General features: G+C 36.2%; 9 protein-coding genes across 15 annotated transcripts in view; 6 read left to right on the top strand and 3 right to left on the bottom strand.

The window, feature by feature from the left end:
* The window catches only part of skilb (SKI-like proto-oncogene b), a 10,689-nt gene extending 4,872 nt beyond the window's left edge, over nt 1-5,817 (top strand). For both annotated transcript variants that reach the window (XM_067378212.1, XM_067378213.1), the window contains 5 exons: nt 1,883-1,971; nt 2,772-2,941; nt 3,020-3,216; nt 3,342-3,554; nt 4,213-5,817. In XM_067378212.1, coding sequence (XP_067234313.1) covers nt 1,883-1,971; nt 2,772-2,941; nt 3,020-3,216; nt 3,342-3,554; nt 4,213-4,422 — 879 coding nt within the window. In that variant the 3' untranslated portion in view covers nt 4,423-5,817. The remainder of the gene's footprint in view (nt 1-1,882; nt 1,972-2,771; nt 2,942-3,019; nt 3,217-3,341; nt 3,555-4,212) is intronic.
* A 471-nt stretch (nt 5,818-6,288) lies between these two features.
* On the top strand, nt 6,289-14,066 carry lrrc31 (leucine rich repeat containing 31). 2 transcript variants are annotated; one of them, XM_067377938.1, is made up of 11 exons: nt 6,289-6,409; nt 6,560-6,620; nt 8,150-8,368; nt 8,439-8,585; nt 8,689-8,856; nt 9,478-9,618; nt 10,168-10,335; nt 10,529-10,696; nt 11,881-12,045; nt 12,136-12,303; nt 13,034-14,066. In XM_067377938.1, the coding sequence occupies exons 2-11, from the start codon at nt 6,608-6,610 to the stop codon at nt 13,381-13,383; spliced, it is 1,707 nt and encodes a 568-aa protein (XP_067234039.1). In that variant the 5' UTR covers nt 6,289-6,409; nt 6,560-6,607; the 3' UTR covers nt 13,384-14,066. The 2 variants fall into 2 exon arrangements, with proteins under 2 accessions (XP_067234039.1, XP_067234038.1); XM_067377937.1 differs by having other exon boundaries at nt 9,448-9,618; nt 13,034-14,062.
* A 170-nt stretch (nt 14,067-14,236) lies between these two features.
* Nucleotides 14,237-17,657, bottom strand: lrrc34 (leucine rich repeat containing 34). Its single transcript, XM_067377939.1, has 10 exons — nt 17,563-17,657; nt 17,358-17,470; nt 17,173-17,237; nt 16,993-17,076; nt 16,003-16,131; nt 15,828-15,923; nt 15,562-15,716; nt 14,957-15,112; nt 14,724-14,850; nt 14,237-14,642 (listed from the first exon to the last, which is right to left on the bottom strand). The coding sequence occupies exons 1-10, from the start codon at nt 17,652-17,654 to the stop codon at nt 14,424-14,426; spliced, it is 1,236 nt and encodes a 411-aa protein (XP_067234040.1). The 5' UTR covers nt 17,655-17,657; the 3' UTR covers nt 14,237-14,423.
* Nucleotides 17,658-18,141: 484 nt separating this feature from the next.
* On the bottom strand, nt 18,142-27,812 carry mynn (myoneurin). Of its 3 annotated transcripts, XM_067377721.1 has the most exons (9): nt 27,745-27,812; nt 27,223-27,262; nt 26,682-26,971; nt 23,344-24,767; nt 22,489-22,648; nt 19,580-19,758; nt 19,380-19,463; nt 19,198-19,284; nt 18,142-19,107 (listed from the first exon to the last, which is right to left on the bottom strand). In XM_067377721.1, exons 3-9 carry the CDS (start codon nt 26,951-26,953, stop codon nt 18,704-18,706), a joined length of 2,610 nt encoding a protein of 869 aa, XP_067233822.1. In that variant the 5' UTR covers nt 26,954-26,971; nt 27,223-27,262; nt 27,745-27,812; the 3' UTR covers nt 18,142-18,703. The 3 variants fall into 3 exon arrangements, with proteins under 3 accessions (XP_067233822.1, XP_067233824.1, XP_067233823.1); XM_067377723.1 differs by lacking the exon at nt 26,682-26,971 and having other exon boundaries at nt 27,745-27,804; XM_067377722.1 differs by lacking the exons at nt 27,223-27,262; nt 27,745-27,812 and having other exon boundaries at nt 26,863-26,932.
* Nucleotides 27,813-39,961: 12,149 nt separating this feature from the next.
* Nucleotides 39,962-45,192, top strand: apodb (apolipoprotein Db). Of its 2 annotated transcripts, none has more exons than XM_067377738.1 (5): nt 39,962-40,085; nt 43,496-43,635; nt 44,338-44,459; nt 44,552-44,637; nt 44,731-45,192. In XM_067377738.1, the coding sequence occupies exons 2-5, from the start codon at nt 43,519-43,521 to the stop codon at nt 44,964-44,966; spliced, it is 561 nt and encodes a 186-aa protein (XP_067233839.1). In that variant the 5' UTR covers nt 39,962-40,085; nt 43,496-43,518; the 3' UTR covers nt 44,967-45,192. The 2 variants fall into 2 exon arrangements, with proteins under 2 accessions (XP_067233839.1, XP_067233840.1); XM_067377739.1 differs by having other exon boundaries at nt 39,987-40,017.
* Nucleotides 45,193-45,648: 456 nt separating this feature from the next.
* otos (otospiralin) lies at nt 45,649-46,599 on the top strand. Its single transcript, XM_067377745.1, has 3 exons — nt 45,649-45,706; nt 46,087-46,110; nt 46,412-46,599. The coding sequence occupies exons 1-3, from the start codon at nt 45,649-45,651 to the stop codon at nt 46,597-46,599; spliced, it is 270 nt and encodes an 89-aa protein (XP_067233846.1).
* A 770-nt stretch (nt 46,600-47,369) lies between these two features.
* On the top strand, nt 47,370-50,220 carry cops9 (COP9 signalosome subunit 9). Its single transcript, XM_067377743.1, has 3 exons — nt 47,370-47,562; nt 47,939-48,011; nt 49,839-50,220. Exons 1-3 carry the CDS (start codon nt 47,419-47,421, stop codon nt 49,874-49,876), a joined length of 255 nt encoding a protein of 84 aa, XP_067233844.1. The 5' UTR covers nt 47,370-47,418; the 3' UTR covers nt 49,877-50,220.
* Nucleotides 50,221-50,473: 253 nt separating this feature from the next.
* On the top strand, nt 50,474-56,983 carry and1 (actinodin1). 2 transcript variants are annotated; one of them, XM_067377732.1, is made up of 5 exons: nt 50,474-52,348; nt 52,986-53,067; nt 53,903-53,947; nt 54,073-54,212; nt 55,057-56,983. In XM_067377732.1, the coding sequence occupies exons 2-5, from the start codon at nt 53,004-53,006 to the stop codon at nt 56,524-56,526; spliced, it is 1,719 nt and encodes a 572-aa protein (XP_067233833.1). In that variant the 5' UTR covers nt 50,474-52,348; nt 52,986-53,003; the 3' UTR covers nt 56,527-56,983. The 2 variants fall into 2 exon arrangements, with proteins under 2 accessions (XP_067233833.1, XP_067233832.1); XM_067377731.1 differs by lacking the exon at nt 50,474-52,348 and having other exon boundaries at nt 52,920-53,067.
* Nucleotides 56,984-57,919: 936 nt separating this feature from the next.
* adipoqa (adiponectin, C1Q and collagen domain containing, a) lies at nt 57,920-60,832 on the bottom strand. The gene is made up of 3 exons (XM_067377736.1): nt 60,712-60,832; nt 60,384-60,618; nt 57,920-58,994 (listed from the first exon to the last, which is right to left on the bottom strand). The coding sequence occupies exons 2-3, from the start codon at nt 60,607-60,609 to the stop codon at nt 58,444-58,446; spliced, it is 777 nt and encodes a 258-aa protein (XP_067233837.1). The 5' UTR covers nt 60,610-60,618; nt 60,712-60,832; the 3' UTR covers nt 57,920-58,443.
* Nucleotides 60,833-69,306: the final 8,474 nt, after the last annotated feature.

Genomic DNA, 69,306 nt, shown 5'->3' with positions numbered 1-69,306 from the left:
TGAAAGACCATATTTGTCTGTCTTGAGCTTTTAAAAAGGTTTTGAGTGGAAAGTAAACAGCAAATCGAATGTTGGGTCAGCTGAATCCAGCTCTCATACCACACCAGATGTTTCCCTCCAAAGGAAGTGGCTGAATGTGGTTCAAACAGGGTCACTAGACTCTCAAACTCCTTCTGACAGAGTCTGCACAAACAGCCGGAGCCACAGCAACAGGGGAAAGAAACAGAGAGTGGGTGGGAGGGAGGAGAGAGAAAAAAAACGAGGAAAGAATGAGAAAAAAGATAGAGAAAGGGAGAGTGAAAGACAGAGTGGCTGGGACATTCTGTTACATGTGCCTGCAGAGTATTGCTCCCCCCTTTACTGGCCCAGCACTCACCCTGCAGGACCTCCATCATCAACCAATCAGAGAGCAGACCCCTGGCCCCAGCCTCCCTCTCAGCCAATCAAATCTCAGAGCATTCAGTGAATTCCCATCTCATTATATAATGCTTAGCCAGAGACTCAACAACATCCCCAGCAACCGCTGTTCTCAGACAGCCCATTTTCCGGATGCAGACTGGACTTTCTGTTTACATTTAATAAAAATGTATTAATACTTATTAGATATTATATACTTAGAGAGAAAATTAACAAAGTCACATAAAAGAATTAACAATAAAATAAAATGCTGCCTTATTTTTAAGTCTATCTATCTATCTATCTATCTATCTATCTATCTATCTATCTATCTATCTATCTATCTATCTATCTATCTATCTATCTATCTATCTATCTATCTATCTATCTATCTATCTGCACATAAACACCCTGTAATGAGCTCGTCAATGGCAAGGTTAAGGTCAAGGCAGGAAGTTTCATTTCATCATTGACGTTATAATCAAATCTGGTGGATTTATGCTATTTCACAAGGTCTCCAATGAATCATGTCATTGTAGTGCATTAAGAGTGACCGTCCTGCTCATGTCACGTCATAAATAGCAGTGTAGATTAGAGTCCTCGTGCCATGAGCGCCACGTGACGGCCCCCAGACAGCTCACCCCTCCCCCAACCAGAGTCGTCTGGAGCTCTCGCACATGACTTCACATGTAAATGTAGGAAAGCGCGTGTGTCTGTTTTTTTTTAAAATAAACCTGTATTGCTTGTTTTGTTTCTAAGAGACAAACACAGTTCTTACCACTGGAATACTGTTACAATCATATGCTTAGAAAGGCTCTATTTCCATAAAAGAACCACACAAGTATCAAGTGAAGAACAGTTTCAGATCCGTGCTTCGTAACCACAGCGAAGGGACTTTTGAGTATGTGTGAATTGTTACGCTATGACCATAAAGGAAATTTTTGGTCTCTACATCATGTGGGTGTATTTTTTTTTAGGTCCACACATGCTCTGAGTGTGCGTGCAAGCTGGTCGCTAAAGCTTTATGATAGATCAGATGGCCTATTTACATTAAAGCAGCTTACGTTACGGACTGTTGATGGCAAAAGCATCCATATTTCCTTCAGTATTTAGATGCACGTTTCTATGTGCAACATCATCAGGGCCTGCAAAACATGTCAGAATGAGAGTGCTGATCCAGGATAAGATTTCACAATGCAATCATAGGGATATAAAGTCTTATTTACATATTTCTAGATCTGGCTTCTCTTTTGGAATAGAATGAATCACGAGAGCTAACTGTGTGTGTGTGCATCAAGCCATGCAGAAATGACACACAGGAAGCTGCATGGCATGCGAAGAGATCAAATCAATGTCCTCTAAGTGAGAAATCGTAATGGGAATGGTATATATGTCAAGAGCAATCTGCATTTACACACAATGGGTTAATCAACTCCTCTTTGTTAGTGAAACCAGGTTAACGAGTTCTTTTATCTCTCTCTTTTAGGGAGTATCTTCACCTGCCTTTGTGTTTGACTCACATTTGCTTGCCAGTCTTAAGGAGGACCCCGGGCATGATGACCTGATGTGGCAAAGGTGCAGTTTATTCACAAATATACATTATGTAATGATATATATATATATATATCAGAAAAACAGATATCCAGCATAAAACACTTGCCAAATCGACCCCTGACAAAAAGGGACAAAAATGTACTGATAACTTAAGGTAAGAATGTTCGTGCCCCCATTGACTACTATAGTATTTTTTTCCTACTATGGTAATTAATGGGGGGCGAAATCTGCTCGGTTACAACCATTCTATCCCTTTAAAGGGTTAGTTCACCCAAAAAATGAATTAATGTCAGTAATTATTCACCCTAATGTCGTTCCACACCCGTAAGACCTTCGTTCATCTTCAGAACACAAGATATTTTTGATAAAATCCGATGGCTCAGTGAGGCCTGCATCGAATGCCCAGAAAGCTACTAACGACATATTTAAAACAGTTCATGTGACTTCAGTGGTTCAACCTTAATGTTATGAAGCGATGAGAATAGTTTTCATGTGCCAAAAAAACTAAATAACGACTTTATTTAACAATATCTAGTGATGGGCGATTTCAAAACACTGCTTCATGAAGCTTTACGAATCTTTTGTTTCGAATCAGTGGTTCGGAGCGTGTATCAAACTGCCAAAGTCATGTGATTTCAGTAAACGAGGCTTTGTTATGTCATAAGTGTTTCGAAACATTTTGAAATTTCAGTGGTTCGTGTGACTTTGGCAGTTTGATACACGCTCCGAACCACCGATTCGAAATAAAAGATTCATAAAGCAACTAGAAGTAGTTTCAGTACACAACAGCAAGTAACTTCCTTTTTTGTTTTCCTCTCCAGCTGGTATCAGTACACGCCTGACAAGCTGGCAGGTAGTGGCTTGGCACAACACTCTGAGTGTGTGCCTGGAAAGGAAATGGGGTTTACAGGAACAGAAGCGCTGGGCGATACTCAGGATGAAAAGAGCCAGGATGCACACAACACTGACACAAAGACTCCTATCTTTGCAGGTCAGTTTACATTCACCACAAGTGACATTGCATAAATAAATGTATAATGTTTCTAAATGTGAGTTCTAATTGATACAGGGCAAGAAAAAAGCAGCCAATATGATGATGCCAGTCCAGATGAATGGCAGAAAGTAGATTCATCAGCTAGTAAGCGGTCTGTTGGTGTGACTGTGGAGCACAGTAAGGACTTCATGGTGATGGAACTCCTTCAGATGTACAGTGCTCAGCACGACAAACTTCAGTCAACACTACACAAACAAAAGCAACTTGAACAGGTTTTTACCCCGACTACACTACAATGCAGTACACATAATGTCTGTTTTTAGCACCTCCTTTTCGTTCGCCAGAAGGTGCTTGTGAGTATCTGATGACTCTTTCTCACTCTGATACTTGTGAACAGGAGCTGCAGGCTCTGCGTCAAGGTGAAGCCATAGACCGCTGTGACCTACATGGGGAGCTGGAGGCGGTTCAGACTGAGCATGCTCAGAGGCTCGGAGAAGTCCAGCAAGAACAGAGAAAGTTGAAGTCCCGACTCGACAAGCTGAGGCAGCAAGGCTGCAGATGCAAAGAACTGAATACTGAGCCGCAACAGGAAACCATCTATGCCAAACAGGTATCGACCAATCACACACACAAGTCCTTATCTGGTCTGTCATTTGTCATGCTTTATTTGTTTTATATATAATAAAACAGATATATTTTTAATCTTAGCATGTTAAATATATACTAATGTTCAAACGTTTGGGTTCATCAGATTTTTCAATGATTTTCAAGTCTCTTATACTCACCAAGACTGCATTTATTTGATCAAAAATACAGTAAAGTTTTCAACAGTTTTCTATCTTAATATATTTTAAAATGTAACTTATTCCTGTGATTTTCAGCATTGCTCCAGTCTTCAGTGTTACATGGTTCTTCAGGAATCATTCCAATATGCTGATTTCTTATTATATTCTCAGTTGCGATGCTTATATTATTGTCAAAACCATTATATATTTTTTCAGGATTTCGAAAGAACAGCTTTATTTATATTATAAATGTATTTTCTGTCACTTTTGATCAATTTAATTCGTCCTTGCTGAATAAAATTAACTTTAAAAAAAAAACAAAAAAAATTGCTGACCCCAAACATTTGAATGATAGTTTGTACACTAACATAAAAAAAAAAATCAATTATAAAAATGATAGCTTTTGGATATCAATCACTGTCAGTTGTTGTGGTCTGAGTTCAAGTGCATCACTTTAGCTGACCAGTGGCTTCCTGTGCTTAGTTATCAGAATTACGTCAGAGGCTGGACCGCGCTGAGGAAGACCGCGAGGAGCTGCAGGAAGAGCTACGCCGGGAGAGAGAAGCCAGAGAGAGGCTGGAACGCACCATCTCGGAGCTCAAACAACAGATGAGGGAGTCCGCCCACCCGGCTTCAATGGACAGTCCCATGTCTTCAGCCTCCAGTGACACACATATGTCCCCGACGCCTTAGCGTGATCTACGCTCACCAACCCGCAGCCTAATTTCTGTGATCAAGATTCATTTTGGCACGGTGTCTCCATTTTGGAACTGGATGCCAAAGTTGTTTTTATTGCAGTTCTACGGAACAATTATGGGTTTTATGCTGTGAATTTGTTGAAAAGATGAGTAACTATTGAGCTGAACTGATTTTTTTCAGACACGTGGATAAGGATTTTTGGTGTTTTGATAAAAAAATTCAGTAGTTGGAGACATTATGCAAACCACTAACCCTGCAAGCGTACAATCAAAAGCATCCATTTTGGTTTATCACTGCTAGGACTACTGATATCAAATGGAAAATGATTTCTTTTTGAATATTGGAATTGTTTAAAAGTACATCACAACTGATGTTGTTTCTTAAAATATTTATTGTTTATTGATAAATGTTATGTGAATAATCTTGTCTAATTATACATATTTAACATTCTTTTTGCATTTATTTTTTGTTCATATTTTATGTAGGTTATGCTCATTATGAATGTACAAAATATATGCATGTGTACTTTCATAAAATATGGATAAATATACTATGTTTACACTGTGGTATGAAGTTCAGATATAACAGAAAATAATTTCTATGCCATTTCCAATGAATGTTTTGCCTCCTTTAATGAACACCAGAAATTTATTATTTCTCATTTCGAGGACACCAAACATAAATAAACAAAATTATAGATTTTAAAAATGATGGTAGAAGTTGAAAAACTCACATCAATTACAGTTTTAGTATATGAAATGCTCCTTGTACTTAACATTCTATAAACCATCTAGACAAACAGGTCTATATGTGTACTTTGCTCAGAGAGAGAGATGTTATTCTTATGTGTGGGGTGGGGAGGGGGGAAATTATGTATTGATATTGTTTGCTGTAACTGACAATCAGCTGTTTATCTTTAATTGCTTTTATATTCAAACTTTAAAGAACTAATTAAATAGTTGCTACCTCAAACAAACACATATAGATATATATGTAGAAAAACATAAAATAGAGATTGTGTATAGAAGTGGATGGATGGAGTAGTCAGGTGTATGACTGATAAATACCTCTGTACTGCTGCTATGATGTTTCTTTCCAGATGACTTAAATATGCATGTGAGATTGAAGAAATATATATAATATATATACAATACAGATATACAGAGTATTGTTTCCTAAAATTTAAGCCAAACATAATTTCACAAAAATGTTGTCTTGTACAAAATGTTAATTATCTTTGCCAGTGCCATCTTTTGTGTGTATATCGTATGACACTTTTGTCCTACCTCCACTTGTGATCAAGACACTTTGTATCACCCACCAACTTTTGTATGTCATCTTTCTACAACAACTCATGGGAAATGATATATTAATGTGCTGTTGGGGAAAATAATAAAAATGATTATATATGATTATATACACTGGCTTGTATCTTTTCAAAGGCTTGCATCAAATCACATTTACTTTGTTTAGTAATAAGAAAGCATCTTTGTAACCACAGTTTGCACAAAAATATCATAGCTATATATAATAGATACATACTGCAAATAAGACTCACTGGCATTAAAAATAATTAAAATGCCAATTCTTCTTTGGCATTTTAATCTTCCGTATTTCACTTAAACATCAACTGTATGGTATTTTAGCAGAAACTCATGGTTACCATAGTAAATTTTTATTGAGGAGGTCTGTTTGCACATAGGTTAACCGCCTCCGGTGTCCACTCAGCAGATTCGAGTGTTTGTGAAATTTTCATAAATGAATAACTACGATTTTCAATGAATGTGGCTTTAAAGTGACCGGATTCATGTGACAGCTCTTTGTTTACAGTGTTTTTATACAGCCAAAGTTCAGCCCAACTTCCGGGATCCGGTATGAATGAGATGAATGTGACAGGTGTAAATGCGTACTGAATCTGCTTATTAAATCATCGCGCACTGGTGAATGCATTATATATAAAAGATTCAAGAAACATTTCAAGGTAGGAACAACTTGAGTCATCCAACAATTTTGACGGAATGATTGTTAAACTAGTCCTGTTTCACCAATGAGCAGGATAAGACAAAGTAAACAAGTAAATAATTCGATTGTCAGTCATATATTTTTAAAAATTAGTGTATTTATATTTCAGTTTGGAAAAGGACAGAATAACCGTACATGTTTTACCTGCAGAGAAGCAATGGATTCAACAGGTATGTTGTCTGGCAGCGTGAATTCGGAGGTCTGTCAAAGCATGTCCGGGGTCACAATGAACCCTAAAATTAGAAATTATATATATAGAAAATAGAAGTGTAAAAAAAAAACATAATGTAGATATGATTAATTTTGTTTTAAAGTTTTATTAAGTGTTAACAATGAGGTTTTTTTTTTTACTTGATCCAAAATAGTCCTTTTATATTGGTTACTCCGAATGACATCAATGAAATTCATTTTTGTCTGTACATTTGTTTCTCATAACAAAACAAAACTTCTACACATAATTTGAATACCATTTTGCACTATGTTGATATATGATGTTATAAAATCAGAATAAAAAAATATATACATTTATTTCATTTTAAGATATTTTAATCAAAACTGAAGTGGCTGAATTGGCCATTTGACACTTCAATATATTTAAAATACCTTTTATATGTAGAAAAATATAATTAAAACTTTTTGGATTCGATAAAAGAGATCTAGTTGTACTACCTTACATACTTTGAATGTCATATCTTAGTTTTTTTTTATTATTATGGCCTTTGGACAAAAAATTACTTCATTATACACATCTCATCACCCATATACACACACATGGAGACCTTTTTTAAAAACCATTTTGATATTACTTGAAAATTAAGCAGAATGAACCCAATCCCATTATTGTTAAATGCAGAATATATTGAATTTTATAGAAAAGATGGAGGACCCCAGAAGGCCAACTTACCCCTCTTGTTATATTTTCAGTTTTGTGCTTTAACAAATAAATTAGCAAATGTTTCTATTTTTTCCTATAATAACACATTGGCTGCACATGCTATATATATATATATATATATATATATATATATATATATATATATATATACACTTTAAAAAATGCTGGGTTAAAAACAACCCAAGTTGGGTTGAAAATGGACAAACCGGTTGGTTTGGCAGGGTTAAATGTTTGCCCAACCTGCTAGGTAGTTTTACTTAACTCAAATATTGCTTAAAAATGACAGTATTGCTTACTTAAAATGAACCCAAAATATCTTGAAAATTAACATTTATTAATATGTTTAATAAATGAACATTTTAAATTCATTTTAGATTCATTTTATGTCAGCCATATAGTCATTTTCAAACAATAGTTGGGTTAAATAAAACTACCCAGCAGGTTGGGCAAACATTTAACCCAACAGTTGGGTTAAAACAACCCAATCGCTGGGTTTGTCCATTTTCAACCCAACTTGGGTTGTTTTTAACCCAGCATTTTTTAGAGTGTGTGTGTATATATATATATATGTATATATATATATATATATATATATATATATATATATATATATATATATATATAATATATATAATATATATCATTTAATGGTGTAAAAAATCTTTATGACAAAATATAGTACCTTATCAATTATTTTGTTTAACAAATTATTTTCTCAAAAATCACCATTTATGCAATTATGCAACACAAATAAATAATACATTTGGATTGAACTCCATATCAATTTTTGTCATCACACTGCAGAGGCTACCAAAGGGAATTCAGAGAGTGTTCAGAAAATATCTCCTCTGAATCTCATTATGAACCAGCTCAGAAGAAAAGCCTCTTTCACAGAGCGAAAGAAACCAACAATGGGCCGCCTCTTCCGGCCATCAGAGAGCAATGACAAAAGAAACAGCGGCATACCTGAAATGAAGGAATCGGAGGCCAGTGAAGGAAAAGATAATAATGACCCTGGGAAAGGTGGGCATTAGATGCATTTAGAAAATGTAACAATCTAAATATAGATGAACAATTCCTTGTTTTCCTTCAGAGATCAATAACACGGATGATGAGACCAGCTCTGTTGTGGGCTGGGGTCGGGTGAAGCAATTCGTTCAGAAGCTTGGGAAAACCCCACACAGTCAGAATCTGAGCCTGAGCCACTGCGACCTGACAGCCACAGATGTGGTGGAACTAGGTGGGTGTTGTTGTGACATAATGATTTTCACACGTACTACAACATACACAAGAAGACCATACACGTGCCTAGTTCTCTAATTATCATTTTAACGTTACCTCAGCCACGTTACTGCCATTTCTGGCTCAGCTGGAGGTGATGGACCTGTCCTGGAATGATCTGATTGGAGGATCCCTGAAGGCATTTACTGCCCATCTGCAGCATGTAGGGAAGCTGAGAGTGCTAAAGCTGTGTAACTGCAGATTAACAGCTCAAGACCTTACTGCTCTTGGTACATTAAGTATTCATTTATTATAATATACAATTTAATTAAACAATTTCCCCATCCATCCATCCATCCATCCATCTGGATAGTTCACCCAAATATGAAAAATCTGTCATAATTTACTCATGTAATTCCAAACATGTATGACTTTATTCTGTGGAAGATATTTTGTTGGTAAATGTTGGTAACCAAAGAGTTTCGGTTCCCATTGACCTCCATTATATTTTTTGACCATGCAATGGAAGTCAATAAGAACCGAAAATCTTTGGCTACCAATATTTTTCAAAATACCTTCTTTTATGTTCCACAGAAGAAAGAAAGTCATAGAGGTTTGAAATGACATTAGGGTAAGTAAATTTGGGGTGAGAAAAATTAAGAATTTCAATTTTTTGGGTGGACTATCCCTTTAAAAGACAAAAATGCTAAATTAATGTTTATTCTACAAACATAAGCTAAAAAACGAAATATACACACCAAATATAGAGACTTTTCTTTACAAAATCATATACACTCCATGCTGAAATCTTGAAATTGGTCACATTTAAGGCTGAAACAATTTTGAACCATTGGCAAACCTCTCCTAAAATGATATTCCAGGTGAGGCTCTTGACTGCATTCCTCTAATAGAGGTGCTAGATTTGTCCTGGAATATTGGCGTCGGTGCAGGAAATTTCAGACACTTCACAGAACACCTCCAACCTGAAAGCACACTGAAAGAACTCCGCCTGGTGGACTGTCAGCTCTCCGAAACAGACATTATAGCTCTGAGTAAGGCATGCTTTTTATAACCCTCATATAATGCTGGTAATTGAAGTAAAACCTTTAAATATTCCAAGCTAGGATTTCATGTGACATCGAAGACTATTTTTTTGTGGCAGTGGAGGAGTAGATACTGAAATCCTGCGCTTGAGCTAAATTATTCATACTTTGATAACTTCTATAAATTCCCTTTATATTTCTACTTGAGTAAAGTTCTGAGAATTAGGGGAAATGTGCTTAATTGTCATGAAATTAATATCACAATGGCAAAAATCTGAATTTAGGAAATATAATATAGAATTTATTTTATGCAAAATATAATTTATTCATTTCAGAGTGAAATAACCTAAACATGTTGGCAGTCTTCTTTATTTTTTTCACTTGGAAATAATGGAATTTTGTTTGTGAAAAGAAGAATATTAAAACATCAGATATTAGTTTTTTTGGGTTCTTATAAACTGGGAATTCAAAATAAGCCTATAATGAGATGAGCCATGATTGTTTTACAACGTGGTATTTAATCAATTTCCTTTTAAAAGCACTGATATTTTTCTTTAGGTGAAGCTCTTCCCATGTTGTCTAGTTTGGAGGAGTTAGATCTGTCCAATAACAAGCTGTCAATCAAGGGAATGGAGAACCTCACCTCCTCTTTAGGTTCAACTCCACGGCTGAAGACCCTAAAACTGAGCATGTGTGGACTCAATAAAGACAGTCTCAGTGTCCTGGGTAAGAGTGATGATGAAGAAAGCCTTCAAAGACAGACAAACATAACTATTTGCAACACCATGAGCACACATTTAAATTACCTGCCAGGAAGCTCTAAATGCAGACTGAGATTTCATTGATAACCGAGTAACCTTTTTAATAATTATAATTTTGGAGAATAATTCAATGAATTTGTTTTGTGAAATGTTAAAAGGCCAGGCACTCAGGTTCATCCCTGCACTAGAGCACTTCGATCTGTCATGTAATAAGGAAGCAGGTGGAGGTCTTGCCACGCTGACCACTAACCTAGCTCTCCTCACACACTTGAGAAGTTTGGATATGCATCTGTGCTGTCTAACAGAGGAGGATGTGTTGGCATTAGGTAAGACAAGTTGTCACTAATTATGTTTTTTTCATCCAGCTATTTTTATGTGAATTTTGGGATATCACAAACAAAAACAAAAACCGCTTGTATTTTGATCATTTGAAAAAAATAAAATAAAAATAAACTATTTTTTCGCACAATTCTGACTTTTCCGACAGAATTGAGAGAAAAAAAGTCAGAATTGTGGGATATAATCTCGCAATTGCAATTCTGACTTTTTTTCCTCAGAATTGTGAGATAAATTCGCAATCGCAAGTTATAGAGTCGCAATTCGGAGAAAAAATTAGAATTGCAAGTTTATATTTTTGCAATTCTGACTTTCTCAGAATTGCAAGTTTATATCTCACAATTCTGACTTCGTAACACTTAATTGTGAGTTTATATCACACAATTCTTTGAGATGTAAACTCAATTACGAGAAAAAAAAGTCAGAATTTTGAGATAAAAAAAATCGCAATTACTTTTTATTTTTTATTCAGTGGCAGAACATTCTAAATATGCACATAAACAAAAAATCTAAAAATGCACATAAAAAACACATTTACAGCATAAAGGTGCATTCACACTATGTCAAAATTACCATAATTACGAGATTAGAACTTGCAAAAAGCATTCACATCCTTAATTACAACTTGTAAACTGGGAATTTTTGGAGAGCTCCGACTTTGTACCATGTGACCGCTGTACCACCTGGCCGCTGCAAATTCATATTGCCATTGATAGTGTTGCCATAGAAACGTATAATTATAAAAAAGCAGAATGTCACGTTATAATCTCGTAGTTACAATTTTGCGTGAACACAGCATAAAAAAACGTATGTGACTTTGCCTCAACAGAGGATGTTATATTGGGTATAATTACCACCAAAACTGTCTCACACGATTACATTCCCAAACATCATGCATCTTCCTCTGAATGCAAGATAAAATGACAGCGTTTATTGCATTTGGTCATTTATGATGTAAGAAAAACGAGCCACAGTGGCTTCCCAGACTTCAGCCACATCAATTTTTACTACACATATTTTGCGCAAAAACAAAAAACAAAAACCCTGTGCTTTGTTCGCAAATATTTAATGCGACTATTCCAATTTTGCATGCAAGTTGGATGGAAATAGACCTACAGTTGATTTAAAGTTATGTGAACTATGTTTGTATTCTCTTTTGAACTTGCTTTCCCAGTCCAGGTAGCTCCATCTCTCAAAGAGCTCAGAGAGCTGGATTTGTCATCCAATAAAAATGTTGGAGATACACTCCAGAATCTTCTGCAAACCCTCCCTCTTTCTCAGATAACCAAACTTCCACTAAACAACTGTGCTTTGAGCACACCAGCATGCCATGCTCTTGGTATGAAACCAATATAAATTCAGAAAACATTGAACTTTTTATGTTTTAAATGATAAAAATATACATGTATGTTTCTGGGATTCCTCACAGCTACCGCAATGCAGAAGCTACAACAGCTTGAAAGTCTGAACTTGTCATGGAACAAGTGTGTGGGGGAAAATCTGAGGCAGTTTCTGGAGCTTTTGCAGTCTGATTGCAAACTACAGGAACTCAGACTGAGTAGCTGTAATTTAACCACTGAAGATTTGCTACATCTAGGTCAGTTTTGGTCAAAGAGCGTTCAATTATAACATTTTTGATATCCTCCAATCATTTTTGATATTTAAGCCGATTTTAGAACACTTACCCCTGGTTTCACAGACAAAGTTTAAAGGGATAGTTCACCCAAAAATGAAAATTTGATGTTTATCTGCTTACCCCCAGGGCATCCAAGCAGCAGTCTGTCAGTCGTATAATGCATGGCAATGGGAACGATCTATAAGAGTAAAAAAAAACATGCACAGACAAATCCAAATTAAACCCTGCGGTTTGTGATGACACATTAACATCGGTTTAATTTGGATTTGTCTGTGCATGTTTTTTTTTTACTCTTATAGATGGAGTTCCCATTGCCATGCATTATACGACTGACAGACCGTAACAGTTGGAGTTAAAAATCATCATTTGTGTTCTACTGAAGAAACAAAGTCACCTACATCTTGGATGCCCTGGGGGTAAGCAGATAAACATCAAATTTTCATTTCTGGGTGAACTATCCCTTTAAGCTTAGTCCCAGACTAAAATGTGTGTTTGAGCTGTTTTAACTGAAAGCAACTTGCACTTACATATCTTAAAATATCAGAGCCATTGTTTTGTCTCAAGATGCACACCAGTAATGTTTTTTTTCTTAGGATTATTTATAAAAGCTACTTAACTGAACTAATCAATTAGGAAATGTGTCGTGTAGTGTAATCTATGAAGATTTTTGCAAACTGTTGTGATCTTGCAGAATCTGCTTGCCAGCGTGGAGTACTATCCCAGCTGAAACGGCTGGATTTGTCCTACAATGGCAGTGTCGGAGATGGTGGTTGGACGTCTCTTTTTGGGAAGGCTGCTGGTCTAAAGGGACTGGAGGAGCTGGATGTCAGTCTGCGTCCTTCCGCATTTCTCTCCGTATCCCCCTGGATGCCCGCCTTGTTGGAGGCCCTTCCACATCTCTCCTCTCTCACCCGTCTGTCTCTGCAGCATTGGGCACTGACTTCAGCTGAGAGGGAGAAGCTGGAAAAAGTTCTTAGCAAGAAAAACATCATCCTGGAATGTGACAGACTGGCCACGCCCACACCCAAGGCAGCAGGCTAACGAGAAGTGTTTCAGTCGCTTAGACAATTAGGGTTTTCCAAATAACTGAAGTTGCAAATCAAGATGTTACTGAAAATGAGGTGTTGATTGAAAGGCATTCAACTATTTTTTTTTTTTTTTACCCATTTTTTATTTGATGTATTTCTAGATTATTTATATCACAAATGATCATATTAAAAAAGCATTGAAAATTAAATTTTAACTCATTACCATAGAGTTAAAGGAATAGTTAAGTGTTGATTGTTTGCATTATGTATTTTAAATGACAGTTTTTAATTAAGTAATCACTGATATATTTATTTGTGTCCTTTCTCATTAACATAAAATAAAACAAAAAGATTGTTTTAGACTGAACTTGCTAAGTCAACAAAATCTCTCTGGCTTTTATCTGTCCTGACAAAACTGTGGAAAATTTGCATGTAACACCCAATACAGCGAAGACTAAGTGTCAGAGCAAATAATTTACATAAATGACGTGTTTTTCACAAACATCATGGCAGCCTGTGACATTTCCAAACACTGGACACATGGACACAAAGATGTAGGCTGTTATCTCAAACACTAGCCATGTGATTAATTGTAATACATCCAAATGTAACCAAAAGTACTGTGGATTATTTCGCCTGTCAACTACTGACAAAAACAACAAAACAAAGTCACAATTAAAGGGATAGTTCACCTAAAAATGAACATTTTGTCATCACTTACCCTCAAGTTGTTCAAAACCCGTAAGAGTTTCTTTCTACTGTTGAACACAAAAGGAACCAATGTTGGTAACCAAACAGTTGAGGATAGCTATTGTCTTCCATAGTAGGAAAAAAAATACTAGTTACCAACATTCTTTAAAATATCTTTTTTTTGCGTTCAACAGAAGAAAGAAACTCATACAGGTTTTGAACAACTTAAAGATGAGTAAATGATGACAGAATTTTAATTTTTGGGTGAACTATCCCTTTAAGTTTAATCTAAATGTGTTTTACTCTGAAGCAGCAACATATACTTTTAGACAAAACCGAAAATCGTGATTCGTATCATGAATTTTAGTCTGGGTAGATCTGCAGAGCCAATGAATCTGATGCCATCAGGGCCAGAGCTGAATTACTCGAGTCTCCATACGCCCCATATCTGGAAGTCCAATAGTAATGTCTGTGTAAACCATGAGATGCTTCTGCCAAGAAAACATGACCGTCCACCTCATAGGGAGAAACATCTGTGTGCTCCTCCAACAGCCGTCCGCTGCTTATCAGCCGAGAGAAAGCCTGATTAAACATGCAGAGAGAACAGCAAGACATTTAAATGCCGAACACTATTTCGTAATGGGAAATTCTGTGGAATCTCACCACGCAGACTGGCTCCTCAAGTTTGTTCCCCCAGATGTAAACGTGCGTGAGACAGGAATTCGCTCTCATTGCCTCGTTGAGGGACATAAGACCTTCTTTTCCAATGTTGTTGCTGGTAACAGACAATCTAGGAGCCAAAAGTTGGACAGCATGAAGAACAGAAATAGTGTCATGTGTAAACTTGAGATTTTTGATAGATGATAGCATTGTTTTATGAATAGGAGGACACTAACGCTTTGAGTTTGCTGTGTGGCAGCTTGACAGCTTCACTTAGAAACGCCGCACCATCATCTTCAATGCGATTGAAAGAAAGATCTAGAATCTCCAAAGAGCGATTTTGCTTCAAAACCTCTGATAAGCATCTGGCTCCATCCCGTGTAATTCTGTTACTGTAAAAAAAAAAAAAAACAGTGTATTAACTAATGTTAACAAGATTTTAAAAATGTATTAGTAAATGTTGAAATTAACAAAGATTAATAGATGCTGTATAAGTGCAGTTCATTATTAGTTCATGTTAACTAATGTAGTTAACTAATGTTAACTAATGAACCTTTTTGTAAAGTGTTACTGAAAACATAATAAAGAAAACGGTAAGAAAGACAGTAAGAAAACATAATAAAAGCATCATACAATTCCACACATTTTTTGTCATTATTCACTTAAAGTCTTGCTCGATGGCATGAAAAAACAGCTCCTACAAAAACTACCTTTGCTTTCTACAGAGGAAAGGAAGTCATACAGATTTCAAAAGACATGAGAGTGAATTTTTTTGTTTGGCTTGTTGTTTTTTTGGGAGCACTATCCCTTTAAGATCATGAATTAGAGAATGAGTGTTTACCAGCGAAGATCTAAGTAGCGTAGAGAGGCGTTTAACTTCAGAGCTTCACACAGTCTCTCCACACTAGTATCAGTCATGTCATGCTTTCCCATGTGCAGCTCCCTCAGTGTCTCATTCACCACCAGCATCTGTGCCATATGGACTGTTGTTTCCTCCTGCCATTTAAGTTCAGATTACTCTTGTTTTAACCAATACAATAAACTTTTACCAAATATATTAAACATAAAATGAGTATATATCGAAGTACAGTTTTCCTGAAAACATACCTGAAGACTGAAAAGAAGAGGTCGACTAACATTAATGGCACGGATTCCCTTGTTGTTCTTCAGGACGATGGCAAATGCTATTACACTTTGTGTAGCCTGTATAAACACATTACTTTAATGTAAATACAAATGACATTTATTTTGAGATTATATATTTGTGCTTGGAAAAATTTACCAGATCACAGTCTGAGACATCAACTTCTTCTAAAGTAGAGTTAGTCTGCAACATGGCAGCCAGCTGCATGCCACCTTTATTTCCAATCTTATTTCCCGTCATTCTGAGTGACTTCAAACTTTTATTTTTCTGTGAAATTAACAGAAAATACATTCACTGTAAAAAGATTCTATTTAAGTTCAGTTGCTGCTTTAAATTATATATATATAAGAATAATCCCTCTTGGTTTCCAAGTTATTTAAATTCAAATTATATTAACCTGACTTAAAAATCGAGTTGAATCTCATAGCTGAAATTGCTTAAAGGGTTAGTTTACGCAAAAATTAAAATTATGTCATTAATTACTCACCCTCGTGTCATTTTACACTCGTAAGATCTTCAGAACACAAATTAAGATATTTTTGATGAAATCCGATGGGGCCTCTATAGCCAGCAATGTCACTGAACCTCTCAAGATCCAGAAAAGGTACTAAAATCATATTTAAATCAGTTCATGTGACTACAATGGTTCAAACTTAATATTACAAAGCGATGAGAATACTTTTTGTGTGCCAAAAAAATGAAATAACGACTTTTCAACAATATCTAGTGATGGCTGATTTCAAAACACTGCTTCGAAGCTTTACGAACCTTTTGTTTTGAATCAGTGCTTTATAATATTAAGTTTGAACCACTGTACTCATATGAACTGTTTTAAATATGTCTTTAGTACCTTTTCTGGATCTTGAGAGGTTCAGTGACTTTGCTGGCAATAGAGGCCTCACTGAGCCATCGGATTTCATCAAAAATATCTTAATTTGTGTTCTGAAGATGAACAAAGGTCTTACGGGTGTAAAACGACATGAGGGTGAGTGATAAATGACATTATATTCATTTTTGGGTGAACTAACCCTTTAAATTACACAGTATAATTTTATAGTGTGCTGAAATTATGTATAAATTATTGCTAAATTTTAACATTAATTATAAATCCAAATTAGCCATACTTACATGCAAACTTTTTGCTATCAATTCTGCACCATCTGCCTCAATGTTATTACACATCAGATCAAGAGATTGAAGGGACTCACTCTCCTGTTAAAATGACAATATTCCTTTAAGGTTTCAAGTTAGCTGGAAATATAAACCTAATCACCTGGTCTTTAGGAAAACTCTGAAAATATAACATACCTGAATGAGGTGTGCAACATAAACAGCTCCTTTATCTGTGATACAGTTGTATCTAAGATCTAAACCTGCAATTTATGGGGGACACCACATAATCAGGTATAGGTTACAATAAACTTGTAATTTTTACAGTGGTTTATGATTTGCATGTCTAATCCGAAAGTGTTCTGGTACAAGTTAATATTTACCCTTTACAGCCGAATTTCCCACGAGTATTTTTGACAAGACCAGCACATCGTCATCTGTCAATCTGTCTCCATGCTTCAGTTGATCATTACCTGTTAGTTTGAGTGAGCCATCGCTGAATAAAACAAAACCCAACATTGGAGGAATGGAAAACAGGCAAAATGACAAACTAAAATAAAAAATACCGTCTTTTTTTTTCAAACCAACCTGCTGTCTTCCAAAACTGCCAAAACACAGGTATTTGGGGGCTGCTGAACTTCAGCACATACAGATAAATATCGATTCATTAAGTCCACCATGTTTAACGCTTACAGTTGCTATAGAAACAGAGGCTTTCTTTGAAGTCGCTGTCAACATGGAACGCATCTGCGCAATGGCGACATCTTCAGGTCATCTGCCATTTTGCAATAACAAAAACAAATGTGTGGAAAAATGTGTAGAAACGTGGTTAAAGAAACAACAAATATTGTAAATCACCGAGAATAAGTGAAATATGCCTATTGAATCTATGTTCACTGATTATTTTCTTTATGAATGCACTGCACATGTAGTCAAAATATATGACTTTTCATTTTTGACTGCTTAAAATCTAGAAAAAACAAGACAATGCTTACCTTTTGGAGAAAGGCTCCTAAAAGTAATATTCAACCTATATTAATAATAATAAATAGCCATATTTTACACTATATTAGTGTATATAAATAAAAAGAAGTGCTTCACCCTTATATAGAAACTACTGTATAATAATATTGAAGGAAACATGTCTGTTGTCTTGACCAGATGAATTTTATGAAGGCATTACTCAAAAATATATATCAACAACAACACATTCAGACGTGAGATGATTTATTATAAAAGTTGCCCAGTTTGTTAGAGGATCCAAATTATTTCACATCATAAATGAAATTGTTCAGAGACCGGGTCATATATTATAGGTATTTACATGTCATACTTCTAAAAGACAAACGCAATAGTTCAAAACATCAGAATGACCAAGCCGAACTGTCCTTTTCAATTAAATAGAAAAGTCTTTTTAAACATATGAACCAAAATGCTTTTTCTAAGCACAGCATTTTATATTACAGCTAAAGCTAAGTTTGGCATTCCCTTCATTTCAGAAAATACTTTATGCCTTTAAAGATCCAGATTCTGCAGATTTAAAAAAAAAAAAAAAAAAAAAAAAAAGTCCCACACACACACACAATAGCTTTGTATAACTGATATCTGCTAAGAGTTTGTCATTCAGATGATTAGAAAACAAGTTGTTCCACACCGGCATGACTGATCCTACCTTCAGTCTTCACTTTATGGACAAAATACACTTAAAATGGAAGTAAAACCTGGTAGTTTAATCAATGGTCTGAACGATGACAATCTGCGTGTGCTCCATCTCAGCAGTCGCTGGGATTTCGTACTGTTCCACAACATAGCTGACTTGCTCGCCAGATTCTCCGTGTTGAATGAGAACCGGCGCTTCGGATGACTCCGCGTGCTGGAAGATCATGGAGGGCTCTGTGCCGTCTGCGTGCTGTATGATCATCTGCGGCTCTGCCGACTGTTGGATAATGAGCTGGGCTTCGGGCGGCAAAATTGGCAACGAGGACTCCATCTGAATTTCATGGTCTTGGGAATCGACAAGGGCAGAGCGTACGCGTGCAATCAGACCCTGGTGGTCAATGGGGATGTTGAGAGGACACTGCGTCGGGTCGGTTTTCAAAGTCTGCGTCTGCGCCTGTTCTTGCTCCGGAAGAACTGAAATAGATTAAATTAGATGAATGGACGGATAGATCAATTTAGCAATAATATAAGATTAAACAAGAAAGGCATTAAAATAATACGCACAGTTATGCTTCAAAATACTGTGTTTCTTCAAGCTATATACATCCGCAAACATGTTCCCACACATGTTACACCTCACTTTTCTCGATCCTAAAGGCAAAAAGGACAGACAAATTCATATTTGGACATAAAAGGTTTCCATTTTGAAAACGCTCAACTTGCTTTCATTCATCAGCTAAATTTACCGTTGTGGATGTCCATATGTTTTCGAAGTTCACCAGCAGTTATGCAAGGTTTTCCACAATCCAAGCATATATATGGAGTCACACCTATATAAAAAAAAAAAAAAAAAAACATTTATTAAACAAGCTCCCAGTAGCATCGACATGTTAGCAAATCACTCCAGAAACTTTTGACAGGTTTTGTGAATGCATTACAAACCCACCGGTGTGTTTCCTGGTGTGAGCGATGAGAGAGCTGGACACAGCGAAGGCCATGCCGCAGGTGTCGCAGATGTACGGTTTCTCTCCCGTGTGTCGTCGCTTGTGGTACATTAGAGTGCTGGCCTGTGTGAAGCGCTTCCCACATTCTCCACATTCATACGGCTTCTCACCACTGTGTTTTCTGAGAGCAAACAGGAAATAAAGAAGTTGATGGAAACGTATCGACCAATATGCTACTAATTTGTGTCCAGAATGGATAAGAAACAGCTAAAATGGTCAGGCCAGTAGTGGGCGATGTCACTTTGTAAAGAAACACTACGCGCTAGGGCTGACCGATATATCGCATGCGATTGTCACGCGCATTTAGTCAGTAAAGCCGGTTCCCTGATTACGCTAAATCGGCATCACCTGCTTTCAAATGGAGCGGCATTTAATAGACCGAGCTGTAGTTCACTGACAAGCTACGCAATATCGCGTTCATATCGCAGATGAATCGCCTTCGATAATGAACGCGATATTGCGTGGCTAGTCAGTGAACAACAGCTCTGTCTATTAAATGACGCTCCATTTGAAAGCAGGTGATTCCCAAAAGCAGGAACCAGCTTTACTTACGAAATGCACGTGACAATCGCATGTGATATATCGGTCAGCCCTACTATGCGCCTAAAGACTGAACACTGAATACACATGCCCATGACGTCAATATTTTCACAAATTCACGTTTTTGCAGTTTTTAGTTGAAAACTTGTCATGTAAATGACCCCATGTCCACTTTTTTTTATGCCCTTCCCTTGCTAACTTTACTCAATCTCATTCACTTGGACATACGTCATTGCTAACGTTGCATGAGTCCCACTACTGGCAGAACGCCCTAAGCCCTTGATCACTCAGAATCCGCTATGGAGCTGATTTATTATTTAAATTAATTTTCTTACGAATTTTTTTTTACATACAATTCTATAGGCCTATATGTATGCTTGGGCTGTTGGAGAAAAATAAATAAATAAATAAATAAATAATATATACATACATATATATATACAGTCCAAAAGTTTGGAACCACTAAGATTTTTAATGTTTTTAAAAGAAGTTTCGTCTGCTCACCAAGGCTACATTTATTTAATTAAAAATACAGTAAAAACAGTAATATTGTGAAATATTATTACAATTTAAAATAACTGTGTACTATTTAAATATATTTGACAAAGTAATTTATTCCTGTGATGCAAAGCTGAATTTTCATCATCGTTACTCCAGTCTTCAGTGTCACATGATCCTTCAGAAATCATTCTAATATGCTGATTTGCTGCTCAAGAAACATTTCTGATTATTTTCAATGTTGAAAACAGTTGTGTACTTTTTTTTTTTTCAGGATTCCTTGATGAATAGAAAGTTCAAATGAACAGCATTTATCTGAAATACAAAGCTTCTGTAGCATTATACACTACCGTTCAAAAGTTTGGGGTCAGTAAGAATTTTTATTTTATTTTTTTTGAAAAGAAATTAAAGAAATGAATACTTTTATTCAGCAAGGATGCATTAAATCAATCAAAAGTGGCAGTAAAGACATTTATAATGTTACAAAAGATTAGATTTCAGATAAACACTGTTCTTTTAAACTTTCTATTCATCAAATAATCCTGAAAAAAAATATTGTACACAAATATTTTGTACAATTGTACACATTAAATGTTTATTGAGCAGCAGATCAGTATATTAGAATGATTTCTGAAGGATCATGTGACACTGAAGACTGGAGTAATGATGCTGAAAATTCAGCTTTGCCATCACAGGAATAAATTACTTTGTGAAATATATTCAAATAGAAAACAGTTATTTTAAATTGTAATAATATTTCACAATATTCCTGGTTTTACTGTATTTTTAATTTAATAAATGTAGCCTTGGTGAGCAGACGAAACTTCTTTTAAAAACATTAAAAATCTTAGTGGTTCCAAACTTTTGGACTGTACTTGGGACTGTACTAATTATATATATATATATATATAAAAAGTCACGAAAATGATAAACTTATACTTGTGTAAAAACAGTCAGATCCAATATCATACACTAGAGTTGTGTGAGGTGGGGGTAAATTAAGAGCGATCTGCTGAGGTCACAGTCGTGTTGCACGGTGGTCTATGAATTAGCCTGAAGTGTACAAAATCCCTCAGTCAAAATTGAGTCATCGAGGGTCTGTCCAAAAAATCTTCCGTCACCCACTTGAAGTTGAATGCACGGTGGGGATTCCTCTGAGGGCAAGTGTTTAGGGAAGTTTGCAAATGAATGTCTAAAAGTGGAATTAAACGCAGCTTTTGTCTTGTGTATGTAAGCGGTCAGTCTGGTTCTGTCCTTTGTCCAGTATTGTCTATGCATGTGTGTGTAGCTGTTACGTTTTTGTACGTTTTGTTGGATTCCTTGTTGGATTGACTTTGTTGTTTTGGTTAATAATAAAAGTTTAGTGCTGCATCAAGATCCACCTCTCCTGTCCTTGCCTTGACCCTGCCATAACTATTATTATTATCATCATCATCATCTTTATTATTGGTATAATAAAAATCCAGTTTTAAAGAAGTTACTTGATCTATATTCATTTTTATCATCTCTAATAATCATCTCAATTAGTGTTGTATCTCTAATTATAATAATATTATTTATAGGTTAATAATATTAATATTTAATCCAATATTAAAAGAACTGTTATCCAATTAAGTGTGACTATCTCTAAATTAGCATTCTATCTCCAATGTTAATTTTTGTTTATGGAATAGCAGTTTTTGGAGAGAGGAAGAGCCTGGTTCAGGAAGCAGAGCGAATTTCAATCAGTGTCCTTTTGGGAGCAATACAACTCACAATCATTTTCATGTGTAATTTTATCAATGAAAATGAACTGGAATTGTTCTACACATACCTTATGTGAATTTTCAAATTGCTAGATGTGGCAAAAGCCGCTCCACAGAAATCACATTTATGCGGCTTTTCTTCTCCGTGATGCATGCGGCAGTGATACACCAGCTGACACTTCTGAGCAAAACGTGCTTCGCAAGATGTACAACTGAAGGGCTTCTCTCCTGAAAACAGCACAGAACATGCATCACTCCACATAAACCTATAAACAAAGTTATGGCACTGCAGTTCAAAAATTTGGGGTCAGTAAGATTTTTTTTTTTTAAGAATTCTATTAAGCATGGATGCATAAAAAGGATCAAAAGTGACATTAAATACAATTATAATATTACAAAAATATTTACATTTCAAATAAACTTTTTTTTTTTTTTACATTCTATTTATCAAAACGTATCATGAAAAAATGCATCATGGTTTCCACAAAAATATTAAGCAGCACAACTGCTTTCAACATTGATAATAAGAAATGTTTCTTGCGCAGCAAATCAGTACATTAGAATGATTTCTGAAGGATCATGTGACACTGAAGACTAGAGTAATGATGCTGAAAATTCAGTTTTGCATCACAGGAAAAAATACATTTTAAAATATATGATTACTATTATTAAATAAATATTACTGTTTTTACTGTATTTTTGATTAAATAAATGCAGCCTTGGTGAGCACAAGAGACAAAAACAGTAAAATAAAAAAAAAAGTCAAAACAAATCTTACAGAACCCAAACTTTTAAATATAGTGTTTTAATTAACAAAAATTATAATATCATACTAATATAGCACATTTGTCATCAAGACTATGAATTATTCCGAGTGAATAAGTATATTAATGCAGCGTAACTTCTTCATGTGAGAAACATACCTGTGTGTATGCGCATGTGTGTCTTCAGCTGGTTGCCCTGTCTGAAGGAGCGGGTACAGAGCTGGCACTGATAGGGTTTGAGGCCCTTGTGTATGCGCATGTGTCTGCGCAGACTGCTCATCTCAGAGAAGAGGTTCCCGCAGATATTACAAATAGGCCTGTGTTTGTCCTGCAAAGGTTTCACTTCCTCTTCCCCGGCCCAGTCCTCGTTGTCATTGCCAAATTCATCATCCTCTTCGTCTTCCTCTTCCTCATTACTAGCTTGGCTTTCTTTCAGCTTTCTACTCAAGCTTCTCTTTCTGGTGCTGGTGCGGACCCTCTTCGCAGCACTGGACTCTGAATCTTCTGTGCCTTGAGATGAGCCTTCTTCGGTGTGTCTCTCAGAGTCTTGGATTGTTTCCTCACCAGCTTCTTCTCCACTGTTCTCAGGCTTATCTATTGGATTTGAAGATTCGGGTGCCTCAGAAGAAAGGGGCTTAGAACGAGGTCTTCCTCTTTTACGGCCGGTCCCTTCATTCTCTTTTGTTTTTCCAGTTTCTGAGCCATCTTCTGTGTTTGGAGTTGCAGTCTCAGCATTTGTAGTTTGGTTCTCAGTGGATAACGGCTTAGTCCGTGGTCTTCCTCTCCCTCGTTTGGAAGTAGTAGTTTCACCTGGGTTCTCTGTATCAGTCTTTGCATTACCGTCATCTTCCTCACCAGCGTTCACAGCATCATCTTCAACAACCTCGGTTTCTTGGGCGTCTCCTTGTTGTTCTTCTCCTTTATCTCCTTCTGCTTCAGATGATAGGGGTCTAATTCGTGGACGTCCTCTTTTGCGGGCAGAGTTCTCCCCTTCTTGTTCCTTGGTTGCTACAGAATCATCTTCAACATTACCAGAATCATCTCTATCAGTGGACAAAGGCCTAATCCGTGGGCGACCTCTCGGTCTTCCGGATCCTCTCCCTACAGAGCTGCTATTTGGATTCATGGTTTGCTGTGCTGGTGATTGATCAGTTGAATCGAAAGTCAATGGCCTCACCCGTGGGCGACCTCTCGGTCTCCCCCGGCCTCTTCCTCTGCCTCTTTGAGCAGCGATGGACTCCCTCTCAACATCATCCTCATACAACCTGGTTTTGGGTTTCCTCCCTCTCTTGCCCATTCTCTGCGGAGTTTGTTCACTGGATGATTGGGCTTCATCCATAGAGGCGGGATCATCCTGAGACCCATCTTCTTTCTCTCCCCTTAACAACATCCGTTCCTCCACCTCTGAGATGGGTTCTAAAGGTTCATAGTCATCTGGGCTCAGGGGGGAATTTGGATCTTCATACATTTGTCTTGAAGGTGAGCCACCAGCTTTCAGATCATCTTGGGATAGGGTACAGCGAGCCACAACCTCGGGCATACCAAGATAAGATGCAGCTTTCTGAACACTTTCAATTTCTTCCCTGTGGACAACAAAGCACAGGAACTTTCGTCAATCTCTTTCTCTTTAATATATATAAAATGCCTGCATAATTATTATGCAAGTTGCATATATAATTGTTCATGAAGGCTGGAAGTGAAACACGCCTTATATTCAGGATAATTATTTAGTAGGTTTTCGTTTACAGATAAAATGAGTCTCTGCAAGATGGACATTTCATGATAAATCTGGAAAATCAATTCTTCAGTGGTACAAGAGGATGTGATGCTGGTCCTTCAAGAGTCACTCTCAATCTGTCTTTAAAGCCTTCAAATCATCAATCTTCATGTATTTTAAATCACACTTCAGCATGTGATTCTGTTTAAGTGTGGGTAATTTTTTTAGGATTCTTTACCTAACCTAAATATCTGAGAGACTCCAGGTAGGTTGCAGTTCTGGAAAATGATGGCACTGGAGACTAAAGGGTTCCTGGTGGTTTCACACTTAATTCTTCATCTTAATTCTTTTGCAGTTAACATGTGTCTTTTCTTCTCCACCTGTTTTTGTTTGACCCTGTTGACCCACTGAGCATTTTGCTGCCCAATGTTCATGCCTTAACTTATGGGCATTTAGTAATTTTTGACTTTTCAGTCCGAGTTAAATCTCTTTTGTGGCTCATTTTTTCTGTAAAAGTTCATTCTGCCTAATAATTATGTACACCTGAATATAAGGCGTTTTCACTTCCAGCCTTCAAGAACAATTATACATGACTTATACATGATTAATTACAAAATTAAGAGTAGTTATTAAGATTGACATGGTTTGGAATTGGTAAAATGTGCTTGGGTAAAAAAAAAAAAAGAAAAAAATCAGAATATCAACTTGCATAATAATTATACATATGTGTTTGTGTGTATAAGTCATGGAAAGTCATTTTAAAAAGTCCTAGAATTTTTTTAATTAGACATAAGACATACATAGTTTTAATGTACAAGATTTAGCTGATGTATTTTTTATAGCGCAGTAAAAAAAAAGTTATATATATTTAAAAAAGTACCTTTAATATTTAACATTCATAATTACTACTGAAAAAAAATGAATGCTAAAATTATGCTAAAATATATTATATTATATTATATTTATTTAAAAAAAGGCAGGTAGAAAGGTATGTCAGTAGGAAAACTATACATACACTGTGTTCTAAATTATTATGCAAATTACATATCAGTAGGATTTCAGTACAATAAACATTCAGATTTTAGTTTTTCTAAGAAAGTGTTTGTTTGTTTATTTATCCATGTATTTTTAGATAACTGGTATCAATCTCAGACAAAATAATTTTCCAGGTCTACTTAGGTAAATGGAAACCCTACTTAGAGGTTGTTTCACATTATTAAGCAAGTCACAGTTCTCATGCAATATGGGGAGGAAGAAAGATCTTTCTGAAAATGAAAAGCACGAAATGGTGCAATGTTGTGCAAAAGACATTAAAACAACTAATATTGTGTGAAACTGAATGGAGATTATTGAACTATCATAAGATTTGTGAGTGATTTAGAGAACAGCAGAACTCGGTCAGATAAAGGCTTATTAAGGAAAGTTTCTGTCAAAAAAATTAACTGTATTAAAAGTGCAGCTATAAAAAAGCCAGTGTTGAGCAGCAAACAGGTATTTGAAGCTGCTGGTGTCTCTGGAGTCTCAAGAAGCTCTCCAAGCAGGCTGGCTGTTGTGTAAAACTGCATTTTAGGCATCACTAACCAAACCTCACAAAGAGAAACATTTACAGTCCATTTACCTAAGTAGACCTGGCAAATTATTTTGTAAACTAAACTTAAAGTTTTAAAATGAAACTGAAATCCTACTGTACTGAAATCCTACTGATATGTCACTTGCATAATAATTTGGAACACAGTGCATACGAAGGTGAACTTATAGAATTATATTCCCATGAACTCACCCGTCCATATTCAATTCCCCGGTGTAAATATATGTCAGTAGTTTTTCAAACACAGCACCGCTCACCAACTCTGGGTCCAAAGTTATGGTGGCATCCTCTCTTCCGGCATCAATACACTGTGTGGAGAAATACTCACTAAAGGCTGCCAGAACATTGTGGTGTGCTTGAAATTGAGCCTGACCTATTGCTACTGTGCAGTCACACAGAAAGCTTCTCTCACGTTGCCTCTTCAGCTGCTCCAGAAGAAATTCACTGTGAGTGATATGTGGCATGACGTGTAGAGTGCCAATCTGCAATGTCAAGAGCATCTTATAATATTCTTCTTAAAGAAATTCTGTCATTATTCACTTGCATTGCATCTCTCTTCCATATAATAAAAGTGGTGAATTCTGCCAAGTAACGTAATATAGGTTTGGAACAACATAATGGTGAATAAATGATTAAATAATTCTGGGTGAACTTGAACTATAGACCAATGATGCAATATTTTATATGCAACAGTTTTGTAAACAATAAACAAAACTAAAAATAATTCACTTACCTCACGGAAATTTATAATGGTTTAAACCACACCCAAAAACCTGTTTAAATGAAACAGACATGCATGTAAAAAATAAAGAACATGTGCATATATAAAATAACCTATAACGCTATATAAAATTAGCGATTGTTCAGATTTGACATCATCATTTAAGGAAAATAAAAGTTCCCGCCCATTACTCAAAAGTTGGCTAAAATAACGAGCTTGATGACAAACTATCATTGTTAAAAGGCTACTCAAAATATTAGAATGCACCCAATAATTCTAGTTGTAAATATGCATTAAAAATAGCTAAATGCATTAGTTGCGGGATAAATGCAGAGACGAATGTTTGTAATTTTGACATGCAAAACAAAGGGCTCTTATTTCGAAAATGCTCGATCCGGTAGAGCGCGAGCCTCAATTCACAGGTTCGGTCTATGTATTACAAACAGAACACTGAGACGTGCAATAATTACTTAAATTATGTGATTAATAAATATAAAGTTGAATTCGTATTTTTAATAAAAATTCAGGTCTCACGTTATTTCGACAGTAGATTAAAATCTCTTTGCTTTGACGGCCATTTTCGAGGTCTTCAAGGGGATTTGGTCAGTGACGTAATATCCTCCTATCCGAATTCTTTCCGGTGTTTGAAAAAAAAAAAAAAAACAGCTGTAACCATTAGGTGGAGCCAAAGAGACACACCAGGCAGATATATGGACCACTGTTAATGGTACTTCATCACTATACTTAAATGTTATTTGTTATTTTGGGGGATTTTTACTCGAGTTCTTTTAAAATTGTTTAACCCAACCCTTCTCCGAAGAACCCTACAGTGAACCGTTCTTAAAAGAACCAATTAGATTTTTTCAGTGTAAAGAACATTTTAATAATCTAAAGAACCTTTGTCCACTATAAAGAACCTTTTGTAGAATGGAAAGATTTCAGGAATTATTATTATTTTTTTTTTTTTAATAAATTAAGAAACTTTATTTTTAAGAGTGTATTAAAGATTGTAAACATCATCTATTGGGCTTTACCAGACATCCCACCCTGGATAATGTAGGCCTATAATATGTGGTCATCAGGGAGCCACTATCAATAGAGTACCTCAGAGATGACCTGTTATTGTAGGCAAAACCCGGAAGCAAGTTAGCATTTTAGGACTTCCGGTTCCATCATTCTAAAGTCTATAGTTGCATCCGCATCCCAAAAGACACACTATGCACTTATCCATGTAGTGCGTGAATTGTATAAGGTTATTTTGTTATTTTATTATCCATTACGTAATTAAAGCTGCGACAGTTGAGTGCATGAAGTGTCCAACATTCCACACTTCGTTTTTTCCATTAATTTAGTGCATCATCCGGGTATTTAAAGTGTACTTTTTCTTTTTGGAATTTTCAGTGTGAACGCACTACTTGCACTATTTAAGCTTAATAACGTCAAAGAATAGTGCGCAAGTACGCGAATTGGGATTTTTGAATGGGTTTTTACTAAATCACCTGAAATAAGCCTCTAAATATTTTCATGTTTTGATCTATGACATAAAACACACCAGTTATAACCCACATGTGATTTTTTTAAACCTTTATTGTGTCTTAAAAACGGCGGTTGCTAACAAGTTGCTAAAAGGGACTAATTCTTTTGGCGGGGACTTTAGACGTCATCATGACAAACAGGACATTTGGACAGCATTTCTCATAAAAAAGTGGACAAGTATTCATACACAGCGCAGATCATAATCAGTGAGCATGTTTTTTAATAAAGTCGTTTTCTAAATAAAGTTTGAGAAAGCTTGGTGGTGATGACGTTGATCCGTGACCATGCTGTGCTGTAGTGTTGTTTTTGGTGGCCTGTTTTAATTTTAGTCTAGTCTTTGTGTCAAGTGGCAATTTTAGTTTTTATTAGTCATGTTCATACACTTTTTAGTCTAGTCAAGTTTCAGTCGACTAAAAGTCTGAGCATTTTAGTCTTATTTTAGTCAGAATTATCCATGACTATTTTAGTGTAGTTTTAGTCGACGAAAACTGATCACATTTTAGTCTAGTTTTAGTCGAAAAAAAACTGATGACATTTAGTCTAGTTTTAGTCGAAAAAAAAAACTGATGACATTTAGTCTAGTTTTAGTCAATGAAAATTGTAATTTAGTCTCTTTATTTAACCCAGTCAATGTAGAATAAGTACCTAGTAGTATAGATGAAACCAAAATGTTCTTTTAAGCAAACCCATTTCAAACAAGGTTATCTTATTATATTATTGTTATCTTATAGATAGTATCGTATAATGCCTTGATGTCTCTTAACCCTTTAAGACCTGAAGGCTTTTTTAGAGTTTTTTTTTTTCTTCTGAGCGACACACAAAGTAAAGACTCATAACTCCAAAACTGTAGCAAGGAGAGTCAAAAGGTAGGTATCATTTGATAGAACACTTTTTAAGTTTTTAGAAAATATAAATTACATTACATTTGGACATTTTCATGCTGAAAAACTGCTGATAAAAGACAAAAAAAAAAAATTATATATATTTTTATAATTTTTTTGTTGTTGTTATTTGACATGGAATAACTCAGGAAGGCAATAAGTTTATAATATTTTTTGGTGATGCTCTCCTACATGTGAGCTGCATCTGGTTCAAATTTTGTGGCATAAAGTATAGTTAGTTTTTTACAGACGCTAGGACACATTTCTCAATACTTAGGTCACTTTTGCAAAACTCTTCACACAGTTCTCCTAACCAACTTTCATCTTGGCAAAGCAGTTAATTTCACATTCAAAATGCACTACAACTACCAAAACACTTAATTCAGGTCTCAAATCAACTCATTCTTCCAGAACACTAGCAAAGATTGACAGCCCACAAAACAATGACCTAAAAAACACTAACAACATGTAGCATTATACAATGTTTTCTTGTTTAAAACAAGGACACATCTCTGTTTATAATTCACTGCAATATATGTTACTGGAATGAATCAGACATGATGCAGAATTTGTCAATATTTTATGTCGTTTATTTATTTTTATATTTTTTTTATAATTCCAAAATACAAGAATTTGTATACACACCATCCACTGATACAGATACAATTCAATTGTTTTTATAGCATTTGATTTTCAGATTTAAAATATATTTCATTAAAATATTACTGTAGGAATGTAGCAAATTGCTGTCTTATTGAGTTTTGTATTATGTTATTGTTTTGAACACAAGTTTAACAGTTTTGAAAACAGTATTTAAGCATGTGCAAATCGGTCTGTACATACAAAGAGTTTTGGCAGTTGTTGTGTCTGAGTGAGAAAGGAATTCATAAAATTTGAGAGATGTAGTGAATGCATTTTGTGCCAAAGCAATGATAACTGATCCTCAGTTTAGCCCACATAGACTTCTGTTGTGCTCACTGTGTGAAGAGTTTTGCAAAAGTGACCTAAGTATTGAGAAATGTGTCCTGGCGTCTGTAAAAAACTGTAAATAAAGTGTTATTCGTTTTTTCACAGCTAGATGGCGCCCATGGGCGGTAAATATGGAATTACATTTGATCCAAAAATAATGAACGTAACTTTTCAAAAAAACTAATAAAAATATAAATTGAAACTGAATAAAATGTCTTTGAAACTTAAAAAAATAAATCGCAGGCAAAATGTTTGACTTTGTTTTTAATACACTGCATGTTTTGCTAACAGTTTATTTTCTTTCTTTCACTGATCTTTACTTACAAAAGCATTTCCAGAGTTTTCATTTATGCTTCTGAAGTTTCCGTTTACGATCACAGAGTTTTCGTTCGTCTTTCTGGCACAAATCTCTCGCGGGGGCTGGGCCAGCAGTGGTGTGTTCTCATTGGCTACTGAGTTTTTGATTGACAGCTTCTACTTGACCTGGAAGTGAAGACGTCAGCGTTGTTTACAATTGACCTTTCGCCGGGAGTTTGATTGACAAGCGATCTAACCAATCAGAACGCCGCATCCGCCATTTTGTCCGTCAAAGCAGCCAGTAGTTAAAAGATTAACCTCGGTGGAGTAAAACTTGAAAAATGGTGTATATTGACGTCTTTCCGTGTTTGAAACAACATTCATTCTCATGTTCATGGACTAATAGGAAGAGATGATCGTTTTTTACGAGCGGTTGAGCTGAGGATCTACAGCAATCTGTCACGACCATGGTCACGACACATTAAAGAGCAACAAAACGGTTTTTATTGTTTGAATTTATTTAATAACTACACGGTTTGAAAGCTGGGACTTTGTTTAATGTCATAAGTAACCTACTCTGTCTTGTCTGTCGATGTGTGTTCAGTATCCTCTTTGTTCCGCGATGTATTTTTCACTGCGTGTGGAGTGACAGCGCCACGGCTTGTCGGACAAAGCAACAAGGGGGGCGGGGCTCGGCGAAAGGCTAATTGCATGTGTGGAGGTGAGCGTCTGTAAGCGGCTTCTTATTTCATTTTAGTGATGTAAAGATAGTGATGATAAGATTTTATTATTTTATCTGTAGCTGCTGCTACTAGTGATGGGCAGATCGAGGCTTCATGAAACACTGAAGCAGCTGAATCAAATGTGCCGTAATGATTCGAGGCTTCGAAACAATCTGACACCCGTCTCCACGGTGACCCCTAGTGGTCAGAGCAGTGCAAATGCAATAAAACTCAGGCCAAACCTATGGGCCAAACATGCATTAAAAATACACTTTAACAAATGTATTGCAAAAGTTTTATTTAAAGTAAAATCAATTAAATGGAATTAACTAATCATCTAATAAGATTAAATATAGAGTGTCTGTATAATTTGTGTTCTTTTATCAATTTTAAAGGCTTGTTTCTCTGTTCCATGGCTCAAGCTAAACAGGCCAATAAGAGATTAATAACTACCATTATTCATTTTAATTATTCTAATGTATAATTAAAACATGTACAACTGTATAAAACTGATCGGAGATCAGGTAAAACCATAGGGTAAAGCCCTAGACACTTGTTCAATAGTTCTCAGTGAATCTGCATGATTCATGGGCTCACTTTATCATCGCCCTCTGTTGGTGAACCACTGAAATTTCGAACTGTTTCGAAACCGTGATGACGTGATGAAGCCTCGTTTACTAAAATCACGTGACTTTGGTAGTTTGATACACGCTCCGAATCACTGATTCGAAACAAAAAGATTCATGAAGCTTCGGAGCTTCATGAAGCAGTGTTTCGAAATCGGCCATCACTAGCTGCTACTATGGTGAGATGATTTCTTAGGCCTAGCACAGACGAATGATATAATCATCATTATCATCAATCATCGTCGTTATCTGGATACTCGCGGTAAGTCAGTATTTTTTACGTTTACAAAATCAATATAAGTAACATTACTTGCTTTTTCAGATGGAGAGGTATTTTAGAGCTCATTTAGAGCCCACTTTATACAGCAGTGTTGTCTTGATTTAACCCAGTCATTACAGGATCTGGTTATGTACTGTATATACAGCCTTTGATTAGATAATATTTAAAGGGGAAAAGGTAGTCTTTAATAATAATACATATGAAGTACTGTGCAAAAGTCTTAGGACACCATTAGATGTTGTTTTAGCAATGGTATAGTGACCATATAAATTTTTTTCAGACTTCTTATTAGAATATGACCAAGATAAATTTTAAATTTGTAAGCATTATTAAAAAACAGAAGAAAAAAAAAAGACTTCTACAGGCTAAAGTGGCAAGTGTTTCGTGACCTCTCCTTACACTTGAGTAATAGTGAGAACCTGGCTCTCTCAAACCTAAATGGAGTGGAAAATGACTGGAAGGCCAAAATATGATCAGAAGTTTCTCCTTTTAAAAAACTGGATGTCTAGGAGGTCACGTTAAATACTGATTTTTGCTTATAGAATCCATTTTGTTCTGATTTTTTTGTGTGCATATTTCCTGTATTTTCTGTTTGCATTGTAATAAAGACCAAAAAATAGACATGGGTCATTAAAACATTGCTAAAACAACAAAGCTAAGACTTTTGAACAGTACTGTATGGCCAAATGCAAAACCTAATACATGAAAGTAATTATGGCTGAAATTATATATAATTTGTTTGAAATAAATATTTTAAGGCTGCATAATTAATGTTATGTGGGAATTCAAAGCAGTTTGAATTGTTAGATTATAATACATCTGATTTCTTATTTTCCAGGGAGTGATGCAACGTTTCCATTAACAAAATTCTGATGCTGACCCAGAGGAGGGAATGGTAGCCCGAGAGATCCACTGTCCCCATCAGACAAGAATCTTATTTTGTTCAGACACATCACCTTTGACTGACTGGGATCTTGATCTTCAGACACCTGATATTATGCAAATATTTAAATTTTTTTGGAGCTCTCGATTAAAACAAGACAGTTCACAAACACACAAGAGGTTGTACTTTATTCTTATTAGTCCATACTGATCTTGGATTAGCATACCAACAACATATGAATGTTACAAGTGATAGTTCACCCCAAAAAAATTCTCATATATTTTACTCACCCTCATGCCGTCCATGATGCATATTACTTTCTTTCTACAGATAAACATAAATTAGGATTTTTAGGAAAATAATACATGTCTTCGAGTCCTAAAGACTGTAATCCATGCGACCCCAGTGGATGAATCAATGTCTTCTGAAGTGAAACAATAGATGAGAAAAATACTAATAATTTGAACTGTTTTAATTATTAACAATCGTTTCCCACCAATCATCATACGTGTGTGGGTTACAGTCCAGTTATGGGCTCACAGAGATGGACTATTTTCTTAAAGATATTTGTGCTTATGTGGAGAATGAAAGTCATACAGTCAAACCAAAATGTATTCAGACAACATGAACATTTCATTCCATTCATTAAGTTTATTCACTATAGTTTAAAAAAAATGGTAATAAAATGAATTTTATGAATTTTACACATGTATTCTATCATAGGTGCTTGTGCATTTTTATAGTAATGTACTGTATATCATGAGAATACTGTTCGTTACATGAATATGCAGTTAGTGTTTTGTGGATTCTGGTCGTTCCTTTCACAACATAATTGCATCCAACACTTTCACTTTGATACCTGTGTGTATGCTGTAGTGACAATAAAGAATTTAAATGTATTTGAATTGATTCATATTTTCATTTACATTTATTCAACTGTTTTTTTTTATGTCACAATTGAAACAGTTGATGATTGTTAAAAAAAATCTACTTTTATATGTTAGATGATAATGTTAACTAAATAAAATGATTAGAATGATAAAAAATGGCAACAAGATCATTCTTTGTGTGGAGTACTGAAATGCCCTTTGAGGTCTATACCGTCTTACAGCAAGCCACGACTGTTATTTTCATATTGTTTGAATCCTTCAGAATTGAGTGATCATTAATTGTTATGGTGTATGTGCATGTGTTAACAGTGGGTAGAGTGATGGCCATGGTTGCCAACCTTGATTACCTGGTTGGAGTGAGACTTTCTTGACGGCTGAATATATACATGTATATGATACTAGTATTCTCTTTAAATTGTAACAGCACAACCTAATCAGACCCAACAATAGAAGAAGAGAAGAATCATCAGAAATAATCAAATATTCTCCAAAAACATTGGACATTATGCAATATCTTCAGTATTATAACCTTTAATGTACAATTAAACCTCAAGACATTCATTTTCTCTCGCGTTTGATCTCTCACGCTCCTAAAAGTTTATGTCGACAAAGTAGAAGCCGCAGATAAATACAGATAAAATTCAAAAACAAAACTCATATCTTTAAATGAAATAAGAAGCCGCTTACAGACGCTCACCTCCACACATGTAATAGAGTGCCCCAGGGATGACGCGTTTTTGTAGGCAAAACCCGGAAGCGAGTTAGCATTTTAGGACTTCCGGTTCCAACGCCGTAAAGTCTATGGGTTTTTTGAATGGTTTTTGCTAAATCGCCTGAAATAAGGTCTGTGGTTAACAAAGCCTCTAAATACTTTCACGTTTTGATCTATGACATAAAACACACCAGTTATAACCCACTTGTGATTTTTTTAACTTTTACTGTGTCTTTAAATCAGCGGTTGCTAACAAATTGCTAAAAGGGACTACTTCCTTTGGCGGGGACTTTAGACGTCATCATGACAAACAGGACATTTGGACAGTATTGCTCATGAAAAAGTGGACAAGTATTCATACACAGCGCAGATCATAATCAGTGAGCATGTTTTTAAATAGAGTTGTTTTCTAAATAAAGTTTGAGTATGCTTGGCGGTGACGACGTTGATCCGCGACCATGGTGTGCTGTAGTTCGTTTATAGCCTACTGTTAGCTTTTTATATCTGACGACTTTATTTAGGCTTCAAAATCTATAAATGTTGTGTTAACTTGTAAAGATTATCTTGATAGACAAAACGTGTAAGTGTCATAACCCTTTGTTAAACACAGAGCTTATTTTCTGCGATTTTCCAAAAGTCTATGGGAAAAATGAATAGGCTTTCAGTCGAGGGAACCCGTGCGCCGCTAACTTCCGGGTTGGCCTACAAAAACGCGTCATCCCTGGGGCACTTTATGGACTATATGCACGGAGCGTTCTTTAGAACTTCCGCATTAATATAAGCCAGCTCGAAAACTTCCGGTGAGATGTCATTTGCTGGTGTGTTGAGCATCAGTAATGTAATACTTAGTTTATAATCAGAATATAGTCACTTAAATAGTCAGGCATAGCATTAATTTAGTTATTCAAACGTAAGACAGCTTCGAAAATAAATAAATAAAGACATACCTCAATGTTCCTCCTCGGCTAAATTCAATTCGACCATTAGTTTTCACACTTTTATGTGAAAAAAAGCTTCAAAAATTAAATATTTATTGTGCACTTTAGTTAGATTAATTGAATAAAATGTGTGTTTTCACAAGTGTGCTGAAATCATTGATCTTGCGCTGCTCTGACTGACATCTGCTGTGATTACAAAGGGAGAGCGCGGTGCTCGCTTTCTGTGTAATTAATTCACAATAAAAGTTATTGTTTTTCATAAGATTTTGTGAGTATTTCATACTTCACATTGACAAAATGTTTTTTCAAACCTAGTTATTTTATAATGTTTAATATTTAGTCAAAAACGAAGTGAAAAACGTTTAGAGGAAATGGCTGATATGTGCGCAAATAAATACTACTTTGCCGCCACCTGCTGGTTAAAGTGCTAATTACTGTCTTTTTATTTTTAAATAAGTGTTTATCAAATGTTAAATTTCCTACATTTTTAAATGTTCGGTTTTACAATCTCAGAAGGATGAACAAATTATGTTTGTGGTCATCGCATTAAAAATAACAAGTCCTGGGGAAAAAATGTGTGTGTGTGTGTGTGTGTCTCTAATTACAGACACGGCATTTTTAAACAGTCCCAATAGCTTCGTCTTTATTGCAATCAATAAAACTGTTTTTTTGGCAAATTAGGTAAATGTAATAACTGCATTAAAATATAAATACAACATTAAAAGTCAACCATAGATGGTTTTGTGTCGATGTACAACGACTACAGAATGAACAGCTAACAGTTCACCGGAAGTGCCCGAGCTGGCTTAACGACAACCAGGAAGTAACCCGTGCATATCATAAGCTGTGTCTGAAACCACTCCCTATCCACTATATAGTCCACTATATCGGGTGTCGGCCATTTTGTAGTGGTGTCCGAATTCTGAGTGAACGACTTCATTCCCTACATTCGTTCACTACTTTATACCCCACAATTCTCTCTGATTTCGAGTGTACATTCGATGTACACTTGCTGAAGCACTATTTCCCAAAATCCAATTGTTTTTAACCTTTTTTTTTATTTTTTATTAATCACTACTTGAATAAAACCTACTAAAATGTAGGGGGACATTATTATATAGATGAATTAAAAAAAAAAAGAAAATATATTAATAAAAATATTATTTTTGTTATTAAAATATTATGTAGGCATTAAATCAATTTAATGTGTTTTTACTAACAGCAATGTGTTTTAATAATTTGTGGCACTGTTAACTCATTAAACTTTAAAAGATGATAATTTAGTGGATGATTTTAAAAAAATCGTTAATCATAGGTAGCGTATTCAAATCATAACGGTCGCCTGAGGGCGCTCAAAGACCACATCATCTGTGAGCGTGAGCGTTTCTAACAACTTTATTAAAAAGGATAAATACATGAAATTATATACACTTGTTAATGTGTTTATTTTTGTTTGCAGTATTTTATAGTATTAAATGATTATGAACACATTAAGCATGACAAAAAAATATACATCGATTAAACTACAAAGCTGGCACAGAGGCATGTATGATTACAAAATAAAGTCATTATGATTGTTATTGTTATTAACATTGTTTTATAATGTAAATAACATGTAGGATAAAATAGTTTTATCGTGTGTCGAGCCGTTTCTGATATCTCCGACACACAGTATACGTCAGCGTCCGAATTCACTCACTTCATTTCGTTCACTCCATACAGATATAGTGCACTCAAATGCCATACGCTATATAGGGATTAGTGAATGAGTGAACGAGTGAGTGGTTTCAGACACAGCTATAGACATCATATAGGTGATATGTATGATGTCTATGGTGCATATAGTCCTCAGGTCAAGTAGAAGCTGTCAATCAAAAACTCAGTAGCCAATGAGAACACACCACTGCTGGCCCCGCCCCCGCCCCCGCAAGAGATTTGTGCCAGGAAAACGAACGAAAACTCTGGGATCGTAATCGTAAACGAAAACTTCAGAAGCATAAATGAAAACTCTGGAAATACTTTTGTAAGTAAAGATCAGTGAAAGAAAGAAAATAAACTGTTAGCAAAACATGCAGTGTATTAAAAACAAATTTTGCCAGCGATTTATTTTTTTAAGTTTCAAAGACATTTTATTCAGTTTCAATTTATATTTGTATTAGTTTTTTTGAAAAGTTACGTTCATTATTTTTGGATCAAATGTAATTCCATATGTAAACTCTGGTTTAAAAGGCACTTCTCAGCACTCGTTAGGAGTTTTTCAAAATGGTTAGATGCATTAAAAAGCTGATCTTCTAAGCTTTAAGATGATACCTATTTTGTGTTATTCCACGTTGGAAAACGAACATGGATGGGTACATGCATTGGATACACACTGCATCCCAGAAAGACACGTTTTTAGACAAGTATGTTAAATCATTTCCTGTGTAATATCTTGTGAACAACGCAATATTGTTGATTTTGGATTCATTTCGGAATCGTAAGAATCTGCTTTAAATAATGATGTGCATTTTCTATGGTCTGTGCGTTTTTCATGAAGTTATAAGCACGTGAAATATACATATTTCCCTTTCTCTGTGTCAGACTAAACTTTGTTTGTTGTCATTTATGCTAAACTCACCTCAGCTGCATCTTCTAAATGCCGCGAGTGGGCAGAAAGTGACGTCGCCTGCGTCTGCGCAGTGCGACCTGATGCGAGTCTGAAGTGAGACACAGGAAACAGAAATACTGCAAAATAATAATAATAACGCAACTAAACGAGACGAAATAACAGTATAACATTTCGTCTCGTCTCGTTTTGGTGAACGAAAATTAAGAGACATTTTAGCATAGTTTTTATTTTGTAAACCACATTTAGTCTCGTTTTTATTCGTCAACAATATTGCATTATACGTTTAATTAGAGTAATCGTCACATGACCAGCATTTACTTCGCGTCTCGTCTTCGTCACGTGATAAAGGTTCGTTGGCGACAGAGCCGTTCTGGTTGACGATATTTTGTTGACGAAAGCAACACTACTGTGCTGTAGTCCGTTTACTGTTAGCCTTTATATCTGACGACTTTATTTAGGCTTCAAAATGTATAAATGTTGTGTTCACTTGTAAAGATTATCTTGATAGACAAAATGTGTAAGTGTCATAACCTTTTGTTAAACACAGCTTATTTTTTGTGATTTTCCAAAAGTCTATGCGAAAAATGCATTTTGTTTTATTAACGATTTTAACAGAATATTTTGTGAAAAGACCTTTTGTAAATTTGCTGTTGATTTTGATCAAGCATTTAAAGGGTTAGTTAACCCAAAAATTAAAATTCTGCCATTAACTACTCTCCCATGTTTTTTCAAACCAAGACCTTCGTTCATCCTCGGAACATTAATGAAGATGTGTTAATGAAATTTGAGAGTTTTCTGTCCCTCCATTGACAGCTCACACAACACTTTCCAACACGCGTTCAGGCAACAATAGCTGCTTTTCCACCGTCGGGCCGAACGGTTCTCCTTGTGTTTCCACTGGAGCCTGGTACAGCACGGCAGGATTACAATCAGTTCTCGGCACAGTTGTCAAAGATGAACAAATGTTTTGCGGGTTTGGGATAACATGAGGGTGAATAATTAATGACAGAATTTTCATTTTAACCCTTTAACCAGCAGTATCATTAACATCAGCAAGGTGACACTGAACCAAAAAGAGTGTGGTGAAACTATACTGAGATATAAATATTAACCTAACTTGCATAATATTTGTTTCATAATACATAATTGCCTAACATTTAGTATCTGCTACAGCCCTCGGGAAAATCTGATTGTTAGTTTTAACAATGAATAAGGGACTGAAACCGCTGCAAATAATCTTAATAGCTAATTAATTGACTGTGATCACCTGACCAACATTAGTAGCATAAACCATTTTGTCATTGTTATAATATGTCTAGGCAAAAAGAGACAAATGAAGAGACAAACACCACACATTGTCTGTGCAGTACTGCTCCCATGATATCTATTTACATAATCAGCTGCTTCTTGTTACAACACAATCTCTGTCTGTTATGAGCGTCTCCTCCTCTATTGTCAGCAGACGGTTAGTGTTCCAGCACACACTCAACACCTTTTGGCTCTGTGCTTAACAACAGGTTCATCTTAAGACAGGTATTGATTTCCTTTGCATATTATTGTTATTATGCCTCATTTTATTTATATCTTTTCTATGATATTATTTCTGATATGTGATATTTTATCATAAGTCCTTCAATTTTATATAATTTCTGTCTGTACTTGTGTATTCCGTGTATCGTGTAGGCTATCGGTAGTGTTTGGTCTAAAATTTTGGTCTAAAAATGTAGGGCTACCATCTTTATAAACAGGAAAAAAACAGATTGCTCCTGCTAAACAGTGATTTTTATCCAACAAACTGGGTTTTATATGATTTTAATCTAGCCTATTATTTAACAAAAGCATTACAGTAATATGTTCATAATTGTTTCCTTATATTGTCATATGTAGATCATGCTATATCATGTTTTATATCATTAGCATAGGCCTAGGCTATTTAAAATTTCATCAGTAGCTAAGCGATAGCTATTCAAAACATTTCGTAACCACACAGTTTTATAACATAACATACTGCACGTGTACGCCACTGATTTGTTCTGCATATTTGCAAACGGGTCCAGCAAGTCTGACAGCTTTAGAGGGGGAAAAAAAAAATCATGCCACTCAAAACAAAAGGCGTTTAAAAACAAGCTACATGATACACTCCTCAGAGCCGTTCACACAGAGAAACCGAGACGTAGCGCATCGAAATGGAAAATCACTTTTTAAAATAAGTCTCCATTCGCGAATTTAAAAGAATGTTAAATTTAAAAACGCCGAGAATGCGCGAGACACCATGGGAAACAATGAGATGCGAGACGTAGCACAGTGAAATGTTATATAGGCTATATATATATATTTTTTTTTTTTTAAATGCAAGTTAAGCTTTTACTCTCCATCGCAGTGGAACGATATGCCTTGGGAAACAGGTGCTGTGCCGAATTTCGGCTCCCTGCCAGATTATTACCCTTACGCGGCGATGGGAGTGACAGTAAAAATAACATCTTTCTCTCTTCTGACTGCCGCTCTCTATTTTTATCCTTTTTTTTTTTTTTTTTTTTTTTAAAGTTGTGTTTTTCTTCTGCTATTTGTGCAAATGGAAACACAAAAATATATTCAGTCTCATTCACCGCTATCCACAAGTTTCCTACGCCCCATGAGGCCTTGCGTCAAACGTGGGAGCGTCTTCCGGTTGGAAGTAAACAAGCTGGACGTGACACTCATTCATTCAACAGTTGACAGTCATTCAAGATTTAACGATCCAAACTTGCGAACGTTTGTTTTTGTACTTAAAGATTTAAGATTCCGGCATCAATATTTCAACAATGTTTTACAATAAAAAAGTTACAGTAATAGTGATGTATTAATTTATGTCAGGAGTGCACATCAATCATGCTAAATCTAACTGATATTTATATTGACATAAAAAGAAAACACAGACCTATTCAGTTGCGCATGCTTCCATTTATTTGCGATCACAAGAATGCACAAAAACAACTCCACTAAGGCTTTTAAATCCAAAGGCTTACACATTTAAAAATATATTGATAACATGCCCTATGTTTACGTCACTTTTCTGATCATTTCTATTTATTTTCCTCTAAATTATGCGATGATTGCTATCCGAGGATGTTTGCGGGATCTCTCTATCCTGATCCTGATCCTTTCAGCCAGAGCAACAGAGGGAGCTCATGAGAAGACAACAGGAGTTATGAGTTGTACGAGTTGACCAGAGTGTGAATCTGTGAAAAATGCATTTGTCAGGAATCAACAGGCAGGGAAGAGACAGATAAAACATTAAACCAAATAAATACACGATTATAATAACATAAGAATTGTCTTCATTCCTCAAGCAGTCTGATATTTTCCATAAACGTGTGTATTTATTATCGCAGTGGTTAACATAAGAAGCCTTTAGCGTCGCATATATGACGCACGACACATTAGGAGTAAAATATCACATCGCTTTGGTGCATCAGTGACGGGTGAAGTACAGACAGCGGGTTGTTCATGTATGGCAGGGTCAGGATGCTCTAGTCATGAAGCAGCACTTTTGTGGAAGGTCAGTAAAGTAAAGCGCAATTAAGGACACAACTTTTTATTGTGATATTATTAACTAAGAATGTAGTAAACTGAGATGTTGTCCCTGAACACCGTAACGACATCTCTCGTAAAGATTTGCAACTTTACAAAGTAAACAATGATCCAAAAAACACTTAGCCTCTTCGCTAATTAGCACACAAAATACCATTGGTATGCTACTTCCGCCGCCTTACCGGAAGTTGTACCCACGTTCTCTTTTACAGTAGCGCCCCGCGGAAACAGGTGGATAAAAGTTTACCCAATAATGACGACTTCCGCTTCTGAGAAACCCGGAAATTTGAAAAGGGTCTACTGGTAGGTTTAGGAGTAGGTGTGGGGGAGGGGTTAGGATTTGGGGTGAATCAGGTAGCAACTTCAACAAGGGGGGGAATAATTTGGCAGGGTGTCAAAATTCGGCACAACACCTGTTTTTTAGTCCTACCGAAATGTGAGACCCACTGATCCATTTAAAGGATTAGTTCACTTTCAAATAAACTTTTCCTGATAATTTACTCACCCCCATGTCATCCAAGATGTTCATGTCTTTTCTTTCTTCAGTTGAAAAAGAAATTAAGTTTTTTTTTTTTCATGAAAACATTCCAGTATTATTCTCCTTATAATGGACTTCAATGGACTCCAAACGGTTGAAGGTCAAAACTACAGTTTCAGTGCAGCTTCAAAAGGCTTTAAATGATTCCAGACAAGGAATAAGGGTCTTATCTAGCGAAACGATCGGTCATTTAAAAAAAAAAATGTAAATGTGTATGCTTTATATAAACAAATGATCACCTTCCAAGTGCTTCCGCCAAAACCGCACTTTCGTATTCTTCAAAAAGCTTACGCTCTATGTCCTACGCCTTCCCTATTCTACTTACAGAAAAAATGGAACTGGCGCTGCGTTCATTCCCGTTAGATCGTTTCGCTAGATAAGACCCTTATTCTTCATCTGGTATCGTTTAAAGCCCTTTAAAAATGCACTGAATCTGTAACTTTGACCTTCAACCGTTTGGAGTCCATTGAAGCCCATTATAAGGAGAATAATCCTGGAATGTTTTCATAAAAAAAAACGTAATTTATTTTCGACTGTCGAAAGGAAGACATGAACATCTTGGATGACATGGGGGTGAGTAAATGATCAGGAAAATCTTATTTGAAATTGGACTAATCCTTTAATGTAGGCTACTGCTGGGTTAGGGTTAAGATTAGGATTAGAGCAATACAGCGCCTATGGTCACAGGCCTTTATTGTAATTAGACAATACAACGTTATGTATTTAAGCCATAGTGCAGAACTCATACAAATATTCATTTAACACGTGACATTGTCACAACAGCAAAATGACTAATGCATCTTGTGCTCATGACTCCACAACTTTCTTGCCACAGCTGAGACAGCAACTCTTGACAGAATGAAGGCCGTGATTGTGTTGCTCGTACCGCTTCTGCTTCCGTTGGTCTCTGCTCAGACGTTTCGTTGGGGCCCCTGCCCAACACCAATGGTCCAGCCAAACTTTGAATTAAACAAGGTAGGGCTACAATCTTATAGTTCACCCCTCAAAATTATCGTCATTTACTCCCATTTTTATTTACAAATCCAAATTTTTTTGTTTGATTTAGAATGAGGGTGAAAAAGTTTATTTTCGGGTGTACTAGCGTACTGTATGCACTCTAAAAAATGCTGGGTTAAAAACAACCCAACTTGGGTTGAAAATGGACATCCCCAGCAATTGGGTTGTTTTAACCCAGCGGTTGGGTTAAATGTTTGCCCAACCTGCTGGGTAGTTTTATTTAACTCAACTATTGTTTAAAAATTACTGTATTGCTTAATTAAAATTAACCCAAAGTATGTTGGAAATGAACATTTATTAATGTTCAATGAATAATTATTAAACGATAAACATTTATTAAATTGCTTATTAATAAATTTACATTAAACTATTAAATTTATATTAATAAAATATTAAAGCTTATTAATAAACATTCACCTTTTGTCTATTATTGTTGCCTCTAATTGCATCTGGTTTTTAATTTCCCAACTATTTTGGGTTCATTTTAAGATAGCCATATAGCAATTTTTAAATAATATTTGGTTTAAATAAAACTACCCAGCAGGTTGGGCAAACATTTAACCCAATCGCTGGGTTTGTCCATTTTCAACCCAACTTGGGTTGTTTTTAACCCAGCATTTTTTAGAGTGTGCTTATATGAGCTCTTCCTTTCACACAAAGTACCTTGGAAAGTGGTATGAAATTGAAAAGCTCCCAGCATCCTTTGAGAGAGGCAAGTGTATTGAGGCAAACTACGCGCTAAGACCTGACAGCACCATCCAAGTTCTCAATGTTCAGACATAGTGAGTAGTTTATCGACCAAATCATTTGACTTCTTAATGAAATTTGTCATTATCGTTTATCCATGATTAAACTGTGTATTTATATAAAACAGCAAAGGAAAAATTAGAACAGCTGAGGGCACAGCAGTCGTTCAGGACATGAAGGAGCCGGCAAAACTTGGAGTCAGTTTCTCCTACTGTAAGTCCATCAGTGTTTTCTGTTTGATGGAACATTCTAGAATATCTCTTCTATAGTTTCAAGTTCTTTTTTCTGTTTCTTTTTCATATACAGTCACACCCTACGCCCCATACTGGGTCCTGTCCACTGACTACAACAGCATTGCTCTTGTTTATTCGTGCACTGATGTTCTCAGGCTGTTTCATGTGGACTACGCCTGGATCCTCGCACGCTCACGCATTCTGCCCGCAGAGGCCATCTACCATGCCAAAGAGATCTTCTCACGTGACCACATCGACGTTAGCAAAATGATGCCCACAGATCAGCAAGGATGCGATGGTCCTATATAAACGGATTGAAATATATGTTTTTGGTTCAGAAAGGTTTAAGTGCCTTCACTATATGAGTACTTGAATTATCATTCTAAAGCTACTGTTGCATAAACTGTCTAAACGCAGCCGGCACATAATATAATGCTCCCTATATATTTTTGAAAAATAAATAAAACATTACCCTTTGCTAATTATAGGTTTTCGCTTATGTGTCATGTCACTCCTGAATAATGATTTTAATAAACGGGTGTTTATTTTGTGACTATACTCGAGTCCTGTTTGATTTGATGTGTGCATTGGTCCTGAAAATTGTATTTTTGTGTTTAGATTTCTACTGGAATATCAGTTAATCAAAAATTTACTTATATTCTTTATTTATATGGAATGTATAAACCAACTTGATTTGAATGCATATCATAGACAGTCTTGCGGTGGTTTCCATGATGTAGGTCTAGTTTGGGAGGGGACAAAACTTTCCTGAACTTGGGGTCCAGTCTGTCCAGAACCTGTGAAGCACAAAATCTTTTAGTTCTCAGAAACTGACGGACCTCGTAATCAGTGCAGCAAAGGAGGTAATGTTGTTTATTTCCAAAACAATTATGAGGAATGCATGAATGCAGTATAGCAATGGTTTACCTTTATTTCAAGCTTATACTTTAACCATAAATTTTAATTTAACATTTTTCCCCCCCAGGGAAGGATGAAGTGGAGTGTGCTTTTGGGGTTTTTCTTGCTGTGTTTTCTTGCTAATCTCAGCAGTAAGTACTGTATATTCCTCATCTCTACTATATCATCTTTGGAAATTTTACATATTTTCTTTGAAAGCTACTTCATGATTCAGAATATATGAGAATTGGAAAGGAAAGAGGCTGATTTTACTTGCTATTTGTCAAATAAACAAACTGGAATACTTAAAGGAAAACAATGAAATACCACACAGTAATATTAAAAACACTAAAGACTTTAGCTGTGTTCATCAGGACAAGTGTGCACATAGTTAGGAATAATATTTGAGGAGGAAACGCACACATTTCTTGAATCCCTCTGGAGATCCTCAGCTCTCTATGCCTGAATCAGCTCTTTGTAAGGGAGGATTTTAAATAAATTTCATTCACTCTTCCTCTTTCTCCTTCCACAGGTGCCAGATTCATTCCTGAAGGGGGTAAACAGACTATTTACTATTTTGTTTACACTCCTTTAGCCAGTATATACAGTATTAACAGTAGCGTTTAAACTCCTTAATGCACAATGAAGCTTTTGTTTGAACAAATAATTGGATTATGTGAAATGCTGGTGCTGTTTTATAAATATATTAAGTGAATTGTTGCATTTGCCAGTCTGAGGACACAAGGAGGCACATTTAGACATTACTTCTGCAGTTACTCATTAGGAATTCTGGAATGCACGAATTCTGCAGAAATACACAAGCTCTATTATTCTCTCTCTCTCTCCATCTCACATAGTACCCTATGAAAGGCCCCCGGCTGTGCCCTACTGGTCATATTCCACCTCAGATTTCTGGAACTATGTGGAATACTTCCGCAGCATTGGGGCTTATGACCAGATCAATGAAATGGCCAGAACATTCTTCGCCCATCAGCATCTGGGAGACACGCTGGGTTATGAAGTGGCAGAGCAACACGAACACTAAGTGAATATCATTAGTTGAGCAATCATAGCTTAGTTTGTGTCAGTAGAAATTAAAGATAACAACTGAAATATAACTTTAACATTTATAGGCTTATAATGATGAATCTTGTGACATAGTACTACTAATAAAAATGCATAAAGGTCTCACTGTTAATGTTTCATTGTAGTGTGATTAACAGGGTGCATGATTGTGATCTATTATACGACCAGTTGTAAATATAGGATATGTAAGAAATAAACGAAAGTGTTATCCTGATGCACAGAAATTATTTTAATACCATCACTACAATAATCTGTGAGGACCAGTTCTCCAACCGAGCCAGTGGGACCCGTTTTCCAGCCGGTTACTTTTTGACGTAACAACAACTGGTGATATGAAGCCGCGAATCGATTCCTTTGAACAGTACGTTTTAAAGAACCGGTTCGATTCTTTTTACAACATCATGTGGTCCTGGACTGGTGTGGCATATTTCATGCTCTCTAACTAAACATTCAAATAAAACCACATGTAGCCTCATATGGCTGTTGATTACTGTTGTTTTTTAATTATCATGCTGTTTATTTTTTATTAGGTAACATATTAAGAGTTTTTGTTGTCATGTGTAATTGTAGCAGCCATGGTTAAGCTCATTAATAAATGTATTCTAGTCATTTAGAAATACAGTTTGCATTCATGCACATGTCCTGAAAACGTTTCCGTGTTTGGAAACAGGTTCATTTAAAAAGATCCGACTCAAAAGAACAATTCATTCACGAATCGGACATCGCGAATCGACACATCACCGGAAAGAGGAACACAACGAAGGGTTTGTTTTGGTGAATGTTACAGAGAGCTGAAAAACACACAATTTTAACATTGTCATTTTTATTTGTCGCTGATTTTTTTTTAAATACTGAAGTTATGAAGCCAGCAGTTGATGAAATGTTTCCTGAGGGAGCTGGTCCGTATGTGGACCTGGATGAGGTTGGTGTTTACTCATGGTGCTCTGTACGATAGCCTGTGAGAAGACATTTGATAACGTGTATCTTTAAGTTTACATACGCTAAAGAATCTCAGATATAAGTGATCGAACAAATTTATGTGTCATTTCATTTTAAATCTGTATAAGCCACCGCGTAACGTGCCACTGTTGCTGCTATTAATCTTTCTTCTAGACAGCGTCGAATTTCCTCAGATGCACACATTATCTATGTAGTATTTATTCAGTATGAAATGTATGTAAATGTTTGTGGTGTATTATTTGAAAAAAAAAAAAAAAAAAAAGTATGACCGTGTTCGTTTAAAATAAATGATTGAGTCAATGTCAGGACAGGTCTGTAGTAATGCTGTGTGTTGACAGGCAGGGGGCAGCACTGGACTGCTGATGGATCTGGCCGCCAATGAGAAGGCAGTGCACTCAGACTTTTTCAATGGTGAGACTCACAAACTCTGTATATGACCCAATACAATACGTTTATCAGTTACCTTGTTTGACATGTCCAATGTTTTGTCATTACTAAAATTATTTTAATTTAAATTCCTTGGCAAAATGTAATTTGTATGTACTGATGAAATACTTAAGAGCAGAGAAAAACCTACAAATTTTCAATTTGTATTTACTTTTCCAGGCCTGGAAATTACTATTTTTAAATTCTACATTTAAATCAGGCATTTTTTCTGCTTTTTTATTTCTATATTTATATCCATATGATCTTTAGTACGGAAGAGGATTAGGGCCAAGCAATAATAAAAAAATAAAACCATCTTGAGATTAAAGTTGTTAAATTTCGAGAAAAAAATTAAATTTTGTGAAAAAAGTTGAGATAAAATGTTAAGAATAAACTCATTAAATTATGAGAATAAAGTCATTACGAAAAAATACAAATTTGTTCTCTTTAACGACTTTTTTCTCATAATTTAATGAGTTTTTTCTTGTAATTTAACGACTTTATTCTCAATTTTTTCTCGACTTTTTTCTCGAAATTTAATTTTTTTCTCGTAATTTAAGGAGTTTATTCTCAACATTATATCTCGACTTTTTTCTCAAAATTTAACAAGTTTTTCTTGTAATTTAACGAGTTTATTCTCAACATTTTATCGACTTTTTTCTCGAAATTTAACGAGTTTTTTTCTTGAAATTTAACAACTTTAATCTTGAGATGGTTTTATTTTTTTATTATTGCTTGGCCCTAATCATCTTCCGTACTTTAGCATGGCACAATTTTTAGTGTTTTTTTTATGGGTCATCTAATTGATAAATCAGGTAGTATGTATGTGTGTATCAGTTATTTTAGTTTTATTATAGTTTTATTAATAATTTGAATTAGCTTTTATTTTTATATTTTAAGTTTTTATGTTATTTTTAGTTTAATTATTAGTAAATTCATTGTGCTTTTGTCATTTTATCAAAAACATTTTGTCAGTTTTAGTTTTTATTTTCTAATTTTTGTTTGATTTACATTTTTCTTAAATAAATAAATATATGTATATATAATATATATGTGTATATATACACACACACACACACATACGTTTATAAATTTGTGAGTATATATTTAACTAATATTTATATTTTATTTCATCTTTATTTCAATTAACACAAGTGTTTTTGATAGTTTTAGTTAATGATAGTAATATATATGAGTGTGTGTGTGTGTGAGTGTGTGTGTAGTATCTGTGCAAAATCTTTTTAAAAACATTCTTTCCATTATTTAAATTGCTGTTTTTTTTTTTGCTTGCTTGGCAACGGAATATTGCAAAGTGCTTTAACATGCATACTCTACAATTTTCTTTATACTTTTCCGCCTCCTCTATATACTGATAGTAAAGGTAGTTTCAGCTTGGCACAGGATGACCTAAAAAGCAGGCAGTTAAAGAGTAAAGGAGGTATGAAACTGAGCCCATGTAAAGCGCTTTTATTGGGCTTCATTGGCTCCAGCGCAGCAGGTCTTCCCTCTTTAGGGCCTCTGTATACATCTGCAGTGCTTGAAGTAGTTGAACACGTGTCAGTCAGGGTCGCTTTTATCAGGGGGCCTTTACGGAAAATAACCCAGAAACCCCGATAAGAGCTCATACCCTTATTTTACTGAGAACAGCATGTCAGAAGATCAGGTATTTGTGCAGACTATTCAATAAACAAATGTTTATAAAAAAAAAAAAAAAAAAGCTCTTCATATTCAGGTTTGTTTTGCATTATTGTGTGCATACAGAGAAAAAAAATTTGTGTGTTGTGCTACTCCTTCACACTTCTTTCTTCACAGATTTTGAAGATCTATTTGATGACGATGATATTCAGTGATGAAGAGGACGAATAGGATGGATTTCTCCACTGTATAAAATGTTCATTTTTGTACATTTAAGTGTTTTTTTTTCTCTACTTTAAGAGTGATGTTGCATTAACTCTTCAGTTCTTTAATAAACGTTTGTGCAATACAAAGTCTTCCCTTTTGCCAGATGTTTGCACATTTTAAAAATCCCAGACATTCCAAGTCAAAAGTTGGAATTATTATAAACGTTTTTCTCCCTAGGCTAAAATCTGTTTCTAGCACTGATTGTAGGTTTTTGCACATTCCTGAACACCTGTAAGTGTGCATAATTACATGTGCAATCCACCGTTAACATAAAGCACGGATGTTTTACACTCTGACATTGACATAAAAATATTTTTCTGCTTGTATATACATCATAATCTGTTATTCAGGTTAGATAATTAAATAAAGGCATATATTAACTCTTAATCTGTATTGCTGTGCCACAAACAAGGTTTTAATTGTGAATAATCACATGTAATGTCATTCTGTGCAGTTAATTGTGGGATGATGGATTGAGCAAGGGCTTGGCAGATGTGCGTATGATAAAATTCACTTGACGGTTCAGTGCATTTAGTCTGTGACCAAAGGTGTAAAGAGTACCTGAAAACCATACTTGAGTGAAAGTACAGATACTTTGCAGCAAAAATGACTCCATTACAATTTACAAGTCACCAATTCCAATATGACGAAAAGGATTTAGGCCTGGTTCCACAGACAGGGCTTAAGCCAGGATTAGGCTTTAGTTCAATTAGGACATATAAGTGAGCCAAAAAATGGCACTGGCGTATTTTAATATATATTAGTGCAAGTTACTTTCAGTTAAAATAGCTCAAACATGCATTTTAGTCTAGGCTTAAGACTTGTCTGTGAAACCGGGGGTTAGAGTATCTGATTTTAACAACACTTAAGTATTTTATTCAGACGTCCCAGTGAAAAACAAGAAATTTGTGAGCAGAGCAATTATGTTTATTGTCTAAAATCTAAATGAAAATTAACACCTGAAAATGTCAATAAATCACAGTTGACACAACAGCCTCTTAAATGTCAAGTCTCAGTCAAGCTCAAGCGCTCAAAAAGGGTATATATAAACCAATATCTTTCACTATAACAGACAGGCGTTAAATAAAAATGTTAAATTAAAAAGTCAAAGCCTGCTTGCACCGGACGTGCTGGTTTTGGCCTCATGATCATCGCCGGTTGCAGTTGTCATCATCTCAAATATAAAACACCTGCTAATGCACTTAAATTTGTGTAAAGCAGCGTTGTTGACAAGTTTAAGTGAGTAAGGGCAAAAAGCACAAGATATTGTACCTTCCACACCCTGTAGATGGCGATATCACTTCTTTTGCAGCAGAAATAAACTGCTGCAGAAAAAGTTAGGTGCCATGCAAAATATAACGGAAAAATGTCATTACTCATCACAAATGTAGCCTATTTGAGTACATATACTTCTTTAAAAATGTAGTCGAGACTAAACGTTGCTAATATCTCAGTAAAACTACAAAGAAGCCAAAAAGAAGCTACAAGTAATTAAATTTCTGCTCAAATCAGGGTGATTGGGACCCATTTTCCCAGTGAGGTGACTTGGAAAAAGCGTCCCAATCAACATGGATTCACCTTACACCACTGTCTGTAACACAATATTCAGTAAATAGAGATTTGTTTAATGTCTGTTATTCTGTTAGGTGAAGATAACAAGGATTTTGAATTTATAGGGCCCAGACATAACTTTTATAGGAGTGTCCTCCCCCATTTACTCAGCAATGTAAAGTTACATTCCCAGTTGCAAATGACAATCCTGAAGTTGTGTTATTACATGGAATTAAATGTAAACTGCAAGCGTATTCACCCTATTCAACTTCGAAAAAACAAATTTAGATTTAGGTTTACATGGGTTCTCATACAGCAAAAACATTTTTTAGTAACTGAAAGCTAATGTAAAGTTACTAAATACACTTAATTCTTAATTTTGAAAGAAACTCCACCAACACTGAATTTTTTAAACAATGATTTTAAATTTATACCTCAATTATTGCTAATATTCTAACCAATGGAATTGCATCCCTTGCATTTTGCCTTTTTCCCTTTATACCTTCTAAATGTAAAACAGCTGATGTTCTTTTCTCTCCTCCTGTATGTGTCCGTGTCTATAATTACAACATCTGATTGGTTGACTCACTTGGCAAGAGAAGGCCAATCGTAGTGTTGGAAGCAGCATGTACTTGGCCCCATGGGATGCACCTTTTTTGTTTTTAATTATCAAGGTTGGGTTTAAATTGTGGCCAGGTTCTCAGCGGTGGCACAGTCGGTGTACAGGGGTGTGTTGAGACTGTAGTTCACGAGGGAATTGGCTCACCTTCCTCTTCCAGTCAGTCAGCTGCAGAGCTGAACTTCGAGGCCCAGTCGGCTGTCACAGACTGCCTCTCTTCAGCGGTTCACGTCACCACATCCTAACACAGGTAAGACACAGCTCAGACCACTTCGTATGTCCTCTTATTTGTCTGATTATAAAGTACTGCACATTTCTACATATTAAAAATCATTAACAATATGTGGATGTCCCAATTTTTACAATGCTAACAGAATGCACCTAATTCTTTCAAAAAATCTTAAGAAAATCCTTTTTTAATTATGTATTTATGAAAATATTTCATTTATTTTTGTTAATCTTGAAAGCTGCACCAGCAAAATACTGACATTGACAGGAATATTATGAGCTTGAATGTGTAAAGGTTTTTTGAACTTACCTTGAAATTGCAAATGTCAGGTCTCACAGGTGAAAAAATCCCTTAATTTTCTTTGTATACAGGCATTTGTAACATGTAACAACAAAATAATTTGGAGTATTTTTAAATATGGAGTAATTTTTGTGTCAAATTCTTTTTTTTCCCCCTACTTGACAAATTCTTCAGCTCCAAATTTTCAAATATTAGTTAAAGTATATTCAAATTTAGATAATCAAATATCAAGGAACATTAGGAAGCTCTCATAACAGCTCTTATTATCATCTCGATCGAGGTTCATTATGTTAAAGTATGGATATGAAAGCATATGAAAATGCAAATAAATGCTATAATTAATTTTGCTTATCCAAAGGAATCAGGAAGGTTAAGAATGGCTCGTTTGAGAGGATCTTCCATCTTCCATGTGTTGCTGCTAGCAACATTATTATTACCAGGTGAGATTTTTGAATTGTTATTTTTTCATTTTTAATAAAATCTGTTCTGTGGTTTTCCTGATTTGAATTATTTTTTAAATAATTTAGGAGGTATGAATCCTTATTGTTGTTCTATGATAAAATAGATCTATTTGAAGCTTATGACTTTATATCTTCTAACTGAAATTTTCCCAAAAGTCCCGTAGCGAACAAGGGGGCATCGGGTTTCTTTTCGGGTTGCTTTTTGCTCTGCAACTGATAAAATGATTAACGGTTGTCAGCAAAACTCCACCAGGTTTCCAGATGTGGCAGCAGTTTACAAGCTCATAAAAATAAACTTGCTGATACTCTGAAAGAGCAACATTTCCTTTACCTACATCATATAAGACAATGAGATTTTCCCTTCAGTCCCCTCATGGAAAAGACACATCCATGATCCACTCGTCACCATTCCAGGAGAAATGACAGCCACCTTCAGAGAGATAAGTTGGAAAAAGTGTCAGTTCAGACATTTTTCTGATGTTAGGTTAATTAGGTTCACCTGTAGGTACTGAGGCTCCTACCCTTTGTAGATTTTATAGCTTTAGCTTGTATGAGCCCAGTTACTGCAGCCCCCTGCTGCCAGGCATCAAAGTGCTGATGTGCACTGCTGGAAGATTAATTTCCTACAAAATCCTGTATATTACCGCCTTCCCTTCCCCCCAAAAACTTGTAAAACTGCATCCTGCTGCCCTCAGCTCACTGGGCCTTTACTGTCTCTGTAAGCATTTTCTACTCTGTCTTTGACAAATGCAACATCTGGTTGAGACTTGGACCCCCTAATTTTTTTTCCCTCTCTACTCTTCTTCTTTAACAGAGCTTCTGTTGGCTGGCCCTGTGATCCAGCGTTTAAAAGGAGATGGTAAGTATGGCTTGTTCTCCTGTTCTGTCAGAATCTCAATCCATATATCTGTTGTATAGCTACAGATTAATCTCTTTGTGAATGTTAGATATGCACACTGAAGTAACACATAATATTTCTCCCAGATGGAAGTGACGAAAAGGCAGGCGTTGAGGCAAGCCCAAAGACACTGATCCGCAACAGGAGAAACATCAGTTGGTACAAGCAGCACTCTGACTTCTGGAGCTGGTACAAATACTTCACTGATAATGGGAACCAAGAAGGAGTGAGTACAGCATATTATGAAATAAACAGGAAAACATAATTCATCGTTTTTGCAGGTTAATCTTAGGAATGCACAACATAATCAGTACCATAACGGTTATTGGCCAATATTTTTTAAGTGATCAGTAACAGCCAATGATATTTAAATGCACATTTTTACATTTAGATCACATCACATGAATATACTAGGTTACACTTTAATTTAAGGTGATGTAGTTATATTGTACTAATGCTGCATTCCAGACGAGGTTGGACTTGGGAATATCCCAAATTAAATGTCCCACTTCAGACCTCAATGAGTTCTAGTCACTCATAAGTGATGTTCACATGTTGACCACATGATGTCGCCATGACACAATGTGAGCATATTTTGTTTTTGTATCAATTATGGCAAAATTTAATAAAAATGACATAAAATCACTTTGAAACCAGCTGACGAAATGCAAAAACGCATTGACATCAATGACGAGTGACATCAATTGATACTGGATAATTGATACAGTCTCTCTGAGGTTGTGGTTGTTCGATGTACCCCGAGTTCACACGGCAAATGTCCGACTTTGAGTGGCGTTCCAGATGTTATTTCCTAGAAGGAGATGGGAAAAATCCAAAATCCGATCTGTCTGGAATAAAGCATTAGTCAAATAAGTACTGGGTAATATTAATAACTACATGTACTTAATATAGGGTTACGGTTAGGGTTTGTTACTTGTAATTATATGTAGTAACATGTAACTACGTCACCTTAAAATAAAGTGTAAGCAAATACAATAAAAAGTTAGGGGATGATTAAGGTTACTTGTGTATTTTGTGTTGGTTCTCATCCAAGTCCAATCCACTTTCAGGTTGCAGAGCTGGATCGCGTCTATCTGGCATACTTACAGAACAAGAATCGGGCTGAGGCACGTCGTTCCTACAAGATGTACCTGCAGCACCTTGGCGACATCTACAAGTCTTGTGCCGAGTCTGATGACCCAAACTGCGTGGCCTCATACACCAACAGACCCAAGCCCAAGGCTGAGCCACCAGCGCCTGCCCCAATCAAGTCTTGTGACCCCTACAGAGACCCGTATTGCATGTATTCGAAGGGATACTCATATTACCCATACCTGGCTCCGGCCCCAGCTGCTGTCAAAGCCCCTGCACCTGCTCCAGTAAAAGCCCCAGCTTACCTCCACACCCCTGTGGTGAAGGATCCACGTTCCGGTTACTACTACCACTCTCCATTGGTGCAACCCTTCCTGTCAGCTGAGCAGAGAGCCGAGTTATTGCGCATCTGTGATGCAGAAGATGTTGAGTGTCTCCAGTACCACCTCCGTGCTGCTTACGGATACAAGCCCGCTGCTGCCCTGGCCCCATCCTACGCCCATCTCGGCTGCGACCCTAAGAAAGACCCTCACTGCGTCCCCCATCTGGTCCAGAAGGCGCCGTCTGGTCTGTACCTGCGTTATCCCCATTGTGACCCTCGGGTTGACCCATACTGTGCTTATGCTGCTGCTCTGGCATCATCGCAGAACCTCGAAGCCCCACCTTCTGGTTTGGAGAGACCCTGCAACCCTCTCTATGACGATAACTGCAACCCCCTTACAGCCACAAGGTTTGGAAGCTTGGCCTCTGGAGATCTGAAGGACGAGCCCGCCTCTGAAGCCGGCGCCATGCGCGCACCTCAAAGCCCTCGTCACGACCCTTATGCCATGTACCGAGATGCATCTGCTGGGGCTGACCTGCGAAGACACCTGCCTACACAGCTTCAACCTCCGAGGCACCAACCAGAGGAACCTCAACATCCTTTGGGACCCCGCGGGAAGACCAAAGAGGGCTATGACTGTTTCATCGGGTATGATGAAGAGTGCTTCCCACTGGGTTCCCAAAACGAACCCCGTCGTGCTGTGCACAGACAGCCGTCCTACCCGTCCGAAGCCTATGAGCCCCACCTGAATAATGATGGATCCAGAAATGGGGTTATCGAGCCTGATCCCGACTGCGATCCTGAGTACGACAGAAACTGCCGCTTGCGCCGCTATGAGCCTGAGGCGGCCGAACCCGCCAGTCCTTCACCTCAACAGGAGCTTCCAGCCCAGGAGCAGTCCCACGAGGAGGTGCCCCAGCACCGAGAAGAGTCCTACCCTGAGACCCCAGGCTATGACCAGCAGCAATACGAGCCCTACATGAGCGGACAAGAGGATCCATATGCAGGATACGGCCCCCAGGAACCAGGAGCAACTAGTTTTCAGGATGTCCTGAGAGGATATGGTGGTCGGTATCCTGGCCAGGATGACCACCGTGCCTACAATGGAGACTACAGAAAGAAATAAATACCTGTGACAATGAATAGTAGATCAGGATGTGTGTTTTTTGTAGATAAATATTGAAATGCACACTTGTAGAAAAGGTGCACGTCACAGTATTTCACATGGTTCACACAATATTTTCGAGAGCTGCTGAAATTTCCTAGCTCTGGAGTTTGACAGCACTTGTATAGGGAAAAAATGTTTCTTGACTTCTTGCTGACACTTTTAGCCCACGTAACCTGATTGTGTGTTGCAGCTTCTCTAGGAGATTGACTTTTAGACAGAGAGAGTGTTTTCTGCTCTATTTTCTAATAGAGTAGCACTCTTCCTAGCTCTTCATATCTTTGTGGAGGGAAAAATAAGCCAAACAAAGTATATAAAAGATCAATAGTATACTTGAATATACTGTTATAATGATCACCTCTCCCATTTTGGATAGATTTACCAGACAATCTCCATTCAAATTAATATTTAATTAACTTCTGGGCCCTTGCTTGTTTGTATTCTTTTTTAAATTGCCAAATTGAGGCTTTGTGATGTGTTTGCATATTTGTAATATGTTTTTCTTTGAATGTTTCAAATAAAAGCTTTAAAGATCTTGAGCTCTTGTTATTTGCAAATATGATTACTACTGACAACTAACTTACCTAACCTAATTAGCCTTTCGCCGAGCCCCGCCCCCCTTAGTTACTGTTGCTTTGTCCGACAAGCCGTGGCGCTGTCACTCCACACGCAGTGAAAAATACATCGCGGAACAAAGAGGATACTGACCACACATCGACAGACAAGACAGAGCAGGTTACTTATGATATTAAACAAAGTCCCAACTTTCAAACCGTGTAGTTATTAAAGAAATTCAAACAATAAAAACCGTTTTGTTGCTCTTTAATGTGTCGTGACCATGGTCGTAACAGATTGCTGTAGATCCTCAGCTCAACCGCTCGTAAAAACTGATCATCTCTTCCTATTAGTCCATAAACATGAGAATGAATGTTGTTTCAAACGCGGAAAGACGTCAATACACACCATTTTTCAAGTTTAACTCCACCGAGGTTAATCTTTTAACTACTGCCTGCTTTGTCGGACAAAATGGCGGATGCGGCGTTCTGATTGGTTAGATCGCTTGTCTATCAAACTCATAGTTTTGATTCAATGAAATAACTTTATTAAAAAAAAAAAAAGATTTTGGCAGAAAATGTTGTTGCTCACATTATTTTGTATGCATAATTCGTATTGTCATTCATAGAGCAATTCAATGCTACAAACTAATTAATTATCAATACATTTTCTGTAAAGCCGCTTTGAAACAAAATGTATTGTGAAAAGCGCAATACATATAATTTAAATTGAATTGTAATTGACGCACACACACATTCAGTAATAATGAAATAGTCTGCACCAAATTAGCATACAAATCCATTTTTAATAACAAGCACCCCACCAGTACATATGTTGCTTTCACAGATTAAACTTTGTGTGTCAGTAATATGACACATAACTTGCAGAATCTTTGGAGTCTTTGGAGTTTAGAGAGATGATAAAACACTCCACAATGTGACGCAGAGACCTCCATTAGCCTAAAATACTTCTAATTAGCATTAATAAATATAAATTCTCAACAGCTGTGATGCTATTTTGGTTAGTTAAAAACTATGGTATACCAAAAGAGCTGCTGCAACATATCAGCTAAAGTATCAGCTAGGATGATGTGTGCTAAAATACACAACAACTGCTGTATTGAAAGGAAGCCAGTTGGCTAGATGTGACGTTTAGCAGGGTGGTCGGAAGACTCCCTGTGATCAGGCCTAAAAATCTAAAAATGTCAGGGCTTATGACAGTATAAAAAAACCCAATGCAAATAATCTCTGCATGCTGCATTAAACTGACTGTGCAATGAGATTAAGTGAACATATGGATACAAATACATCCACATAAATGGTGTCATCGTCTGCGGTTGTCAGATGGGTTGCTTAAGATTTTAGGAGTCAAAAGGAAGCCTGTGAAGGTGGAGTCATTGTTGTTATCAGCATAAATCCCTGCATCAAATATGTCATCATACAACTGTAGCCAAACCTCATCTCCAGCAGACAGATTTAAAATCGCCCCTCCGGAGGCCTGATCCAGATTTCCATTGTGGAACTGGTCAAGAGTGAAAGCCACAGTCCGGCCATTTCGAAACATAGCTACTTTAGTCTCCTTCCCGTTGATAGTGAGGTGATATGTGAAGTAGTAGATCCCAGGGATTGCACAGTGAAACTTTCCGGAGATTTCATCGTAGTGGTGCTGCTCATTGTAGAAGGTCTTTGTGAAGCGGATGGGAGCTCTACTAGCGGGGCTGATTTTAGCTGTAAGGCCCATGCTAAAAGCAGAGTGGTAGGGGAAGGAACCCTCTCCACTTTGTCCTTTCAGACCTGGGTTTCCAGGAAATCCTCTTTTGCCTGCAGGTCCCTCGTCCCCTGGTTCACCTGGCTCTCCATTTGGTCCCTTGGGGCCTTGACAAAGATAATTGAAGATGCTTAAGCCACGTTCACACAGCAGCAGTGTTGTGTTGAATAAGGTTTTTTTTAGTAGCAGTGATGAACTTTTAACATCCATGGAACCTTGCATTCCACAAAAAGTTCTTTATAGGGTTCTAGATTATTAAAGGTGCCCTAGAACTTTAAAAAAAAAAAAAAAAAAGATGTAATATAAGTCTAAGGTGTCGCCTGAATGTGTGTGTGAAGTTTCAGTTCAAAATACCCCATAGATTTTTTTTAATTCATTTTTTTTAACTGCCATTATAAATGAGCCGATTCAGGGCTACTGGCCCTTTAATTCTCGTGCTCCACGCCCACGGAGCTTGCGCTTGCCTTGAACAGTGCATAAACAAAGATTACACAGCTAATATAACCCTCAAATGGATCTTTACAAAGTGTTTGTCATGTATGCGGCATGCATGCATCGGATTATGTGAGTATTGTGTACTGTTATATTGTTTACATTGATTCTGAATGAATTTGAGGCTGTGCTCCGTGGCTAACGGCTAATGCTACACTGTTGGAGAGATTTATAAAGAATGAAGTTGTGTTTATGCATTATATAGACGGCAAGTGTTTAATAATGAAAATAGCGACGGCTCTTGTCTCCGTGAATACAGTAAGAAACGATGGTAACTTTAACCACATTTAACAGTATATTAGCAACATGCTAACGAAACATTTAGAAAGATAATTTACAAATATCACTAAAAATATCATGATATCATGGATCATGTCAGTTATTATTGCTCCATCTGCCATTTTTTGCTATTGTTCTTGCTTGCTTACTGTTGATTCACCTGTGCAGATCCAGACTAATCCATATGTCCGTATCTAATACACCACTATGTCCAACTGCCTTGAGCATCCGGTTGGTGAGGTTTGAACGCACTCTGACAATGGAAGTGATCTCTCGCACTCATTGAAGTATAAGTGCAAGAGATCAGCGCGAGGTTTTCAGACCTCACCAACCGGATGCTCAAGGCAGTTGGACATATTGGTGAATTAGAGGTAAAAAATGATATAAATACTGTTCGGTTTCTCGCACAAACCGATCATTTCGTGTCTTAGGACATCAATGTGTCGTCACGAGCCGCAGGGTTTAATTTGGATTTGTCTGTGCATGTTTTTTTTTTACTCTTATAGACTAAGTTCCCATTGACATGCATTATACGACTGATAGACAGCAACGATTGGAGTTAAAAATCAGCATTTGTGTTCTACTGAACAAACAAAGTCACCTCCATCTTGGATGCCCTGGGGGTAAGCAGATAAACATTTTTGGGTGAACTATCCCTTTAAAGTGTGGTTAAAGTGTACTATTCATGGGCACTTAATACTACTAGGAGTCTGATAATGAATCACCTGGATCTCCGATATCTCCCTTCTCCCCCTCACGCCCATCACGTCCATCCCGCCCGGGGATTCCATTGAACCCTGGGGTTCCAGAAACACCCCTCATCCAGCGGGCACAAGGTTCCCAGCTGTCCTGCTCAGCCAGCTCTGTGTTCTCCTCCTGAGAGACGCCCAGTCTGGCTGCCATTACCACACAAAGCGCAGCTATCCATGCATGCTTCATCATAAGAGCCATGTGATCAATCTGTTGTGTTACAATGATAAAGCATTTAGAAAAGTATAGCCATTGTTAATTTTATTGTTAATTCCGAGAATAGACAAGCATGTTTTGTCCTACCTGGCTATCAAAAGTGTGTCATTTACAGTCTTTTGTGTGGAGTGATAGCTTGAGCTGTTGTCCTTTTGCCTTTTGAGATCTTGTGTGCAAGCTTGTCACACCTAAAAATATCTGACTGGACACGCAAAGCAGCTGTTGGTATTAAACAAGCGGTCACACTATCACATTCAGATAAGACCGTGTGAGTTTTCTATATTTATTGTTGTTGACTGATTCATTTCCTGCTGCCTGCTAGTCAGTTTAACGCACACTTAGTGTGAGCTAATAATATGTAGCTAATATGTTATCTGATTGCTTTAGAAGCTTTCTGAATATTGTGAGGGGTCTGCTTATTTGGAATGAAGGAGATTATTGTCTGTTTACCTAGTAAGACCTATTTAGTTTGGAATCAATACTAGCCATACAATTCACCAATGCAGCTAACATGAGTACAAAAGAGAACTTCTGTAATCTAATCATAGGGCGCCACCTTGTGGATAATATAAGTATCGTTATTTATAGAAAATATGTGTAGCCTACAGGAGACACGAATTATTAGATGCATGTTATAATGATTTCTGAAAGATCACGTGACACTGAAGACTTCACAAAATAATCTTAATTTAAAATATGTCAAAATAAAGAAAATTTTACATTGTTTCACAATTTTACTATTTTTTGCATAAGAAAAAACCTACAGAAAAAAAAAATACAGAACTCAAACTTTGGAATCGGAACGTCACGTGTGCACACATTATTCATGAGCCAGTTCTCTATAACAAAAATGAATTATAGATTATTAAATGCTAGATTATTTATCATAACTATATTTAAATGTAATTCTGTTGTTGGATGCACTGTCAAAGCAGGCTGGTCTATAATCAAAATGCTACCTCATCTTTTGATAAGGTTAGCAGTAGCACAGCAGAGCTCGACGGACATGGTAGGCTAATTTTATCAGAATGCATGATGTAGCTATACCTGCATGAGTCTCCAGGTCTTAAGGACTATCAGAGTTAATTAGACGCTTCATTAAAACATGAAACCATTAGATATAAAGGGAGTTCTTCATTCTCTGCTCTTCCCATTTCAGTTCTGCTGCAAAAGGTCAGTGTTCATCTCACAAATCTCCCTATGTGTTACCTGACACTTTACTGAACTAATTGTATAGCTTGTACTGATTATAAAATGCCAACATATTTTGGTTAAACAATGTTTTGCTGAAAATGTCATGACTATGAATAATCGTCCTCCTATTTCACCTTTGAATCAGCACCACAGATCTACTACTGTGTTTGTTTAAGCAGACATCAGGTGTAAGCACAATGAACACATTAGTTGTGGTGAGAGCAAGATAAGACCTTGTTACTTTAAATTTGATCAATAATTGCTCATAATGGGTCAGTCATACATATACAGGGTCAAAGCTTTGCTGAAAAACTTGTCACAATCTACATTTCTTTGTCTGATTGATAGTTAAATCATTAGGATATTTAGAAAAGGTCATGTTCCATTAAGATATTTTGTAAATTTCCTACCATAAATATATCCAAAATTTATTTTTGTGATATGCATTGCTAAACACTTCATTTGAACAACTTTAAAGGCGATTTTCTCATTATTTTGATTTATTTGCATTCTCAGATTCCAGATTTTCAAATAGTTGTATCTCAGCCAAATATTGTAATATCCTAACAACCCATAAATCAATGGAAAGCTAATTTATTTCAGCTTTCAGATGAGGCATAAATCTCAAATTCAAAAAATTGACCCTTATGACTGGTTTTGTGGCCCAGGGTCACATATTAAAGTAAGCATTTAAATATCATCTTACTAAGACGTACAATTGACAACTGATATTTATATACATTTTATGTAAAAAGTCTGCTTTACTGTTATAAAGATCTCATAGATTTACATGAAATCATCTGACATTTTGGCCATTTAAATATCAGCAAAATTGCTATTTTTGCTCAGTTTGGACCTCTGAATAAAAGTGAGGTGTTTTTCCAAAGTACGAGCTTCATATTTTCCTATATCCATGAAAGACTGATGTATCAAATATGATACTTAATAACACATTCACACAAACCCATATGCAAACTTTGAAAGATTATTGTTTTCATATTTTATATAAATATAAAATTCATATAAAATATATTCATATATTCAATAAACTGTTCAATTTAATATACAAATATATATATATATATATTATATATATATATATATATATATATATATATATATATATATATATATATATATAACAAGCATCCCTCAACCCTGTAAATATGAAATAATAGTCTGTATATATATATATATATATATATATATATATATATATATATATATATATATATTTATATACTTTTATATAAATATATAGACTATTATTTCATATTTACAGGACTGAGGGATGCTTGTTGTACTCCCCACTTTCTGGTGTTGACTATATTGTACAAAAGAAAGAAAAAAACAAATATTTACAAAATATGCAGATTTGACATAATGACCTTTGAAACATAATGACTTGGTAAAGCCATTTAAATATTAGCAATGTAGATTTAGAGGAGCATTTTAGAGCCGTTTTGGTAGAAGTTTTATACGCTCAAACAAAAAGCGAAAACTGGAGCATTAAATGTAAGTAGTAAGTAACATGCCAAGTAATTAACCCGGTTTTTACATGAAAGCACTATATTTAGTTCAGAGACCTTGAGGAGATTCATTCTATTGAACCAGTCAGCTTTTGCAAACACAAGTAACATGCATCTGCAGGGAAAGGCATCATTGAGATCATTCAGGGCACACTCACACTGCACTAATCAGAGTTGAAATGTAAATCAAGAGTGCATCGATTACCATGGATACAAATGAGGAAAATGAGTTTCAACCCAGGGGTTCGTATGAAGAGGAAAAGCCCTGTGAACAGCATGAATGGTAGAAGGCAAACTAAATAGGCTTATCTTACTACTGCAGAGGTTTCCATTATGCCCAGTTAGAGTCATTTCGTGGCTGCTTGTTTGCAGCTCTAAAAGGATACCTCTGGAATTGGATTATACAGGTAATGGAATATACTGCGAGGGGTTTATTACGATTATGACAGCTTCATTCGGGAGGGAAAAATATGCAGTAACAGTTAAAAATGGGTTTTCATGACATCCCATGTTTCAAAATAAACAGTTGGAAAGTGTAACTTTAATTAAATATCGTTGGAGGTAGAAAGTTGCCAGGCTGAAGTTTGAGGAAAAGTTCTCAAAGCCCGTCAAAAAGTCTCTCTCTCTCTCTTTGAAGACAGCTCAGGCAAGCTGCTAGTTAGCTCAAACAGAGCTCGCTATTGGATAAACATTAGCCGAATGACCCACTGATCCTTTTAATCACAAATGGGGATGAGATAATGAAAATTAGGAACATTTCATTGTGTGCCAGTGATATTAACGTTTGATCAAATAGCGCATTCAGTAAGTTCATCTTCCATACCTCTAATGAAAGTCTCAGTAAACAGTCACCTCTGAACTCTTTACATCTGAGAGGCTTAGCCATATGATAAGCTGACACATTTCTGAAATGAAAATCAGGCTTTACATTACTAGCTCAGCTTAATATATAATTGAAATTTAGAATGAAATAGATTGAGGAATTTGGTAAGAACTATGAAGCCCTTTTTTTTTAACATTCACATATATATGTTATTTTTTTTATTATGTGCTAGCAGACTCAGAGAACATTTTAAAATTTAATTTAAATTTTTAAAAATGGTTAAATAAATAGGATAAAAATAAATTGAAATTAAAACTGTATGCCATTTTAATTAAATGATTAAAATAACACTTGTAATGTGCAATATCTAGCACATTAACTACTATTTCACTTCATTTTAGTATTTAGGGATTATAACACTTTATTATTTCATTGAGACAGTAAAAATGGGGACATGTTTGAGGAAAGGACGAGCAACCAAAAATGGGAAAACAAAGATGTCTGGTCACCATAACATATGACTATGAGGAAGGCAACTGCGCTGGTTTTTAATGAAGATTTATGGCAGCGTGGCAGATCATTTCTCAAAGTCCAGATATGAAGTTTTTATGAAAATCATTTGGAAGAAACATCGTTCAAACATTGGAGAGCAGAAGAAAATGATTCACTCTCTGGGTTGTTCTTCAGTATTTAAGTACATTTATTACAGTTCATTAGGTGAGAGTGCAGGACTTACAAACACAGCAGATAAACTCGCTGTGATAGATGTGGATGTTGCTTTAAAAGCACTGATGGGTCACTGGAAGCACTGCAAGGATTTGATTGCTGGGATATGAGAGGCCATGGGCAGATCTTCTTTTGCCCTTAAAGCACATCTGTCATCATAAAGGAGAGTAATTGGGGAAGGTCTGACTGACAAGCTGGAAAATTATATGATTAGATTTATGATGCTGCATGAACATTTCACAAAAATACATTTTTGTAACAAGCCTATACGAGCAATATCACACGAGTAGCCCGAGTAAGCCACAGGCCGAGTGCTGTAGCTAATCACAGCGTGCTGATATACAGCCATATCTCACGACTACTCATGTGATATTGTGTTTATACAACAGTTTGACGGCACGAGTGTGTAAAAAAATAAGAAATAACAACAGAGGGTCTTTAAAACCGTCTTTTGTGCAGAACTACTTTATTCCGCCAAGGATTCAAATCTCAAGCAGGGGTGTGTTTCCCGAAAGCATCGTTAGCCAACTATAGCCGTAGGTCCCATTGAACTCTGTTGGTAACGACGGAACTTGCGACCATAGGAAACGCACCCCAGGACAGTTTGACCTAAAACATCACAACAACACAATTCTAAAACATCACTTTAGAACCAACAAAGGAATGTTGAGTCCCTCCATTGAAACCCTTTGTTAATAAAACGGATAGTTCCGGCCCTCGATACTGATTGGTTGAGCCATGTTCAAAGCACAGACTGTAGAAAAGTATGGATGACACACCTTTGCTCTCTTCCATTGTAGTAACTGAAACCGCCAGTGTGTCTATATGGCACTGACAACTTGAGTCTCGATTCTGCGCAGTAGTGAGCACGAAATGAAGCTGAGATATCAAGGTCCCGCCCAAACTCAGAACAACTCATTATTTTAGTGCCAACAGACTTTTTTCTGGATCTTCACGAAGTGACTAGAGCTTTAGCTTTTTTATCCATTATAAAAATCTATTTGAATGTCCGCTGAGGTCTGAAGTCTCTTGACTCATTCACTCAAGTATAGGTTTGCTGCCATCTAATGCTGTATTAATATATTTTTCACTCAATTCAAATTATGCACTAATTTACCCTTTTCCAAAACCAAATACAACATATTATTTATATAAAATTATATTTAGTGATCAACAATATTTAAATTAACAACAATAGCCATTATAAATGACAACAGGAAAATAAATACAATCGCAGCTACAATTCAGTCAAACATACAAAAGCAGTACGGAATGTAAGTTAAATATAGCCTTAATATTAAATTATTAAATTTAAACCTAGCCCAATTCGATTTGCTCAGGAACAAGTAATAGATTAATAAGACCAAAGATTGCCTGTTTTATGTACCCAAAATAAATTATATCTCATGTTTAACCACTATAAGAGCCAATGGCAAATCCCTGAAGCACTGGCCTAGGTTAAGCTGTTCTCGGCGGGTACACGAGCACTGAACGGCCGCTGATGGCCTGGAGCTCGCATCTCTGAAAACGTCTAAACAAATTGTAAAATAGGTGCTATGATTAATTATGAGTAACATATTTCAGGTCTAAACAACTACATTGTTGCCTAAAAAATCTTCAAACTACAGTTTGTGGCACAACAAGTGTAGTATTTGTAAAAATATGGTGGATATGCCTTGACACTCACTTCAAGCGGAGTGATTCGGTCAGATTCGAGAACCAGAAAGAACTGTTGTATAAATATACATAACAACAATGCATGCCTATAAATAACAAGCATGCATAGTTGCTCAAGTAACTAAAGCACCAAGTTAGTGTTTGTAGAAGTTATTTAGCATGTAACATTGGGCTGTGTACAGATGGGACAGGTACAGACAGTGCATAGCACTCTTCTGATGCCACAGCAGGTCGTCCAAGCAGCCTTCGCTTGATGGATGGCTTTTATTTTGCTGTCAGCCTTGAACTATTTTGGTGTTTATCTTATTAGCTTCTCCCAATACACTGTCATTAATCTTATACAGTCAAGACAGAGGAGAATTTACAACAATCACTTGTAATGTAATGTAAAATAATATTTATTAAAATCTATAAAATTCTTCTTATTTTTAATTATTTATTTAATTTGTCCACTACTAATGTCCACAGTAGATTTTTTATTTATTATTTTGTGGTGGAAACATATATATATATATATTTTAATTTTTTGATTTGAATAAATTGTTTTACTAGGGATAATTTAATTTAAAATTTCATTTTATGCATTGTAAAATAAATAATATTTTCAAATAATATGGCAAAATTACATCTTTATTGACAATAACCCAGAATAAAAATATTCTGACACATCTCACATCTCAAGCTCTTCACCTAATACAGCTGTCTCAAATACAAAAGAACTCCGTTTTATGGAACAAAAAGATGACTAAAAGATTCTTGTCTTGTTTTGTTTATTATTATGCATGTTTTTAAATGGTTTTAAACCAACTAATCCATAAAGACAACACAGATCAAAATGATTTAGATGGAACTTACATATCTGGGGATTGAGTGTCTGATCATTCGAGTTTGTCAGAAGTTATAAGTAGTGAGCAGCTGTTATCTTCATGGGCAGTCGAGACGCCTGAGGTCCGAGAGTGTGTGAGAAAGAGAGAGGAAAGCAAAATCTCAGGAGACTACTTCCTCTTTGACAGATGAATCAAGTCCCTGCATCCTCTCCTAGGGCACTGCACACACTCTTCGCTTGATGCCATCAGACTTTCCTGACCTTTGACACACACACAGTCCATTCTACCTCCATTTTTCCTTTGAACACCCATAAGAGTGCATTTTCCCTGATATTTTTTTCTGGAGAAAGCAAGAAGATTGCTGACTGTCTCCAAGGCCCTGTAATGCATCAGTGCACTGTGATGATCTCTGCCTGGGGTAAACGGCTGCCAAACAGTTCTTCCTTACAGCTGAAACTCAAGTGCTGCCTTCAGGCAATAGTTTCACGAATATCCCAGGAGTCCCGCCATTTTAATTATTTTCTTTAGCAGTGACTGCCAGGGGAAGGAAGTGCTTAAACAGTTCGTATTGCTGATTTGATTTTGCTGTACAGAGTGTGGAACAATCAGTCCCTCAAATAAAATCAATTTTGGCTCAGTTAAAAAAACTTTCAAATTAAATCTTTTGGCAACAGGCAGCAGATGGGTTTGGTGCCAGAAGCCGCTAAGGAATCGCAAGCTCAATGTGAAGTGTCTGAGAGCGTGACATAACAAATGCAAAGCATCTTTCATCGGACAAGCTCCCTTGATAACGTAAACATCTGTGAGCGATACTGATTCATCATCTGATTTCTAGTGGATCTCCTAGTGGAAATAAACTGCAGGTAAATATGAGTCTGCAGGTATTATGTCATGTCATATAGCAGAAAGTCACTCTGAATCTTCTGTGAAGTTCTGCAGTGGAACGTTTTTGTGGGTGAGCAAAAACGTGCCGATATTGTGTGTGTCCCTTTAAAGGTGCCTAGAACTTTTTTTTAAAAGATGTAATATAAGTCTAAGGTGTCCCCTGAATATGTCTGTGAAGTTTCAGCACAAAATACCCCATAGATTTTTTTTTAAATTCATTTTTTTAACTGCCTATTTTGGGGCATTATTAGAAATGAGCCGATTCAGGGTGTGTGGCCCTTTAAATCTGGTGCTTCACGCCCCAAGAGCTTGCGCTTGCCTTAAACAACATAAAAAAAGTTCAAACAGCTAATATAACCCTCAAAATGGATCTTTACAAAGTGTTCGTCATGCAGCATGTCTAATCGCGTAAGTACAAAGTTTATTTTGATGTTTACATTGATTCTGAATGAGTTTGAGGCTATGCTCCGTGGCTAACGGCTAATGCTACACTGTTGGAGAGATTTATAAAGAATGAAGTTGTGTTTATGAATTATACAGACTGCAAGTGTTCAAAAATGAAAATAGCGACGCTCTTGTCTCCGTGAATACAGTAAGAAACGATGGTAACTTTAACCACATTTAACAGTACATTAGCAACATGCTAACGAAACATTTAGAAAGACAAATTACAAATATCACTAAAAATATCATGATATCATGGATCATGTCAGTTATTATTGCTCCATCTGCCCTTTTTCGCTGTTGTTCTTGCTTGCTTACCTAGTCTGTTGATTCACCTGTGCACATCCAGAGGTTCTGCCCTTGTCTAATGCCTTTCATAATGTTGGGAACATGGGCTGGCATATGCAAATATTGGGGGCGTACACCCCGACTGCTACGTAACAGTTGGTGTTATGTTGAGATTCGCCTGTTCTTCGGAGGTCTTTTAAACAAATGAGATTTATATAAGAAGGAGGAAACAATGGAGTTTGAGACTCACTGTATGTCTTTTCCATGTACTGAACTCTTGTTATTCAAC

This window comes from Chanodichthys erythropterus, chromosome 23 (assembly GCF_024489055.1).
Source record: "Chanodichthys erythropterus isolate Z2021 chromosome 23, ASM2448905v1, whole genome shotgun sequence".
Lineage (NCBI taxonomy): Eukaryota > Metazoa > Chordata > Actinopteri > Cypriniformes > Xenocyprididae > Chanodichthys > Chanodichthys erythropterus.
This window is presented reverse-complemented; position numbering and strand designations above follow the sequence as displayed.

What these genes read in the sequence shown, in the direction of transcription:
- lrrc31 (XM_067377937.1), top strand. An exon ending in TCAAGACCTTACTGCTCTTG is followed by an intron (nt 8,857 to 9,447) that starts GTACATTAAGTA and finishes ATGATATTCCAG; the next exon opens with GTGAGGCTCTTGACTGCATT. An exon ending in GGAGGATGTGTTGGCATTAG is followed by an intron (nt 10,697 to 11,880) that starts GTAAGACAAGTT and finishes TTGCTTTCCCAG; the next exon opens with TCCAGGTAGCTCCATCTCTC.
- lrrc34 (XM_067377939.1), bottom strand. Translation starts at nt 17,654, where the DNA reads ATGGTGGACTTAATGAATCGATATTTATCTGTATGTGCTGAAGTTCAG. An exon ending in GGGAAATTCGGCTGTAAAGG is followed by an intron (nt 17,238 to 17,357) that starts GTAAATATTAAC and finishes CATAAATTGCAG; the next exon opens with GTTTAGATCTTAGATACAAC. An exon ending in ATGTCTCAGACTGTGATCTG is followed by an intron (nt 15,924 to 16,002) that starts GTAAATTTTTCC and finishes GTGTTTATACAG; the next exon opens with GCTACACAAAGTGTAATAGC.
- mynn (XM_067377721.1), bottom strand. Translation starts at nt 26,953, where the DNA reads ATGCCACATATCACTCACAGTGAATTTCTTCTGGAGCAGCTGAAGAGG. An exon ending in GGGGAATTGAATATGGACGG is followed by an intron (nt 24,768 to 26,681) that starts GTGAGTTCATGG and finishes TGTTGTCCACAG; the next exon opens with GGAAGAAATTGAAAGTGTTC. An exon ending in CAGTATTTTGAAGCATAACT is followed by an intron (nt 19,108 to 19,197) that starts GTGCGTATTATT and finishes AATCTATTTCAG; the next exon opens with TTCTTCCGGAGCAAGAACAG.
- apodb (XM_067377738.1), top strand. Translation starts at nt 43,519, where the DNA reads ATGAAGGCCGTGATTGTGTTGCTCGTACCGCTTCTGCTTCCGTTGGTC. An exon ending in CAAACTTTGAATTAAACAAG is followed by an intron (nt 43,636 to 44,337) that starts GTAGGGCTACAA and finishes TTTCACACAAAG; the next exon opens with TACCTTGGAAAGTGGTATGA. An exon ending in TGGAGTCAGTTTCTCCTACT is followed by an intron (nt 44,638 to 44,730) that starts GTAAGTCCATCA and finishes TTTCATATACAG; the next exon opens with TCACACCCTACGCCCCATAC.
- otos (XM_067377745.1), top strand. Translation starts at nt 45,649, where the DNA reads ATGAAGTGGAGTGTGCTTTTGGGGTTTTTCTTGCTGTGTTTTCTTGCT. An exon ending in TTTTCTTGCTAATCTCAGCA is followed by an intron (nt 45,707 to 46,086) that starts GTAAGTACTGTA and finishes CTCCTTCCACAG; the next exon opens with GTGCCAGATTCATTCCTGAA. An exon ending in CAGATTCATTCCTGAAGGGG is followed by an intron (nt 46,111 to 46,411) that starts GTAAACAGACTA and finishes CATCTCACATAG; the next exon opens with TACCCTATGAAAGGCCCCCG.
- cops9 (XM_067377743.1), top strand. Translation starts at nt 47,419, where the DNA reads ATGTTACAGAGAGCTGAAAAACACACAATTTTAACATTGTCATTTTTA. An exon ending in CGTATGTGGACCTGGATGAG is followed by an intron (nt 47,563 to 47,938) that starts GTTGGTGTTTAC and finishes GTGTGTTGACAG; the next exon opens with GCAGGGGGCAGCACTGGACT. An exon ending in GCACTCAGACTTTTTCAATG is followed by an intron (nt 48,012 to 49,838) that starts GTGAGACTCACA and finishes CTTTCTTCACAG; the next exon opens with ATTTTGAAGATCTATTTGAT.
- and1 (XM_067377731.1), top strand. Translation starts at nt 52,941, where the DNA reads ATGAAAATGCAAATAAATGCTATAATTAATTTTGCTTATCCAAAGGAA. An exon ending in AGCAACATTATTATTACCAG is followed by an intron (nt 53,068 to 53,902) that starts GTGAGATTTTTG and finishes CTTCTTTAACAG; the next exon opens with AGCTTCTGTTGGCTGGCCCT. An exon ending in ATAATGGGAACCAAGAAGGA is followed by an intron (nt 54,213 to 55,056) that starts GTGAGTACAGCA and finishes ATCCACTTTCAG; the next exon opens with GTTGCAGAGCTGGATCGCGT.
- adipoqa (XM_067377736.1), bottom strand. Translation starts at nt 60,609, where the DNA reads ATGGCTCTTATGATGAAGCATGCATGGATAGCTGCGCTTTGTGTGGTA. An exon ending in GGGAGATATCGGAGATCCAG is followed by an intron (nt 58,995 to 60,383) that starts GTGATTCATTAT and finishes ATCTTTGTCAAG; the next exon opens with GCCCCAAGGGACCAAATGGA.